At 34.8% G+C, this 72,089-nt stretch overlaps 2 long non-coding RNA genes across 2 annotated transcripts in view; both read left to right on the forward strand.

Annotated features, from left to right (window-relative positions):
• The first annotated feature begins 31,953 nt into the window (after window positions 1–31,953).
• Window positions 31,954–48,067, forward strand: LOC128085915 (uncharacterized). Its single transcript, XR_008209155.1, has 3 exons — window positions 31,954–32,044; window positions 47,366–47,442; window positions 47,892–48,067. It is a non-coding gene; the product is annotated as an uncharacterized LOC128085915 (long non-coding RNA).
• A 20,817-nt stretch (window positions 48,068–68,884) lies between these two features.
• LOC128085923 (uncharacterized) overlaps window positions 68,885–72,089 on the forward strand; it is an 8,687-nt gene continuing 5,482 nt past the window's right edge. The window contains exons 1-2 of the long non-coding RNA XR_008209165.1: window positions 68,885–68,924; window positions 70,898–70,996. This is a non-coding gene — a long non-coding RNA (uncharacterized LOC128085923). The remainder of the gene's footprint in view (window positions 68,925–70,897; window positions 70,997–72,089) is intronic.

Here is a 72,089-nt window from a genome sequence, read left to right on the forward strand (position 1 = left end):
AATAAATCACGTGTAAGCATTACTGGCCTGCGTATTTTCAAAACTGAAGCACCAAGATATTAGCTAATTCTACACTTAATGTTTAATCAATCTGTAGTAATATGCAGATGTGTTTCTTTAATATTTCTTCATAATGTAGTATTTTGCTTCATGCTATTATGCTTTAAAACATCAGTGATAACAAACCACTTCTCTTGCTAGGCTGTACTACTTCTCTCTCTGTCAGATATCCTGATTTCATTCAGAAATATGTATAAAAAAAATAAATTTAATACTCCTGCAGTTAAGGAGTTAAAAAAAAAATGCATCTTCTGAAAGGAAGAAGTGTGAAAATACTCAATATTTTCATAGTGAAAATCAAGTGACAGCTTACTTGGTATTTACTGTTGGATGTGATGTCTGTCACCGGAGTAGTACTGATTGATTTTAATGCCAAGCAGCTGAGCATAGTTATTGATTTTCAGTGACCAGTTACTCCACAAATGACAAAGGCCATTAATACTCTAGAATCATGACGCACTGTCACAGAAAATAAAAAGAGATGTAAATGTCTTCTTTTTGGGTAGAATGTGGAGTTCTTCAGACTGGAACATATTCCCAGGTGAAATTTTCTAAGCATCAGTGTTCTTTCTTTCCTTTTATTTATAGAATTGTAGAATACTATAATAGGATGGTTTGGGTTGGAAAAAACCTTAAAGATCATGTAGTTCCAACTATCGTACTATGGGCAGAAACAAAAGCAAGACCTTAAAACCTATCAAAATGAAGGAAGTTTTAAGATCTCATAAATGAAATAACTTTGAAAGTTAGGTTAGGAACAGAAAAATAGCACTTGAGAAATTCTGATAAGACACTGTATTGTAGGTTTGATTGTACCATAAAGAAATGGATTTCATGATAAAATGGATTTTCCCCCACAGTTACTTAATTCTTTCTGCAATGAAACTTCTAAAGAATGACCATCTCCCTTCTTCCTTTGAGCCGAGCAGGTAGAAGAAAAGCAAGTAGGATGCAGGTGGGTAAACAAGGCAACAAAGTTAAGAAAATAAAGCTTAAAATTGAAATATTTATTTATTTATTTTAATTTTGCCTCACGTTTTTCTTAGCAATGTGGTTTGGATCAGTTCCTTGTTATCTCAAACCTATTGGAAAATTGCTGACTTTCAAAATCTTTCCTTACAGGAGCTCAGTGTTCTATTTGTCATTGTTCCCATTTCTTGGTATCTTTCCACTTTCAAAATTCTACATTGGAAATTAGCATTTTTACATTTTGTCAGTTATTCTTTGTACAACAGTTTTGAATTTTCAGGTATTCATGTGCTTGTACAAGATTGATAGACTGTGTGCCCATTAATGGCAACAGGAGTCTATGCTAGACAATCGGTGTATAAATCTGTAAAGTAGAACTGAGTTTTCCTCTCTCTGCTAAATTATGTAAGACTATTTGAGAATTCATGAATGTGACAGAAAGCTTTTCATTCAGCACGACTCAATCCTATATTTTTGAACTAATTCTCCTATAGTTATGTGTAAGATGTCTTATGTACTCTTTAAAGCAACAAATGGCCACTTTTTAGAATCAAATTTCAAGAATCTGTGGTGAGATAATCAATATGCTTTTCTATCATTTGCATGTGATAAATGTCCTTTTGCAATTAGATTTTTTTGCTATTTGATTTTCTGTAAATTAAAATAATAAATAAATTAAAATAGTAAATTAAAATGTTAAAATAAATTTCAATTTTAATTAAAATTGTACAGTTTTCATCAACTGCATTTAGGTTTGTGGAATAAAATATCATACTATAGCAGATCTCTGGTTTCAAGGTCAGCTCTGATGTTAATCTGCAGTAAAGGATCACAAGCTCTAGTGATATTGTATATTGCAGGCTTGTTTTCATGTAGGAGATATTTTTGTCAATCAGAAATTAGCTTATAAAGAATGAAATAGAAACTGGTCTCTCATCAGACTCGAGCCCAATAGTTCTAATATGTTGTGTTGTATAGCTACTATCTCCAAAAACTAGTCAAATTGCTTTGCAGGGATGCCAACAGAATCTGTGAAAAAATCACCTTTGTAGGATAAGAGCTGCTGAATGTGATATAGTATGCTTGTTTTAGTTGGCTCTGTTATCATACCTAGCAGGGAGCTGTGCTGTAACTGACTCAAGCTAACTTTATGTAACCACAAACAAACTTGTGGTTCTGTGTCAGAGTGCATGCCAGTCACAAGCAGTTTCCTCCAGGGGCCAGTCTTGAGACTGGTGCTTTTCAACAGTCTTAATCAATGACATAGACAATGGCATCAAATGCACGCTCAGTAAATTTGCAGATGGCATCAAGCTGAGTAGAGTTGATACACTGCAGGGAAGGGAAGCCCTCCAGAGGGATCTGGACAGTCTCAAGAAGTGAACCCATGAAAACCTAATGAGGTTCAACAAGGCCAAGTTCAGGAGTGCTACACTTCGGCAGAGGTAATCCCAGATATTTATACAAACTAGAAGAAGAACTCATTGAGAGCTCCTAGAGAAGGACCTGTGGAGAAGGACCTGGGGGTAGTGGTGGACAGGAAGTTTGACATGAGCCAACATTGTGCACTTTTAGCCTGCTCAACTGTGTTCTGGGCTGCATTAAAAAAGGGTTGGCCAGCAGGGAGAGGGAGGTGATTTTATCCCTCTATTCAGCTCTTTTGAGGTCCCATCTGGAGTGCCGCATCCAGGCCTGGGGTCCCCAGCACGAGAACATGAAGTTCATGGAATGGGTCCAAAGGAGTGCCACTAAGATGATCAGAAGGCTGGAGCACTTATTCTATAAGGAAAGGTTGAGAGAACTGGGCACATTTACTTTGGAGAAGAGACTGCTCTGGGGAGACCTCATTGTGGCCTTCCAGTATTTGAAGGGAGCGTATAAACAGGAGGGGGCATGGCTATTTGCATGGGTGGATAATGACAGGACAAGGGGAATGATTTTAAACTAAGAGAGGTTTAGGATAGGTACTAGGGGGAAGTTTTTCCCATAGAGGGTGGTAACACACTGAAACAGGTTGCCCAGAGAGGTTGTGGATGCCCCACCCGTGGAGGCATTCAAGGCCAGGCTGAATGTGACTCTGGGCAGCCTGGTCTGGTGGTTGGCAACCCTGCACATAGCAGGAGGATTAAGGCTAGATGATCACTGTGGTCCATTTCAACCCAAACCATTCTATGATTCTATGAACCAATAGACGTGTGATAACATCCATCAAAGTTGCAATTTAATGTATGGGTGACTGTATCTTAGCTAATGGTTATTTGATGTAGAACTGCTGGCTCCAGTGGAGAAGTGCTGATCCAGAATTCCTATGTGAAAATTATTTACATGTATACAGAGCTAGGAGTCCATAAGTGGGTAAAAATTTTATGCACTAGACAACTAGAGAACAATTATTAAATTACAACTTCAGAATTTTGAGCATGTAAAGCCATAATATTACACCAAGTATTTTATTTTGTCTGTACTTAGCAAAATATATATTGTTGTGAGTGTGCCTGTACGCGTGATACATTTCTTCCATCATCAAGTTTAACAGAGTGAAAGCACTTGAGTCATCATTATAGCATCCTGAGGTTGTAAGAACAGCTGTTAGAAGCTGTTAGCTTCTCCTAAATTGTACAAGAAGGCAGTATGTGTGTTACCTCTTATCCTTCATGACAAGTTCAAGATCTAGTGAGCTCCAAAAACTCTGAACCGGTATTGCTCATGGAAGTATTCTGGTAACTGCAGGAAATTCTGTCTGTTGCCCTTTATGACATATCTTTGATTAAACCATGTGTTCCTCACTGACTGTTAATATTCAGGTTCCAGGAAATACTCATTCCAGGAATGGGTTCTAATTGGAGTTTTCCATGTCCCAGAAAAGTTAGATATTTAGTAAAATTTCTGTGTAAGAACTAGAGCAAAACATCAGACAAGCATGCTCACTACTCTGGGGAACTAAAAAATAAGATAGTAACAAAAAAAAGATGGTAGTATAAGTTGCATTAGAGAAAACACTAAAATTTTGTATGCATTAAATAAAAAACAGCAGTGACTTTAGCAAGAAAAAACAGGGGTCAGATTCTGGGCTGGTGTAGATGTCTAATGCGTAGCCTAGAGTATTCTGTATCATGAGAGTGCTTGCAATGTAGTGCAGCTTTCCCCATTATGCCCACTGCATTTGAAATTCCCAGTATAGTTATGTAGGGTCTTTTATTCCATACTCTCAGCTTTTGAATGTTGAAGTCATACAAGGCAATCTTGATTAATAAAGTTTTGTACAACAAAAATACACTGTTTTAAGACACGCTTGGCCAAAGCAAATTTTTTTCTACCTGCAGCCGATGTGATTATCTTTTCCTGTCAACATAGAATAAAGCAGAGTAAAGGCAAAATAAATAAATAAATAAATAATAATAAATAAAAATTTAAAAATCTCTGAAGTAGAAGGCAACAAGAATTTTGTGCTGGAAACCTGCTTTTTAATTTCTTTAGTTTTCACCTTAACAAAACACAGCAAACAACTGTTGTTTTTCTTTAAAGACTGACTCATTGTGGATTGCCTGTAGTAGTCTAAAAGAAACAATAGTTTATTTTAATAATTAATTCCAGTTGACAATGGGAAATGTTGCTGTTTATGCACTCTTCCTAAGGCCAAAAAATAAAACAGCAAACCAACAACAACTTTAAGTCAGGAGTGCATGAGCAGTAACATTCCTTTAGGGAGCAGAAGTCCCCTAACGTACTGTTGGTTTGGGAAAGCCTTTTTTTGACCCCTCAGGCTACTAGAATTTTATATTATATTCTTTCATGCTGTATCAGGATGACTTCAAGATTCTCTCAGATTTATAAAACAAAGGAAACAAAGTGTTGAGTTAGTTGTTTTGACAACGCAGAAAGAGCCAGAAAATTAAAAAATATGATTTCTACCAAGTTGATTAAAGTTCTCCAAAATGCTGAAATATGCTTCCAAAAAAAATCAACATTTAAATATTATAAAAATTCAAGTGAGAACAGAAATGAAGGATGAATAGAAATTAAATGAATATAAATTAAATGTCTTCCACTTATTATCTTTTCTTCTTGGGACTAGAGTTTGGTTTCTACATGTTACTATGTCAGTTTAATAACCAGCTAAGAGTCTATCAAGAAAAATTGTCGTAATTGTTACTTTTTTTTTTAATGGATGTTTTTGTTTGTACATGACCGGATGTTCATGTTGTACATGACTGGATGTATCCAGTCTCTGATTAACTTTTTTAGTGAGTAGCCCAAAATAATTTTTCTATCAGATATGCCCAGATTCTTTTTATCTTAATTATTTCAGACAATGTCTTTTGCTTATCTGGAATTTATTGCATAAATCTATTGTGCTATTATGATTTTATTATTAATGTTTCACCTATAAAAATGATATAAACACAAAGTTATCTTTTATTATTCACATACATCTTCCATTAATTCTACCAAGGTACAGAACTTGACCTTCTGTGGCTCCGTTGATCCCTTGGTGAGCAGGTTCCTGCTGTATAGATCAGACTAAAAGAAAAACTAGACCAGATGTTTTTACTATTAGATAGATTAGCCAAAAACTAAAATTAGGAAAACATACTGCAACTGATTTACTATCAGTCTATGATCTGTTGCTGCACAGGGAGCCATGTATACTATAGCAGAGGCAAATGGCTATTTATTAATGTCGGCATAGGACTTTCATACACTAACCCCTGACTGCTCTAAAAATGCTGAACGGAGGGCCCCAGTCTTGTGATGAAAGCTGTTTTTGACAGTAAAATCTGAGTAAAGACAACACAAATTCCTTTTTAGAAAGATGTGTGAGAAAGTAATGGTGGAAATACTTATCCCCACAAAAACTGCTTGTCTACAGATATACAAACAATTTAATTTCAAATTTGTATTGAGTGCTTCTTTGAAGAGATTAATTTTTCTGAGGTATTTCGGTAAATCATAAGGCAGTAACATTGACATAAGTATGTTCTTGGTAAGCAAGACTATTATTTCACATTATATTAGTTCAAAACTTAGGATAATAGGAATATGGGGGATTTTATTACATGCTTATTAAAAAATCCTTGTATTTATCTAGCAAATGCAATAAGACTCTCAGGGTGCTTTCACAAATCTTAAGCTCCTCATAACTCTGAACAAGGTAAAAAGTATCTCTGTAGTTGCTCAAAGCTTTCCAGTCGAATATTTTATTCACTGAAATGTAGATTCAGGTGGATTGACACTGTTTCTGAATTCAAGCTTGGTTTATATAATTGCTTGCATTGAAAACGGTATATTATGAGAAAACGTATGTGGGATTGTTTTCAAAAATTGGAATTTAAGAAAAAAAATATAAAATTAAATGAAATTCAAATTGGTTTTAAATAAAATGCATCTGGGGAATTTCTGTGATAAGTATAAAAATAAGTTAGAAGTTGTAAAATATTTTTTTCATTGTTCAATTTGCTGAATGAAATTAAAAAGAAAAGTACACTCCAGCCTCATCTGGAGTACTGTGTGCAGTTCTGGGCTCCCCAGTACAAAAAAGACAGGGATCTCTTGGAAAGAGTCCAGTGGAGGGCCTCAAAGATGGCGAAGGGCCTGGAACATCCCCCCTATGAAGAAAGGCTGAGTGAACTGGGTCTGTTCAGCCTTGAGAAAAGAAGACTGAGAGGGGACCTGATCCAGGTCTATAAATATGTAAGGGTGGGGGGCAGCATGGCAAGGCCGGACTGTTTTTAGCTGTGTGTGGAGACAGGAAAAGGGGAAACAGCCAGAAACTGCAGCACAGGAAGTTCTGCACAAATGTGTGCAAGAATTTCTTTATGGTGAGGGTGATGGAGCACTGGAACAGGCTGCCCAGGGAGGTGGTGGAGTCTCCTTCTCTGGAGATGCTCAAGACCTGCCTGGATGCCTACCTGTGCGACCTGCTGCAGGGAACCTGCTTTGGCAAGGGGTTGGACTCAATGATCCCTGGAGATCCCGTCCAATCCCTACGATTCTGTGATTCTGTGATTATATGGCATAGTCAAAAGCAGGGCAAAGGCAAGGATGAAAGGAAGATTTTACTAGCTGTTTGCTGGTTGGTTTCTTCGGTGGTTTGCAGCTGACTCAGAAATCACCTCTTCCTTCACAGTAACGAGTATTGGGCCCTGAATATCTAACATTTTGTTTTCCCTTAAGGTACAACAATAGCCAAGTAATTCTCTGTCAGTGCTAGGTGGATGCTGCATCATGTTTGTGACTACAGCAGCGGCACAAGCTGTCTGCATGCAATCTCAGCAAATCAATTTTATTAATCATTCCTCTAGTATGGAGTAGCACAAGCCCACTTATTCTAGCCAGGCAGTCTTATTTCTCTGGTGTTTTTATCAAATATTTGATCAGAGTAAGTGAAACCAGGTAGCAGCAATACTTTTAGCAAGTACTACAAGGTAACTTCAAAAAGTAACTTCACTTATGAACTCTGCAAGTGTTGTTTAAAATCTGTTCCAATACTTTCTCAGGAGTACTTGTTTGCTTCTGGAATTATGCTAAGCATTCCTGAATACTACTTCTACTGAGATTCTGTCTATTTTACAGGAGGGAAAAAAAAAAAAAAGAGAGAGAGAAAGGAGGCTTTTGCTCTGCAGTTCTCTAATTTGTGGGCATCTGCCATACATGCTCCTGCCTATTTGAAGCAGTTCAATCCACATGTGTGCTACTGTGATCTGAAGGGTGCACTTGCATGCAGCCTTGCTGATTTTGGTGAAGCAAAGGGTCTCCAAAGCTGTGCAGCAGTCACCATGTCTTCTGTGGCAAGCTGTAAGTTTCAAACCACTTCTCCATTTCATAAAATATAGTTTTGCTTCTTCTTGAGACATGCCTCTATTGGAAAGGGGAAAGAGTTAGCTTTGAAGGAAATTATACTAAGAGAACTTGATGAATCAGTTTTCTGTTTGCTTCCATCAGTATTCATCACATATTCTATGTCCCACCAAACCTGTAAACTAGCGGCAATAACATTGCGGCTGCCAACTTGCTAACTCTCACCTAATCTATCCCTGGGCCTCTTCATCTACTTTTTATCACACCTCACCTCATTCTGTTTATAATCAGGTTTACTGCAAAATGTGAAGCTTGTTAGAACTCTTTGACAAGATCATGTCCAAATATTACCCTATTTAATCTAAGATAAATATGCACATTTGGGTATGCATAAATGTGATGTGCATCCTTGCTGCAGCATAATATGCAGTGAGAACATACTGCATCTGGTTAAATCTAAGCAATTTAAGCGACCATAAATATTAAATGTGAGCAATATATTAGCATAAGTCTTAGTAAGATTCTTGTCCTTTCAAAGCTACAATGATAAGTGTTTCAGAAGTACAGATTAGCAAATTAGAGGCTTGAGGAGTCAGAGAGGCTACTTATGATGCTGTCTGTTCACTGAAAAAGAACTAATGGTTGATGCATTTCTTTCCAGAGCAAACTGACTGTTTGTGTTATTGCTGCTTCCGTTTATTTTTCTCCAGTCTTGACTTTATGTACCTTTGGAAGTTTAAAAAAGGGTTAGACCAGAAAGAGGTTTTCTGCTGTTTTTTGCTGTCTATTGGAATTTTAAGTGAAAATTCCACCAATATTCAACAATGGAGAGGCTCAAATTAAGGAGATTTGCTGACTGTTAAAGTTCAATTTCCGCATCAGAGGGAGTAGCAGTTTGACACACTCTGCATCACAGCAGTGCTGTTTTGGCCAAGCTCCAAGTGAGTAAGGGCTGACTTAGATCTCAGTGGGTGGTAGTTATTACACATTTTGGGGAGGCTATTTAAAACTGGCATGTGAACTAGTTCTATCAGAGAGGAAAAAGTACAGGTAGTAAAGTCACCCTGTGACATCTGCCCTCCTGCTGTGGGTTAACATACAGAAATTGAGCTATCTCAAGCACAGAGCCATTCATGAAAGGGAAATCAAACAAAACAAATTGGAGATAATTTGATGTTGCTGAAATTAGAACTGTCACACCAAGAATTCCTATGAAGTAAAAGTTGTAGAGGGGCTTCTGCTGTGACTAAGCGTTTGGCAAAACAATAAAATAGCTGCAGGCCATGACAGAATGATTATTTCTACTCTTTAAGTGGATTGAAGCTACTGAGTAAATCTTTGAGATACAATCTTGAAAATGATGACCATTCCTCATTAAATGTCTACAAGTCAAATTTGCCCTAGATTTCCAGTTTTTTGGAAGAATAAATTTTGACACAACTAAGATCAGGTGACATTTTTTTGAATACAGATGAGTTTATGGCTGTATAATGTCTGGAATCATCTTCAAATATAAACCCTCAAATATAAATAATGGGATACAGAGCCAGAAAGAGAACTACTGCTTCACTGATGCTGGTCAAAACCAACTTCTAACTACAATTGCTGTAGAATGTTTAAAATACACAAAATACTTCAGATCAAGAACCATAAAAGAAAAATTAGCTGTCATAAGGATTTCCATTTACTCCCTTTTTATTGCAGTTACTGTGAAGTAACTGCATCAAAAGATATGATCTCATAGTGCATCTACACCAAGAAAAATATTTAAAATAAATTATTGTTATTGACTATTAAGGGGAAATCTTTTGTTGTACTTTTTCATAGTTTAACAGCAGAAATGCTCTATACTTATCTGTATATCCCAGAGTCATACAGTTATTATAAATAACATTTTACAAAAGATTTTCATAAAATCTCCGTAAACGCAAAAACCAAACAACCTCTTTGATCTTAAAGGAATCCAGTCTCATGAGCTGCAGATGAAAACTTCAATATTTGTTGATAGCAAAGACTACCTCAAAGGAGATGATGCAACAAGCTGTGGTGCTAATTGACATAAGAATTAATTAATAGTAGTGACCCCACTGAGAGAATGAAAAGTGTAGCAAATTACATGAAATAACTATCAAAAAATTCAGTAGTATATAGGTTCTTGTAAAATAATCTGTTGGAGAAGGCTTATTTTTCTTGATGAAGATGACGGTACCAAGACTGTTGTAAGTAATAGTAATAAAATGTAACTAGATATGAACTTGGCCAGCAATCATAGGAAGTTTTGGAGATGGTAACATTAATCTAGCAATTGGTAGCTGTTTCGAAAGTGAAGACATTATAAAATGTTGAATGTCAATGACAGTATGATAGTATAAATATAGACTTGCATTTTTCTACTGAAAATCTCAGCAAATGGTGTAAAAATATAATGACTATCAATAAATGTTTCAGAATAAACACAGCTAGTTTTGGCAGATACCACCTTTAATTGCAGCCAACAACACAGTGCAAACTCATGGTGTGCGGAGTCACCAGCTATCCTTAAATAGGCCATATTACTGTTTCTGCAGGAGATAAGAGCTAGAAATCCTTAGAAAAGACTGTCATGGTTTTATAATTTTTTGGTTATTGGTATTCACGTCATAACATCATGTAGCATGAGAGGTAGCATGATCCTTGCCTGCATTCTCCCCCTAGAGGACTTTGCGTTTCGAGGAGATAAAATTCCTGGCATAGTCATGGAACCAGACCAAACCAGCTGTAAGCTGTTGACACAGGTGCTCTTCTTTGAGCAGTTTCGACAAAAATTCTGATAAAGAAGCCGCTAAAGGTTTGGAAGAAGAAAGAAGACTGCCCATTTTTCCTAGGTTTATCTGCAGGTTCAAAATTAAAACTCATCAGCAACTTCGATTTACAAAATATCTGATTAAAATGCCTGAATTGGCAGCACTGACTCTCATCATCACCTTTTTGAGGAAAGGAAAGCTAGCAAGAGTAGAATAAATGCTCTTGTGCTATCTTCTACATTTCAAGTACCATATTTACCTCACAAACTTTCTTTGAATGAGAACATCCAATGGTTATATGGAGTCATCAGCTTCTATGAGCTTTTCTCTGACGTTGCTATTTCTTCCTCAGAGGGCAAGAATTGGACAGAAATTTGACCATGTAGGTGTTAATGAACTTACAAGGATAGTCCTTCCTTTACTTAGTGGCAAACTTCTTAAAGTGAGTGAATTTCCTGAATATAGAGTCCATTATTTGACTAATAATAATTGCACAAATTTCTGCAGGTAGATAATTCTGTCATTTGCAAATAATTATGCAGCAGGGAGGAAATCTTATTAATGTCTGGTAGCATATCTGATAATAATCATACTATAAAACTCATGACATTTCAGTTTTGTTAATATACTAATACTATACTGTGTATATTAGATTCTATTCTATATAAGCAAGACCATTTCAGTAGTGTTGAAACACTGCTGAATTACACAGTGTGTTCTCTGTTAAGCCTTCCGCCTTTAAGGTCCTATTCCAATAGAACTGGTCACATTCATAACTTATAGGAGTGCTCTTTATGCTGGATATGTAATCTATTAATCCTTCATTATCTAATGGGATTTATGTCTTGTGTCAGTTGCAGGGATAGAATGTGAGCAGTTCTTACATATTTGCAACGTGGATGGGCTAAAAAAAGAGCTATGTAGAATTTACTGTATTAAAGTTAGCATAAATACACAATGTAATCAATTTCATGTTCTGCATCTAAGCCAAGTATATCAAGGACCTGAATCTTAAACCTTTCTTAGTTCAATTTTTCCATCTATTTATTATTCAGCATTTAACTAAGTTTTCTGGGGGGTACATAACCATGTGTGAAAAATCCTCTTGCGACTACTTCTTAAATGTTTTTTAGTCTATTTGGATTTTCAGAATAAAAATTTCATTGTATTTACACACTGATAATAATGTCATTTGATTTTTTTTTTTTAATACCTGATATTATCAGAAGTTCTAGCTGTGTCATTTTGAATCAGGAAAGTATTTCAAATGAAGGGTTTTGTATTTTCTTTTTTTCTATAAAGCATAAATAAAGAGAAGCTTATTGCATATGGGAACTAGTAAGTAGTCAATAAAGCCATTCTTTCAGTGCTTCTTCAGTGGTTTGTCAGAATATAGTACACTTCATAATTTTTAACATTTTGACCATTTAAATGATATAAGCCTAGGATAATATGATTAGTGTTGATTCTTTCATATCCTTTTATAAGGAATATTTTATTTTTATTTTTATTTTTATGCACAATGTCTGGCATCTGATTGAAGTTTCTCCAGGTTTCCCTCATTAAATGCTGCATGAGTGTTTTACATTACACATATTTTTTGTCTGCTGTAATTAATATTAGCTGTATTTTCAATATAAAACATTGATAATTAGCAATGATTTCTAATATCTTAGTCTTGGTATGCTGCAGATAGCAATGGTGGCTATTAATCACAGTTCTCACTGGAAATTCTTAATTTATTCTCACAAAAAATAGTGAAATACTTTCTTGTTTAATAATTGCAAACCAAACTTCAGCTATGAATCAGTATGCTAAATCTTTCAGATGGTGAAATAGGTGATCTATTGATTACAAAGGGATTCAATAGGATTTGGTTGCACCTCTAGTGATTCAGGTGTGTTTTCAAGGAACCAGGAAGTGTGAAACATTGCGAAAGACAAAGCACAGATTCGGCCCTCATAAGAGTTAGGGAAAGTTCCTCTTAAGTGTGTGTGTTGTCAGTGAAGAACAAAGAACTTTTTCACAGTGTTTGTTTACATTGTGGTCACAAAAGGTAAATCTGCTGCATGTCTTTAGCAAACAAATTGAACATTAACTAAAAATATCTCAATAGGCCTCACTGGCATATGTATTGGATGCAAACAGTAACAGTAGAAAGGTTCTTGAATAGATAATAGACAGCAAATTGAGCTTGAGGCTGCCAAAATATACTTTTCTATGTTGCATAAACCGTAAGAAGAAAGAGCCCTGAGACAGTGTTCACTACTAAACATTCTACATGACAGTGAAACAAACAAAAGTGCAAATAAATATAAGATGACAAAGCTTAGATTCAGAAATATATTCAAGTCTAGTATTAAAGAATTGCACTCTTATTGAGTAGGATCTGCTTTTGGGATAAATTCCACTGTGCAAAAATGATACTCCAGTTAATACATCAAGAATATGAAAATAAAGTTTGTGAAGAATATTAGAGGATGAGAAAGATTCCAAAAACTTTGTGAAAATTTTCTGATGAATATCGATGTGTTTTTTGACTAATTATAGTATTAGATGAAAATATTTGAATTTAGGAAGATTTAAACCAAAGACACTTCCTTCACTCTGTACCAAAATGTGATTTGATTAGTTGTTTGAATATATGACAGCTAGATTTTACATTTTTTTTATTTATCTCATAGGGATTTCTCCTAAAATTGATTATAAAATCCTTAGCGTTCTAGATGTGAAATGCACAAACAGTTCATAAATTACTAAGCCCATAAGTTATACTATTTGATTTAAAAATACTTTAAATTACCTGAAAAACACCTGAAGATTGTAAAAATGGGGAAATACTGTTTTCTTTTCCACTGACATTAGTAAGAGATAATGCCTTGACTTATACAACCTGCTTTCCTAGTACCTTAATATTATCATGTCTACAATAACACACACATAATAGCTAACCATATGTATTGATGCTGATCCTTTCCTGAAAGAATGAAATGGCTCAATATTTATACACATTACATTTTCTTTATATATTTGTTTTTTTTTTTTTTTATTTTAAAAATTAAAATAGAATCATTCTTGAAGAAAAAAAAAAAAAAGAGAAAAATTCTATTCTTCCATCACATCATACAGTCAACATCTTGTTTTTTTGATATGGTGTGTAGATGCATGTATAAAATACATTAAAGGTCTTTTGTTTACTGCATCATGAAATTAAAAAGCATGCAATCTCTGTAATTACATTGTCCTTTGCCGTCTCTTTAAAAAAGAAAAAGACTGTGTTTAAATTTTCTCCCTGTTTTATTTGCACCCTATTAACAACTGTTACTAGAGCTTTAATTATGCCCCTGCGATTGCAGAGATGCGGCTGACTTGTGTCATTTTCCTCCCAGGGGATGCTTTATAATTACCAGCATCCATCGTGGCTGCCTGTAAGCTGATGCTTTTTTATTACCAGTTCAATAATCACTGCATCCTTGTGAACATCTGCTCTACAAGCCATGCATCGGAGGTCCCAGTGCCTGTCACTCGATGCTCCCTCGCTGTGGCAACCCCTTTGCCCTCACCTTCGGTTTATATCTAATTTGCTTAGCAGAAGCTTCGTCCAGATTGCCTCGCAGGAACGCAATTAATGCTTCATATTTGCAAACAAAGAAGTTTTCTCCCTGTTTTTCTTTTTTTTTTTTTTTTTTTGTCTTATTATCTTAATGTCGTATCCTATAATTTGTATTCATAGCAGGGTGAATCAATATAAATCCAGAAAAAAATATACATTATTTGCTTGGTTATCTAGCTACATAATGAAAAGTATGTAAGCGATGACGATTTTTTTTCTCCATTAGTATCCATACAGAAATCTCAAATAAAAGATAATTTTTAAGGTTTTTGGCATATACTTTTCTATATAAAATTTGTGGAATACAAGAAAATATTTTTCTACAGAAGTACTATTCACTACAAGAATTCAAAAGGTGGGAAATCTACCTTTTTATAGCTACATTATTTCTTACATTTATATTTATGTAGAAGTAGATAACATCCGAGTGAATTAATTTTAGTGAATGAAGATTATTGCTAACCTCAGGTACAGGTCATGTTGAGCTATCCAGAGCAGTGAGGAATACCATCAGATAACTTGTCTAGTTGTCTCTGTAAGTTAAGTGATGATGAAGCCTGTAAGCCACACTGACTCTTGTCGCTATTTATTTTTATATTGGCCTACCTCACCTTCGGCAGCCTGGCAGTGCACAACAGACTTGTTTTTAAAAGGTTTGAATGTAGCTTTCAGAGGGCTTACTAAAAATCCTGTGAGCTAGTTCAAATGACTGTACCTATAACTTTTGTGCCCATGATGGGCCTGAAGTACCCTCACAAAAGAGAGGAGAACACTTAAAACTCCATAGTAGTTTAGTGGGATTTGATGTTGAGAGTAAGTTAGGGAGACAATTGTGTGCACTGAAAAGTAAACACTACTTCATAACATCAATCTAAACTCTTCAATACATGACCTATGCATCTGTCAAACTTTTTTTCAAAAAAGACTTTTTCTTTATTCTGGTACTTCATGAGAGAGATTTAATTTATATCTGTCTGAATGCTTCCTGATGAACATTAATAAATATTCTTTGGTGGGGGAGCATATTACATTTAATTCTTGATATTCTTGAATATCAATAAATTCTTGAAATTGCTGTGATGGCTTCATTAAAAATTAACAGTCAAGATATTGTAATGTACTCTTCAGTACAGAAGAGTAGAAGTAATATTAACTGTAAAATAAAAACTATCCTAACATCTCTCTATCTCTAGGTCCACTGCTAAGAGCAAAAGAGATGAAGAATCCAGCTTCTTCCCCATAAAATTACACTGGTAAGTCAGCAGTTTCATCACAAAGAACAGGAAGTGCACAGCCAAGATTTTCTACCTTCTCTAGGAGAAACATCTAGAAGGGTGCAGCATACCTGTATCAAATATGCAAAAACGTACATGGCTGCTGGTGGTGACGCTTAAATCTACCATTGTCTTTATAACGCTTTTTCTCCACTTCTCACCAATATTTTTCAAAGGGAGAGCAGTGGTATTAGAACAAGACAATCTTAAAGAAACAATGCTCTATTCTGACCTGAGCCCTGCTGAGGCTGACACGTTAAAGGCACCTCTTCTTCACTGAGCAGTATTGCACTGCTCAGCTGAAACTTTATAGTCTTTTGAGTTAAATAAAGCAGAGAAAGAATGATTACATTAACTTATTTATTGGAAGTCCTTGTCTGTATGACATTTAACACTTTTTATAGACTGTAAAGTACAGAGTTTAGTCAGCTAGTTACTCTACTTGAATGGTTTTTCATTCTGTGTTCTCCAGGATGAAACATCCTCCAGTGGTTCAGTGCCATCTATAGATGCCAACATCAGTATCTCTATTGCAGGATACAGATTGTTTTTTATGAAATGTAATGCTCTATTCTCTTCCGTAAGGTTCTTTAAATTAGATCACTCTTGCATAATTTAGCCTTTGTGCTAGATGCACTACGTGGTTAACAGGGATTTCTCTCTCAGACCAGATGGTTTTTTTTGAAGATTCGTGTTATTTTTTTCATTTGTCTTCATATTTCTTGGACACGCTCCTTTACTGTCTTTTAATTTGTCCTCCCATTCTGAGCAGTTTTTACTATGACTGTAATACTTTTTCTTAGAAGTCCTATATATAAGGCCAGATTTTCAAAATATATATAAATGCCATTGAAATCAGTTGGTCTGTAAAAATAAATAGTGATGAAACGTTGATAGATGAATTATCAGGGTAGTTTCAGGAAAATGTTTTAAAGGCAATTACTAGATTTGTTAATTCATTGTTTCCCATCTGAACTAAGAATTTGAAAAATATTCCAAATTAGAATCATCTTTTATAGTACAACAAGAAACTAATATATCTCAGAGAATCATGAAGTATCATCTCACAGTAATTTTAAAGTATCCAAATACACATCTTTAGCACACAGAGGCATTTCTAGTATCAAAGACTGACTGAAAAGCAGAATTTATTTTGGTCACTTACAAATAGCAATGGAACCAGATCAGCAAACTAATGCATACAACATCTGAAAGAAAATTAGGCCCAAAGAAAATCTATATATTTTTTTACCATATAACAAACAATAAAATTGGTAAATAAACAAATAATCATATTTTTAAGTTTGAATGAAAGTTTCCCTAGCTTCCAAGAACTAAATCTATTTTTAAGTCAAAATTACTCATTTTGTCAGAAAATTGAGACATCTTTCAAGATGGACATCTTTCAAAGCTGGACATGAGGAAGTATTACTTTTCAGAAAGGGTGGTCAGGCACTGGAATGGACTGCCCAGGAAGGTGGTGGAATCACCGACCCTGGGGGTGTTCAAGGAAAGACTGGATGTTGTGTTGAGGGACATGGTTTAGTAGGAGCTATTGGGAATAGGTGAACGGTTGGACTGGGTGATCTTTTAGGTCTTTTCCAACCTTGGTGATTCTATGATTCTATGATTCTATGATATCCACATCTCTGAAAAATATTAGAAAGTGTCATAATCTGAAGTATATGGAGTACAAATGTTTCATTCTTTGAATTATTTTAAGATCATTCTTGGAATCATTTTAAAGATCATTCTATATGTTTGTTTTCTTCATTCATATGTTTGTTTTCTATCACCAATTATGAGAAGAACAGTATGAAGCTTTATTGCTTTTCTTCCTCAATCTGCACTGCAGTACTTCCATCTTAAATTGAACAGTACTTTCCAGCTAAATTTATGTTACAATAAAACTTTAAAACAATGAGATTTGCAAAAGTTGCTCTGTATCTGGAGCAATTCTTGTAGACTCCATTATCCATAGAAGCTGATGAGAATTATTCCAGCTTTTCAGAGCACCCTCAATCAGTTACCAGGAACCAGACCAAGAAACTCGTATATGTGTCAGTTTTGAGGACACGTGTAAGTTAGGTTCTGTAAAAATTTAAAAACTCATATAAGAAATCATTCCCATGAACATATAAAACATCTTCAAGAAGAAACCGTTCTATGTTAAAGCACCAACACCACAAAAACCCAAATCACTTGGAATAAATCAATTAAAATCAAAACAGCTTATCTGACCTATTGCCGAACTGGAACACAGGAAATGTATGTGTCCTTGTTAAAAAAATAAAAGGTGATTTAGGAGGAGAAAGCGTAGCATTCCAAAAAGCAGAGATGAATTATGGCAGTGCCCTAGCTGGAACTTGAGAAAAATGCAAATTACATTTTCTGAAGAAAATAAACTTCCATCTAGCTGCTTTTTAGTGAGAGGAGAATATTAACTTTCCCTTTGTATTTTCACAGCCTTTTGGTTATTTTCTTTCTTCTCTCACTACCACACCCTGTACTCATGACCCTACTCTCTCTTTTACTCCCCTTCCCCCCTCCCTCCCCCCCCCCCCCAAAAAAAAAAAATAAAAAATCTAGGAGTTCTATAATTAATTGAATGCAGTGTTTCAGAGATGCTGACTTTCCTGTTCTAGATTTGTAAATAAAAATATTTACATGTCCTGGAAGCAGAAGTTTGTCTTGCCCAAGCTGGTTCAAGTCATCAGTGTTCAAGTACCATGGCAAATTCAGTGTGTAGAAATGAACTAAAACATTTTAAAAGCATTTCCATTTTTTTTCAATGTGGCTAATAAAGGTCTACATCATTTTATATGAGAAAAAGTTTCTGCTCTGAAACTCAGGAAAAAGCCAGAATCATAGAATGGCTTACGTTAGAAGGGACTTCAAATATCATCTAGTTCTAATTGATCTCATCTATCCATGTCCAGAGAGCATTTCAGTGCTGTCCTCTTCTGCTGTTTTCCTCACCATGAAAAAATATAAGGTCTTGCCTGGGCATAGCATGAATGATTTGATTTGAATAGCACTAAACGTGATGGAGTTTTTGTACAATTAGCCAAATATTTTGGTGTAACAGGCAACATACAACATTAAGAGAAAATCATCACTTAGGAGAAAAGCAATCGCAAAGTTACAGTCTCTTTTTATTAGTTACGAAGGTTTTTTTAAGTATGTGTAGATTGATTAAAATTTGCTTATCTGCATATTTGATAAAAGCTTTAATGGAGTTAAATTCTACCAGTTTTTTATGTACTTAGTGGTTTGGGGAATTTAGATGTTTTTTCTTTAACTGTTATATCAAATACTAATTTTCTCCTAAATGAATCAAAGATAATTATAATGATATATATTCATGGTCTATTACTTTCATACCAGTGTTTAAATGCAGAACCTATTATTGTCCCAGTTACGCATGCACAAACCTACTGAACCTTGTTTCTGCTGTTTAACAGATGTGCTCATGCTCTTGTCTATGGCTAGTCTTCTGAGAGTCAAAGAATTCTATCAGTCCCTTGTTTAAAGACACCACAAACCACACAGCAGTACTACCTAGCTGTTCCCCCCACACCTCAAATTGTTACACAAAAGCAGAAAGCTATTATTTAAAAAAAAAATCTACTCCATTTTCTTGTATATCATGTATTCCAGAACAGTAATATCATTTTTCCCTTATTGTAAACATATCATTTCTGAGTATTCCTTTTTCTCAAAGTGCCTGGGATTAGTAGCCTTTATAGGGTTATGTTATTAGGTTGCATATTTGCAAACTGAAAACATGGCAGAAAGATCAAGAAAGGGCCATCAGCATAGACAAAAACTTTTAACTCTTTTTCTGCTAGTCATGTCTTTTTATTGTTCTTGGTTTAACTTACCACTAAAATTGACCGATGGTTGGAATATTCTTCATTTGTTTGATCATAAAAGTGTATTTTATTAGATTTGCCTATGAGTTGATGACAATTCAATAATATTTCATAAAGAAATCATGGACTTCTATACCTCTTATATGCAATATATAAAATATATGTGATATATGTTAAATGTTAAATATGTTATATAATATAATATATATAATATAAATACATATGTTATAATGTTAAATATGTTATATATGTTAAATATGCTATATAAAATATTATATATGTTAAATATGCTATATAAAATATTATATAAAATATATTTATATGTACATATACAAAGGTTAACTTTTGCTGAAATCATCAGTGCTTAGCTTTTACATTCTCTACTAACAATTGTAGTTTCTCAAGGCTTAGAACAAACAAAATTTGAAGCATACCATAGCAGACTTTCATCAACCTTAAAATACTTTCATCATTAACAAGCTCTGACGGCAGATTCACATTGATTTTTCCTTGATTTTTTTGTCCTTTTATTTGACAAACTTCTGAGAGACAGTGCTGTAAACCTATAATCCAGGTTGATGATATAAATTGGACAGTAGATTTAAGAAACACCTAGTGGTTTTGCATATGTATATTTGTTTAGGTAGAATGTTTACTAAAATAAACCAACTCAAATTCATCATAATCTCTACTGATAGGAATTAAACAGGTCCAATTCCATACTAAACTTAAGAAAGTTGTATGAAATACTAAGATTTTAAATTGAAAATTAAACCAAAGATAGTCCTGGGAAATGGGAAAAATGAATAATTAGCCTTGTTATTTTTTTCATTGAACAACTCAAATACTTCAATCTAGATAAGTAAATGGATTTTGATACTAATTGTCAACCACCCAAGAGGAATAAGTGTAATGTCCCTTACATACAAATATTCTCCTGCACCTCTACATACTTGTGATACAAATGAACCTGTCTAAACCACATATTTGTATAACATAAAAACATTTCATATTTTAACAGCAGTATTTAAGATGATACTAATGATTTTTAAATCTTCAGAAAGTGTGGTATCCTACCATTTCTCATAAAGAAAGTTTCACAGTGCCACCAGCATGCAGAATTCCTTTCCATGATACTGTGCTCTGAGTAAGTCAAAAGAATGATTTATTACATGTTATCTTATATTATGCATGTTATCTTATGCATGTAAATCTTATATTTATGTATAGAACTACCAGTAGACACTGTGCTGCAAGCATAATTCTGGATATCAATTATCCCAGAAGTTTTAGTAGTTATGGAACTTTTAGGAACTAGTGGAAACTACTGTGAGAAAATCCATTAAGAAAGAGATTCTATCACTGGAGATGTTTGTGTAATTTATATAATATGCCAAGTTGTAATATTAATGTAAAATTGCAGCATAATAATTTATTGTAATTAGTTCAATATATATTTGGATGGTAAAATAAAACTTGAATATAAATACACTGTAAATGTAAATATATTACATATTTGAATTTTTCTTGAAAACTGAAAACAAAATTATATGGATTTTTAATGCAGGGGAATTCGTTCTCACAGCAGAGTTGTATCTAAACAGGAAAGTTACAGAAGTGGGGAAAAAGAGTGAAGATTACCAGCATCATTGTTCTGTTTCAGAAATAGACAAGTTTTAAAAAAATCCTTTGAAAGAGAAGGAGGTTGCGTATCCCATTAGGAAATATGAGATCATAGTGGTAAAGAATGAAGATTTGCTGCTAGAGAAGTATAGAATTATTATTTATTTATCTATCTATTTATTTATTTATTAAATAGAACTATCTTGCTAAAGAGCATGTTGACATTTTCTGGTTCTAAAGAGCCTGTCAAATTCCAATTCATGTAATTATATTTTTATCTATTCTCTCTTTCTATGCTTTCAAATACTTTCATTCTTATTTAGTATCCTGTCCAGAACTATTGAAAGTTTCTGTATTAACAGCACCTATGTTCTAAATAGGGTTAAGTGACTTTTTTTTTTTTACCAAAATCATTGTCTAACATCTAGATTCATGCAAACTAAAATTATTTTTTTGCCAAATTACCTGCAAAAGGAATTTAATTTCAGAAATGCCTTTAAAATATTTTCTTGTTAAACGTTGCATTTTGATTCTTTTTCAATTTTATGGTCCACTGGAACTTTTGTGATTAACATATTTACAATGAATGATGAATCTATTATTTAAATAAATATTATATGAATCTACAAGGGCTGCTTCAAGTTGCCCCGTATCTTATCATGTTGGCCCATGACATCAGAGGTGGATGTTGGTGGTATGGCAGTAAAGGCTCAACCTTTCTGCCTATATTCTGTTATATTTTGTTGCCATGCAACATACGGCATCTGAGGGGAACTCTGACAAAATGGCGTCTGACATGGAATATTTTCCAGGCAAAGGTGTGCAGTTGAATTCCCCCATGTGGAAAGAATTGTACCCATTGACATTTATCATAGCTTGCTGAACATTTATGGAAACTATGTGGATATTTATGGATGTGAGCACAGTGAGGCAGTGGATGGTGTTTTTCAGCAGCAGTGACAGTAGGTCACCTCTGCTGGTGCATATTTTTATGAGCGTGACATACATGCAGGCTCTTGTTCATTTCTGATGAAAATGCATGTCTAATCATGGTGTCTATGCTGAAAAATAGTGTTTTGTAGCTGAAAATTCTCTTTATAAGTAGTGTTATTGTGCATTTATATCTGTTGTAGTTTCCATGGAAATAAATAGGAGGTATTACTTTGCACTGACTGATGTACAAATGGTTTCAGTAGGCAATGAAATGCTCTCAGTGGATTATTTGCAATTTTGTGGCAACAGGGAAAATACTTGGCAAAGGACTGAAGCCTAATCTGAAAGATGAAATGGACACTTGGTTGCCGTCCAGCCAAAATGAGAGGCAGTTTCCCCTGAAGTTGTGGTTCTGTTGGAAAGCGGAAACCCCTTGGACTCTTCTCAAGCTTTCATTTAAGTAAGGCCTAAACGGTGAAATGTTCCCACACAGCTCCAGTTCTAACCACGCAAAACTCCATGAATGTAAATAGCAAAGAAATACTCCGATTTGGTGAAGTCAGAGTTTTCCTCTGTTGTACTGAGACACAGGACATCACGATGGGCCTAATGGCAGTTAAAGCGTAGCAATGGTTAGGGTATGCAATCAGCTGACACCAGCCTTCCTTTTCTAGGGACCTGAAGTTTATAGCTGAAGGCAGTCAAATGTGAAAATATAAACAAACTGCTGGTCCAGAAAAATTCAGGCCCAGACTAACAACAGAGTTTGTTATTTTAAAACTATTCTGTATTATATCAGTCTTATAGCACAGATTTCATCAAAAATATATTCAGAAAGCAAATCAGCAAATGGTTCTCTCTCTTTCAAATTCTAGTAAGAAAGTAAAATTTTTTAAAATGGAAAAAAAAACACCCAACCTTACAATTCATAGAATCTCAGAATCTTAGGGATTGGAAGGGACCTCCATAGATCTTCCAGTCCAACCCACATACTAAAGCAGGTTCCCTACAGTAGTTTGCATAGGAAAGCATCCAGCTGGGTTTTGAGTATCTCCAGAGAAAGAAATTCCACAACATCTCTGTGCAGCTTGTTCCAGTGCTCTGTCATCCTCAAAGTAACAATGATTTTCCTCTTATTGCTCTGTAAAAGACCACCCAAAAATCAGACCATATGTCTGAGAGCGCTGTCCTGATCCTTCTTGAACTCCAGTAGCTTGGTGCCATGACCATTGCCCTGGAGAGCCTGTTCCAGTGCACAACCACGTGATCAGGAACCTTTTGCTGATATCCAACCTGACCCTTGTGAGCAACAGTAGGCCATGATTGGGCCCCCCTTCGACTCTTCTCTGAACTGGACAAACCAAGGTATTTAGCCACTCCTAAGACATCTTCCCCTCAAGAGCATTCACCATCTTTGTAACGCAATGAGAGTACGTATCAGGACCTTTAAGTTTTAGCAGCAAGCACATTCCATGTGTGATGTCTGCCATCTAAAGCCATTTTTTCACTACTAGATATGCCACGTAACCAGATCAAAAATAAATTAAAATGTAGCCACAACAGATAATACATCAAACATATATCCCCAAAAAATAATCATGAATGAAAAAGTCTAAAGTGAAACTATGTGTAATTGTTAAGTTTTGAAGAAGCAACCATTAAAAAATATTATTTGTTCACGTTAAAACATGAGAAGAAACCCGGTTTCTTTTATGTTCTCCTTTTCTATTCTCAGATTTAAGCATTTCTGTTTTGACCTTGTTTGCCAGCAGCGAAAGCGTCACATTCTAAGAGTTGCTATTCCAGAAAGAATCAGAGTACAGTAGTTTCATGCTTGCTTCTACTAGATTGTAGTTTCTTCTAAATTGTATTTTAGTAACTAATTAAATGTGGGGATATAAATAAGTTACACCTAAAGTAATGCCTCCTATTTATTTCCATGGAAGCTATACAAACTGCACAATAATATTATTTAAGAGAGCAAATTCTCAGCCACAAAATAATATTCTTCAACATTGTTGCCACTGTTAAGTATGAATTTTCAGCAGCAATGAACAAGAGCCTTCATGCCATGCTCATAAAAATTTGCAAACATGGTTTGTTTTTTGTGTCACTGCTGATATGCATCACCCACACATCACCATGCTCGCACCCACTACTTGGTAACCATAAAAGCTCAGCAAATGTCAGTGAACATCACTGGGTGCCATTTTTTTTCACATGGAGGAATTCAGCGTTACATCCTTGCTTCAAACTCACTTCCATGTCAGATAACCTTCCTGACAGATTGCTTCTCTCCTGCAGTTCGTTATTCGGCAACAAAATGTAGCAAAATACTGGCAGGAAGGTTAAATTTCTACTGCCACACCAGCAACATCCACCTCTGATGTGGGCCAACATAATTCTATAGGAGGCACTACTTTTACTAATTTCTGAATCTTTTGAAGTTGGCATCAATGTTAATTATATATCACATCTGCTTTTTTGTGATCTATGCATTTTTTTAAGGAGAAAACAGGGACCCTTCTACCACTTCTCTGGAAATAAACTGATAGGAATTGCAATCTAATTTGTAAGCTTGCACTTTCACAATGTGCTCTTCTCCAAATGTTATCTTCTCCAAGGGTTTTGAGCTAGAATGGGAAGTGAGCATCTTATCTCTATGGGTAACACATTTGAGAACTAAAGATTTCCAGATATTTCCAGATACAGTGTTTTCTACACCTTACAGGAAAAACAGGCTCACAGGAGTCTGTCAAGAGATGTGCTTTTAAGAAACATTGTTTTTGATGTATCAGTATTTTCCCCCACACATCAGTTTGTCTGAAAAATCCCAGCCAACATCATTGTTGATCCCATTATTTTATAATCCCCAGTGTCCTTAGTTCTGGAACTCTGTCCTGGTTCAAAAGGTACTGCCTGCTGTCTTCTCTGTTGTTGATTAGTTAGGACAAATTTTCTGAGAGAGGAAGTGCCACAAGGTGATTTACTGCCTGACAGAAAATTGATCATAAAAGCACAATACAATTTTTGCTATGGGTATATTCTCCATTTAAGAATGTGCACATCCCTGACTACAGAGCCGCTATCTGGACTTTCTGTTGTATGGAGGCTTATACCGTATGTTAGCTATACATCTTGGAAACTCTGATATTTGGGGAAACGTATCACTTCTTATCAGCTATCGTGAGAAAACATATAAATATTACTGATTTCACTGTAATTGTGTGTCATTTAAATTTTGGGGATCGTTGCCAATTTGTTTTGCAATAGCTTGAATCATTCTGTTTGAATGGTATGTTGATTTCTTTTAATGGGAACAGATCTATCTCCTGAGCTCATGGGGAGATGGTAAGTCAGTCCTAAGCTCCTCAATGTTAATCTGAGACTTAATGCGTTTACTAAGGACAGGAGGCTGCATCATAACTTTGACATCTACATTAGCGTGTGTGTACTGTGTAACCAAGTAGCATGGAAAGCCCCACCAATGTTGAGGAGCAGTTCAAGTGTGTAGTGGCTAGAGAACAGATTCAATGAAAAAACCCATATTAAGAAACTTTAATTGCATACTAAGTGAATAATGCTGAGTTAGGTCAATTTGGGAAAGCTTATAGAATCATAGAATGGCTTGGGTTGAAAAGAACCATAATGATCATCTAGTTTCAAACCCCTGCTATGTGCAACCACTAGACCAGGCTGCCCAGAGCCACATCCAGCCTTGTCTTGAATGCCTCCAGGGATGGGGCATCCACAGCCTCTCTGGGCAACTTGTTCCAGCGCATTACCACCCTCTACGGGAAAAACTTCCTCCTAATATCTAACCTATATCTCTCCTGTCTTAGTTTAAAATCATTTCCCCTTGTCTTGTCACTATCCACCAATGTAAACAGCCATGCCCCCTCCTGTTTATCCTCCCTTCGAGTACTAGAAGGCCATAATGTGGTCTCCCCAGATCCTTCTCCAAGGTAAACAAACCCAGTTCCCTCAACTTTTCCTCATAGGAGAGGTCTCACAATTCTATTATGTATAAAATGGAAGTCATGTTATTGTTAGTATCTTTCATACCAAGTTGCATTGTTGCATCTTCTTCACATTGTGTATTAGGTTAATATGTGTAACCTTCAGACTTCTAGAACTACTTTTGAAGAAAACCTGTTCTCCATTACCTGTTTTCACATGAGGGTGATGTCACTTGTGCTTGCACATAGTATAGTTTGGTTCAGAATTTGCAGACACAAGCTTACCTCACCAAAAAAAAAAACCCTTTCAATTTACACCTCATAGAGTCATAGAATCATAGAGTAGCTTGGGTTGGAAGGGATCTTAAAGATCATCTATTTCCAATCCCCCTTGCTGTGAGCAGGTTTGTTGCCTAGTAGATTTCATTGCTCCAGGCCTCCTGCAACCTTGTCTTGAACGCCTCCAGAGATGGGTCATCCATAGTTTTTCAGAGCAACCTCTTCCAGTGCCCCACCATCCAATTCTGAATTGATTGTTATTTGGGGCAGCACTGAACTGCTAAAGCTCTCTTCCAAGGTTTCCCATCTGTGAAGCACAAAGATAAAATAAAGGAGCACCCTGTAGCACTTTCAATCATTGTTTTCATTGATTATGTCTAGTTTAAATAATGGGAAGTTTACCTATGCCTACATAAAATGCAACCAATTGCTTTGTCTTTCACTCAGCCCCTTAGAATATACCAGTATGTTCAAGCATCTTAACATTGCTAAACTCTGCAGAACGCAATAGGAAAAAACTGGCCTAAACAAATGAAATGTAGATATGCCTTTTATTAATTTCATTTTTTATCTTCTTGTATACAGACGTTTGACAGCTGTGACATTCATGGGCAACGCATTTGAAAAAGAAGGCATAAATATTCAGAGACATATTAGAATGCTGTTCAATGTAAGCACCTGTCTACTTAGTGTTGACAGAAAATCATTTACTTTGCTTTATGCATGTTCTCTCCAGAGACTACAGAGGTCCTATTTTATTTAAAGAGCTGGTCCTAACATCAGTGCTAGCTCTGAAAAATGCAATATATACAGCTAATTATATTTATTAAGGAAACAATTTTTTGTGTTTATATTTTCAATAATACTTTTAACAATTATTTCAATCTCTACTTCAGAATATCTTTCCCTTGGGTAACTGAAGGAAAAAGGGATAAAGGAATGAAGACTAAAAAATGTATGACCTCATGATATCTTTATTTGTGACAGTAGAAAGGATGATATACAACATACAACACAATGAAAAAATAGATAAAAAATATACATAACCAAAAAGTAATCTTTGTCTAATCTTCCATTCAATGTCCACTGCTCACATAAGTATTTCCACTAACTTTAAGAATTGAAATAAATAGAACTACCTTATGTAAGAGCTAGGGAAATGAGTCCTCAGTGCCAAGGTGTTTCTATAAACTAAATCATTATGAAACATAGTTTTCCCACTTCTTGATAGTTTGTCCAGGAACCCACTGGAAATCAGAATCATTCAATAGCTAGGATTGCTGCAGCCTCAAAAGCAAACAAAAAACCATCTTGAGTGAATAAGCACATATATGAAAAATAAGGAAGTGATTTTAAGCCTGAAAGATTCTGAATTCCTTTGCATGTACGTTTCAAGGGGGAGGGGAAGGGAGGGAAAAGGAAAGAAAAAGAAAAGGAAAAAGAAAAGAGAAAGCTCAGTGGAAGCATAATTTTCAAGCTGAACATTTCATTCCATTTTATTTTACCTGACGTGAGTACATAATGATGTTAACTCAGGCCTGATCACATAGCGTGGGTGAATGGGGGAGGTTTGAAGAGATCAAAAATCTTCAGTGAAGCTTAAGAAGCTACAAAACCTTACAATGCTGCCACCTATAGATCAAAAGTGACAACACCAGCTCGCAAGAATCGTACGGTGTGGCACACATAACAGGAAAAAATAATAAATAAATAAAGGGAGCAGGAATGTATGAACAGTTTCAGACTCCTTCATATGGTTGATTCACCCGGTGGACTGATGGAGCAGTTACTTTGGTTTATCTAGCCCAATGCTTTATATAATTTAATTAGGATCATCACATAGCAACCTAACCTGTCTACAGAAATTACAAGCTGAAAGTCCAGACCCCATATGTACCCTTTTGCTCAATTAAAGCTAAGCAGTGTTTTTATAGAAAGATTTTTTTTTTTTCCATTAAAATGCACATGAAGAGCAATGGATCACGATAGGCCTTTTTTTTTCCCCTCACAGTAAGGTACAATTATGTAAAGGCAGTAACACTGAAAATGCTTACTGAAATAAAAAAATTTACACTGCTGCTGCAGATATTTAAACCTATCATTTTTAAGGTATTGGCACCATCTTCTTATGCTATGGGAGAAACATGGGTGATTAGGCCTAATATTTTCAAATATCTTCATGACACACTCCTTACATTACTACTCAGTACTAAAACATAATTAATAGTCTAGAAAATTAATTTCTAAAATCTATTTGGAAATAAGCATATGTATTTACACCTACAATTGGCCTTGGCATTTACTTTTAAGCATTATATATTTTTATATAATTTATTAGTGTAACTATTCTATTTTCATTCCTGGTGAGCTTTCTCCCTCCTCATTTCCACAATCCTGACTAAGAAGTTAATTCACTCAGCTGGAAGAAAGTAGTTTATTAATTGTTTTGCATTTGTTCTCTTATTAAAAACAAAACAAAGCAAACACATGGATAAAAAGCAACAACAAACCAAAACTAAAAGATTCCTCACCTAATCTACCAATCAACTTTGTGGCTGCAGTGTAAAGACGAGAACTGAGAGAAGTCTGAGATGAAACCTTAGGTAGACCATAGCAGGCGTATTAAGATCCTGTGGTTTTCTTCATATTTTCCTCTCTCTGTCATGCCCTCAAGTCAATGTTTTCTTTCTATTTGTAAATCTCAAACATGAATCTGTGATGTAGCCAGTTCTAGAGTTTCCTAAAATTTCCTTCCTTCCTAAGGACTAATTTCTACCTCAGCATAAAATTTACAGTGCTTGGGAAAATGCTAATTAAAAAATTTTTTGCTCTCACTTATTTTCACAAAGCCCTAATACCAAAGCAAAGGATCTGATACATCTAACAGAATAAAATAGATATTTGTAGGCAATGTGGTCTGGAGGAACAGTCCCACAAGGTGAGCAGAAAGCATTTAAGAAAGCTAGAATATGAAGCACTTAGGAAATCTAAAAGATATTCTTTTTTTTTTTTTTTGTGGAAGTAATGGAAAGGTTATTTTAAAATATATTCATTAGTATATTATTTATTATGCACATGCATAAATGTGAAAAGAATTATCCTATTAAAATCAATAGGAATACTGTGATTAAAATTTCATTTATGTGAAATAGGGCCTTACATTCTACATATACTTCCATTCAATATGTGCATATTGTGAATATTAAATTATGTTAAATTACTCCCTTTTTCTTAATAGAATTAGCTTTATAGTTAGAACGTTCAAGCACTAAGCAGCACATATTATGATGGCAGTTTCCTATCATTCAGTAATTTTCTCCCATTTAATGTTCTTGAATTTTACCTCTCACAAATAGGTGAAATGATTCTGTCTTTGAAAAGTGATTTGACGTATTCCATAAGACCCTAAATCTAGTCAATAAGAGTGTAATCTTCCATGTATTATTTTCCTTATGTTCCATGAGTTTGTTTAGACAAAAAACAGCTGAAAAACTTTTTATTGGTATTTTTTATTTCTTTTCAGGAAAATAGTGAAAGTGGAGAAATTAGTTAATCCTAAATTTGCCTCTGAGAATAAGTAGGGCCATCATCTCCACCATTATCATCATCAGATGTGATGCCATGACAATGGAGTGTACAATTGGAATTAGTACAAGGAATCCTCCCTTCCCAGTAGATACTAGATGTTCTGTTTTTTGTTGGTTCTTGGTTTTTTGTTTGTTTGTTTTTCTTTTTTTTTTTCCCCTGGGATTAAAGAGAATTGACAATAAAATGGAGTATGGAGATATTTGTTACATTCTTCTCAGATTCCAAGTGAGCAGCATCTCTTTAAATATTTTATGAAGTTGAAAGTCCGTAAACATAGCAGAAGAATGAAATAAATGCATGAATGATAATTGAGTGATCAGATTTCTGAATATAAACACAATTTACTCCTGTTAGATTTTAATACCTTTACCCAGGCAAAGAAAAGGAGCCCAGAGCCAGCTCCAGCATAGCATTTGTTTAGGAAGTATGTGCTGGAGAAGACAGTGAGCCCGGGAAGACCAAGGCAGGGTCTTTGCACTGGAGAGGGCAAGATCTGTGTGCAGTGTTCCAGGAGCACAGATTCCTATGGATGTCCCATATGTAATTAAAACAACAACAACAAAAACTGTTTCCCATGGTATGGTTAGGAATTTCAACCTTTAGAAAGACAATACACAAAGGTGAAATTACTGCACTCCTACCACCTAAGGGTTAGTACAGTATTTCTGTGACTCAGAAATACATATTATCTGTAAACAGTCAATTTGGAAAGACACATGCTTTACAAAAAGGAATAAAGATCAGGCATATAATCTATGATTCTACTAGTTATGAATTTATCTGATGACTCACAGGAATGTCACAGTAAATCAGTGATCCAAGGAGAATAATAGATTCATAAACATTAAACACAGGAATGTCCAGTTTGTAATGACCATTTCTTTGCAATGCATGATTATACTCTGCACATAGTAGACAACCTATTATCTTGCCCAACATTATTTTAAGTCCCTCGCAAAAACATCAGCACTAATGGATCTTAGACCTGAAGTAAATCAACATAACTTACCATATAATAATTCTGTAATTATCATCCTTACCAGAAAAGATGACTTTGTTAGGCTCCATAAATCTATCAGATAGAAGTTATATCAGTTATACTAAGCTAAAAATTGACCTTAACTAAAATTATACTGTAGTTATTAAATGCTGAATACTGATTCGGAAATACTGGAAGAATGAATTCTTCTTGCATTTTGACTTGTTTGTAAAATTAAAAACTCCCTTAAAAGCATTTTAGATTTGGCTGTAACAAGAGCATTGATGTAAATACAAGAGGACATCCCTAAGGGGAATTGCAATTTTAAAAGATATATATACCCACATTTACTACAACAAATGTTATGCCAAGAAATTTTATAGCTAACAAAAAAAAAAAAAAAAAAAAAAAACAAAACATAGAAAATACTATACCTAAAGCTAGAAAATAGTTCCAGAACAAAGCATGACTAACATATAGCCTCCCAAATACACAGTATATCCCTAGTAAAGTTGTAAATTATGGTTGCAAATGAGGCCACAAACAAAATCTTGCTCAAGGCATGAATCATAAATTCAAACAATAATCATCTCCTGCATGAGGCACAACTACTTTGTTTATTTCTTATACCCTGTTTCCTAAACATGAGGATGAAAGTAGGTCAAGTAAATTTAGCATCTTTTCACATGAAGTATGTTATGATAGCGGGTGGCGCAGCTTAATTTACAATTACATGAGTTTACATGAATATTAAAATATCTGTTTTCACTGTGCTGTGTCATTACACATATTGACATTTTACCTCACATGACACAGAATCATAGAAAACACCCAAAGTTCAGAGAAAGGAGGGAGCAGAAGGGGAGAGAAATATTTACAGTGATTGCAACCTGAATGAAACTTTGATATGTTAGGAAAGAGCTTCATATGATGATGAATAATATTTTTAATATATGTTCTTACTTTTTTTTTCATGGGTTTTGTTTAGAAAGTGACTTGCAAGGGAAGGAGACCTGGGAAACCTCTGTTGTTTGTTTGTTTGTTTTTTTCCCAAAATGTGTCAGATTGATGGTAAATGTTTTCAAGGAAATAGCTTGTCTGAGTGTATGGGAACTGTTGAGTCACAGCCTGAACCACTGATTGAGCACCTGGGAAAGGACCAGGTCAGCCCTGGGAACACAGGTGAAGGCAATTCACATGTGTGATCAGAAAGAGTGGAGCCTGGCTGCACTTCTCTTAGGCCCCATTTAAGGGCTGACTGCCAGTAGGGAAGGATCTCTTCCTCTGTGAACCTGGAATCTTCTGATACAGGTGAGCAATCTTATTCCTTTATAGCACCTTTCTATCATACCAGTTCTTCTGTTGTTGTACCTCTGGTGAAACACCTCTTCCCATTGTATTGATCTAATTGCTACACTGAGAAGCATCCAAAATTTATCTGTTGTTCTCAACATTGGGTTCAAATGCAAAAGAAAAGACTGGAACCAGTAATGTTGTCGTTCATCATTTTGTTATGATTCGTGAAGGTTTTAAATATTATTCACTTAAGAAACATCCTTGAAATAAATGAAGTAATATCCTTTTTAATATTATTTCTTTTTATGGAGAGTAGAAGAATTTTAATGTGAGTATTTTTCCAAAAGATTGGCTAATAGTTAAACATTGTTAATAGAGCAAACAGAATGAAAGTCCTTATGCGTTGAAGATGAATATGTTGTTAAGTGATCATTAAGACCTGAATCTGGTTTGATTTATTAACATTAAACCATTCCATTTTCTCTATTTGTTTGCCCAATATTTAGAAGAGCAATATTTGGTTAAAATTGAAGTTTCTTTCCCAAGAATTATGGGTATCTATATGTCCATGTGGATGAATACATGTACCAAATTTATACAATAGAACAGGAGAATGGGAAAACTCCATGTATTAAGTAGTGCCATCTGTAAAAATCAATGTGTTGTATCATTTACTTGCAGAAAGTATCTTTGCAGGGTTCTATCATACATTTAAGCCATCAAAATTTGGTAGAATTTGAAGAAATAAAATGGATTTCCTCTTTAAGCTACAGAGCTTAAAGCTGCAACTCAAAAAGCTAGTTTGAAATCAGCTCATGGCCAGGCACTAAGTCACATGTTTGAGACAAACATGATTAAAAGCCTTACTGAAGCATATTCTGGATGATGGTGGAACTTAGCATGTCATCACTTCTCAAGAGATTACAAAATTACTTTAAATCTGAGACTTTAGATCCAGTTTATTTAGAGTTAATTGCACTTAAATTAATACAGACTTGACAGTCAATAGTGACTGAGATAATTTAGTGTCACTAATTAAAGAAGCCGAAGGTGTGAACGTCAAGAACAGAAGGCAGAGCACTTAGTGTGAGAAGAGAGAAGTTATCCAGTTCTTTAGTCCAACATCATGCATAACCTGCATAAGTTATGATGTTAGAAGCCAACAGTTTATGGGCTGGTTCAGCCCGGTTCTGTGACTAGCGGGGTGGAAGGATTTCACAAATTCCGTGTCTCTGGAAAAGGGAAACAGGGAACCCCAGAATAATTAAAAACAGCAGCAATGATCTAAGGAGAAACAAATTTACTAAATATAGTATTGGATATGCAAGATAACACACCATAATACAATATAATTAGAATTGGAGCCAATAAATCAAATATAATGAGAGTGTCCGAAAGGTGGATAGGCCACACCATAATGCTGAGGTGAGATGCGCAATCCGGTTGAGCAGAAGGGAGGAGAGCCTGACAAAGAAGAGCACATCAGGTGACCTTGCCAGAGGTTCTATCTCCTCTCTGACTGCAAAGCCCCCTGGGGAATGTAATTTTTGTTCTCTTTGGGACAGCTGCCCAGAACTGGATCATTAACAGTTAAACTCCTAGTGCACTACATTGTTATGATGTGGAATACAGACAACCAAGAATCATACAACCATGACATTAGAAATTGCACTTGTATTGCATGGTGAATAACAAGACTAAAAGAAATGTGATTTCTTTCTGTGGAAAAAAAATCTCTTGTGTTCATAATTAAGTATAAGCAACTTTTGAAAAGCTACCAACAATTACTCAGCCCAGGCACAGTAAGTAAAAGTCAAACAACAAAAAGTAAGGTAGAGATAGAATGTGAAAGAATTTAAAATTTTAAAGAACTAAAACTTCTTTGTAATGAGATGTGAAACAAACAGAGTACTCACACCAGAAATTAATTAAAAAGGAAATGATTTTGAAAAAATATGAATCAGGATAAAAATTATGGACACTACTATTTGTATGTAATAGACTCAAAGAAAGCAGAATAATATTTGACACAATCTGCTATTAAAATACAAGGAGAATATTAGGATGAATAGTTTCAGGATGTTCAGGCTCCTGTCTTCAAAAACTCCTCAGGCACATGCTACTTTACTTATGAATGGATGCTGTACTCAAAGTTTTGCAATTAACCACAGCAAGGACTACATTTCCACTGTTTAACAGAAGTTCAACTGACTGAAAGTTCATCCATGTTTATGAAGCTGTGCAAACGTGGAATCTGCATATAGCTCTTGCATTGATAAAAATGTATAGCATGAATATGCTTTCAAGATGGAAGTGAAGAAAATCTGAGACAGAGACAATGTATAGAGACAACATATTTCCGACTCTTAGCTGTATACTGACTGCAAACTAGACATAAAAGTCCAGCTCCAATTTCTCTGTACAAATTAATACTTCGTGTCTGTCTTTCTTCATCACAATCAATGTGGCATAATAACCAATTTTTGCTATTATTGACAGACTAGGGTTCCAAAAAATGTATCTATTTTTCCAAGAAAGAACTTTTTAATGTAATATTTACTTTATGTTCAGTAGATGTTAAGGAAGTGCTCATTAGCTTACATCTGGAAAAAATCCTTGTAACAAGTAAGAATGCAAATCTATACATGGAAGCTAAAGTCAATAAGGATTCTAATGATTACTTCTATGGAAAATGCATTAGATGTTTATCTTCATAGAAGTTTCTTTTTGACCAGGTAGTGGCAGCTTCCTGAACTAAAAAAATCTGCCTGTCAAATTGTGCTAGGCTTCTGAGACAATTTGTATGAAGAGGTATCCCATTTTAAATAGGTTTCCTTATGATTTATAATAGTATTTGAATATACTAAAGCAATCTAAGAATCTTGAAATTTAGAATTAAATGCTTTCTCATAATCTGAAAATTTGATGTAAAGAATGTTCTAGGCTCAGTTATAAACCACTGATAACAGGGAATTCTAGTATGAGCTCCTTCCTTTCCTTTTGCAATTATTTGTGGCAATTCCAACAGCTGCTTACTTGAAAAAATTCACCATTACAATAATGAATAATGTATTCTAGATTTTTATTTTAAGAAAGCAGCAGAAACAAGGAGACACATCAACGCAAATCAATTAGCCTCTGCCTTTTTAATGATAGTTGAAAAATCACAATTTGAAACACATAAATACTAGTGATTTAAAAACAAAAATAAAAAACAAAACACAACATCAGAACATGTACTGCACTGGCAGACCTAATCACCTAATCATACTTGATAAGTTGAGCAATTACACTATTATACAGTTGTTAAAATACTAGGACATAATTGTTCAACAGTTGCTTATTATCCCAAGTTACTTACTATTGACTGTAAGGCATTTTTACAAATTACAGCATAGAGTTAGTTTAGTTAATTTCCAATGTATCATTTTATTTTACTCCCACAATAACTTATTTTGTACCACAGCTAGATAATTTTTGGTAAAAACTCTTGTGGCTGTTCAGAAAGACAAAAGAATTGTGAAATGTGAATGCAATTTTAATGTTACTGGTACTTTCTCACAAGCTACTGACTAAGGTACTTCAGCCTCATTTCTGGAAAGCTTTTAAAAATGATCAGCTTTCAATTGCAATATAGAAAAGTGGCTTTGCATTGTTGAAAGCTTTCACTTTGTATCTGCACAGTGAGCTTTATATGTCTAATTTCTACTTCAAGTATTTTTTAGATTCACAAATGTCTGTACTCAGAAGACAGCACACTAAAATGCAGAAGTTAGAAGCTGGAATAACAAATATTCACATCTCCTCCTATAGAATATCCTAGCAGTGGATTTTATGCTCAGAAAGCATTTGCCTGTCTACAATGAAGTTTGTATTTTTAGTAATAGAAAGATAATAAGGCTTAGGTTATATGTGCTCTTCCAGGCAGTCTCACAATATTAAACTGAAAGTAATCATTCTAAATACTCTGACAACCAAATTCCTGTTGAGCTTTTTGCATTCAACAGGACACTCAAGACTACAGCTACCCCCTGCACTGTTCAGTATTTTGGTAGATTTATAACTTGCTGCAAGAAATGTACTAGTATGGGCTAAATTGCAACCAGTTATAGGGTAAGCTCATTCAGAGAGAAGCACTGTGTTTCTGCAGTCAGCTTGCAGGTAGCTAGTGAGATTGATACCAGCCCTGGATAAGTTTGTAAGAGGGACCTTCCCCCACCAGTATAAATTCTTACTCATTTAATAAGCTTTCTTACTCACTTAATTCGCAAAAGAAGAATAATCTAGCTCTGGGCTGTTAAAACAAATTTCAAGAAAACATTTTTCCTGGCAGCAAATATAGTGTAGTAAGAATTAGGCCCCTAGAACAGTGTCTACAGTGTCTATTATAGAGAATGTTTCATTATATGTATATGAAATTTAACAAATAAATGCTGTATGTTTTTTTTACCAAGCAGGCAAATATTCTCATATAATAAAATATATTAAAAAATCGACAACAAAAAGCCCACTTTCCTTACATATTCTGCTTACGGATCTTAAAATCCTTGCAAATTCATTCCATGTAAATTTATCTCTGAGCATGCATTCACCACTGTTATTTTAGGAGAAATTTCCTTAAAGTTCTTACTGGCAAAAAATTATAAATTGTGAATTTTGAAGTTCCCATAAGTGGTTTGTACTGTCTTCTCAGTATTTTTTTTTTTTCTTCCCCGTAAAGACCAGCACACCTGCATGTATTTTGTTTTAAAGGCCAGGGACAAAATGTTCTTTCATACATACATGTAATTGGCAAACAAATGAAAAATTCCCAAGCAAATGGGGTATACTACTTTCTTTATTTCCATGTAAAGGTTTTATTGTTTGTTTGTTTGTTTTTAAACCAGAAGAACATCTATTTTAAGAATATGCTTAATCTTCCTACTTTTCTTATAATCAAAGCACACAACAGCACCACAGTTCTTTGTAGTCAAACAGAAGGATCAGGTAGGAATGATTTTCTGTTCTGACGTTCCCTTGAGAGTTAGTCCTGAAGAGTAAAGAGTCTGGTCAGTCCTCAACAAGGAAGTCTTAAATGCACAGAAGCAGGCTGTCTTCTTGTGCCATAAGATAAGCTGGGGAGGAGACCAGCATCAATGAACAGTGAACTTTTCCTGAGGCTTGAGGAAGATTCTATTTCTCCTGCTCTTGAAGAAGGGTCAGGCAACTCAGTGTACAAAGAAGTTGCTAGGATATGCAGGGAGAAAATTAGGAAGGCACAAGTCCAGGTTGAACTCAATTTGGCCACTGGGATAAAACAGAACAAAAAATTTTTTTACAAATACATGAGCAGTAAGAGAAAAGCTAATGAGAATCTCCATCCTTTACTGCATCCAGTGGAGAAAATGACCACTGAGGATGAGAAAAAGGCTCTCAATACCTTCTTTACATCTATCTTTAAAAATCAGATCAATTGTCCTTGGAGTACTCTACCCCTTGACGTGCAAGTCTGAAATGGGGAGCAGAATAAAACCCTCATATTTCAGGTGGAAACAGAGACCTACTACTCTACCTGGATAGTAACATGTCCATAAGGCTGGATGGGATCCATCCATCCAGGGGTGCTGATGGACCTGGTGGAATTAATTGCAAAGCCACTTTCCACGGTCTGTCGGTGTTCCTGGCCAACCAGAGAGCTCCCAGAGAATTGGAGGTTTGCTGGTATGACTCCCATCTACAAGAAGGGTCATAAGGACAACCCAGGGAACTACAGGAACCTTTGGGCCAGGAGAGATTATGAAGCAGATCACTTTAAGTGACATCACACAGCATGTGAAGGACAACTGGAGGATCAAGCAAGCAAGCATGGGTTTATGAAAGGCTGGTCGTGCTCAACCAGCCTGATTGTCTATGATCGAGTGACCTGCCTAGTGGATGAAGGAAAAGCTGTTGGTGCAGTTTACCTGGACTTCAGAGAAACCTTTGACACTCTCTCCCACCGTATTCTCTAAGAGAAGCTGGCAGCCCATGACTTGGGCAACTACACTCTTTGCTGGCTAAAGTACTGGCTGGATGGCCGGACCCAGAGAATGGTGGTGAATTAAGTTAAATCCAGCTGGCAACTGGTCATGAGAGGTGTTCCTCAGGGGTCAGTATTTGGGCCTGTCCTGTTCAGTATCTTTACTGATGACCTGGACAAGGAGTTTGAGTATACACTCTGTAACTTTGCAAATGACACCAAGTTAGTAGGAAATGTCAATCTCCAAGGGGGTAGGAAGGCTCTACAGAGGGTTCAGAACAGGCTGGATAGTTGAAATGAGGCCAGCGAAATGAAGTTCAACAAGACCGAGTGCCAGGTCCTACGCTCTAGCTGCAACAACCCCAGGCAAACTATAGGCTTGGGCGGAGTGGCTGAAAGACTGTGTGGAAGAAATGGATGTGGGCGTGAACAGACCTGTCTCTGCTGAACATGAGCCAGCAGTGTGCATGGGTGGCCAAGAAGGCCAGTGGCATCCTGGCTCATCTTAGAAGGGATGCTGCCAGCAGTAGCAAGGAAGTGATTGTCCCTCTGCATTCAGAGGGTGAGGCTGCACCTGAAGAGCTATGTTCAGTTTGGGGCCTCTCACTAGAAGAAAAACATCAAGGCCCAGGATTGTGTTCAGGGAAGGGCAATGAAGCTGGTGAAGAGGCCTAGAGCACAATACTTATGAGGAGCTGCTAACAAAACTGAGATTGTTTAGACTGAAGGAGGCCCACCGTATTGCTATCTATAACTACGTAAAAGGATGTTGTGGTTAAGTGGGTGTTGGCCTCTTTTTCCACGTAGCTAGCAACAGGACAAGCAATAGAGGGAATAGCCTCAATTTACACCAGAGGAGATTCAAGTTGGATAATAGCAAACATTTTTTTCTCCAGAAGGGTAGTTAGGCACTGGAACAAGTTACCCAAGGGAGGTGGTTGAGACACCATCCATGTTCAAGAAATGTTTAGGTATTATACTAAGAGACATGGTTTAGCGGGTAAATGTTGGTGGTAGGTGGACAGTCGGACTGTGTAGTCTTGGAGATCTTGTCTAACATTGGTGGTTCTATAATTCTAGGATGTGGTGATAGAGCAAACTGATATTTAACAATTTTTATTTGTGGTTATTAGCTCAAAATCAGCATTTAAATTGCTTACTAATATATGAGAAGTTGTCTATAATGAGTAGAGTCTCTTCTGAGAGGCTCTTTCTGAGTCTATGAGAATTGCCATGTGATGCTACTCAATCACCGGTGATGCTTGAACCACAACATTTTTAAGGTTGTTTCATTTAAAAAAAAAAAACAAACAAAAAAAACAACAACAAAACAAAAACACAACAACAACAACAAAAAACAACCAAAGAGGTACATCTTCAGGAGTGTTTAAGGTATTAGTCAAATCAAACGTGTTTGTGAAAGAAATACATTCAGAAAATTTCTCAGAGCAGTTGTTTACTTATAAATTTAAGCATTTCAAAAATAAAAAACTAGTATAGTCATTTAATACCTTTCTTTCCTCCTTTAACTTGATGTACAACTCTTTTAATAAGCGCAAACACGTGCTAATAACCACATTTCAAACTTTGAAGACTACATTGATGTAAACAATGAGAAAAATTTTGTAACTCCTACAACTAAAGATAGGAAACTTACCTTTAAAACGGCAGGCTGACCAACCCATTGGCATGGCTAGGCAGAGGAGTGCAAGCGATTTCTCCCAGTAAGTTCAAGCAATCTGATGGAAAGGAAAACTAAAAATTGTCACTAAATTACATCATAAAGACCAAAAAGTCTGATGTAACTCTCAAATAACTCGAATAACAGGTCAAATTTTGTCATGTATAAGTGCCCTTCTTTCCTGTGTCAACAGCAACTTACATATCTTTCACACACCTGAAGCATAATATATTGGACTTGTATTCATATGTGGTATTCTTTAATGCAAATCTGTTTTCAGTGTAAAACCAAAGCTTCTGTGTTGTAGGTGGAAGGAAGAGTGAAAAACACTCTACAAACAGATAACCATCTGGCAGATTCTCTTTCTCTGTTATCTCCATGTGATTTTTAGCACTTTACAAAATGTCATTAAGCAAACAGAGAAGACCACAAGCAAACCTCTACTTTCACAAAATCATGTTTTATAAACTGTTGAGAAACGCTGACATGTAATGAAACTCTATTCCCTATATGTTTTCCTCTTTGTGAATGATACGCTTCTCTCTCTTCATGTATAAACAAACAGAAGTATGTCTGTATATTTGCTGTTGTTTCCTTTTTCCTTTGGTCATCATAATCAAAGGCTATTATAGAAATAGATCTTATCTCTAGACTGGCAGTCCCCTTGCACCTTCAGTTCAGATTTTTGTTTATGCTTGGCTGCAATTGCGGCTGTTTCTGATAGTTTTAGGTCAGTCATGACAGACTATGGGTGACACTAAATAAACAAGCTGGGAGTCTGGGACCAGGAAGAAATGATATTGGTGCTCAGAGTTTTTTTTTTTTTTTTTTTTTTTTTCCTGGTTAATCAACTGTTTTATTCAGAATAATTTACTGTATATCTGCATTTTCTGAGTACACATACTATGCTGTAAGGGTGTTTTTTTTTTTTGTTTTTTTTTTTTTAACAAGGTTAAAAAAGACCTCGTAAGCGAATTGAAAGGAAAAAAAATGTTCAGTCTTGTTTGGGTTATAGTAGGCTACAGAAAAATTTATTTGTTTGTATTATTTATATTCAAATATCTTTTCTTCCTTCTTCCTTTCTTTCACTCTGTTAAATTCCTGTGCACCAAGTTTGTCTAAGTACAGTCTGGTGTGGATAATTCTCTAAAACCTACTCGTAGGGGATAAAAGCTTCAGTCATCAATCTACTAATAATACCACTAATAATTCTCCATGGAAGAAGGGGAAAGATAAGATCCCAAATGAAGGGATAAAAAAAAAATCTCACTCAAGTTGGATGTTTTCCCCACTGCCTTTCCAACTCTCTTGAGTTTACTGTGAGTCTTGAAAGATTTTACACGTTTCTTACACCTTCTGTTTCTAAAATCATTGTGTTAGTGTCTAAACAAAATCTAAATTAAATTTCCTTTTATTTATTTTTTTAATGGTATTTCTTACCCCCATGATTGTAAACTAAATTTTTAGAAAATATGTGCTCTAAGACTGAAATACAAAAATAATTATAACATATAATTATAACCTCATTTTTATGCACTTCTTTTTAAATTTCGCTAATTTAGAGTCAGTGCTTTGACAAGGAAGAATATGATAAATATTTTAAAGCTTAAGGTTGGCGATGCTGCTTACCTAGGAATGTTTATACACCCTCCAAAACTAGATGGAGCCACATGCCTGGTTTTAAGACATGTAAGTGGAATAAGTATATTACAAATTCTATTTTTCAATACTGTGCTTTTACTGCATACTTAGCATAATAAAGATTCTTGTATTCTTGAGTAAATTACAAGAATAATAAAGTACTCTAATACTAATTTTCACTTGTTTAACACTTGGCCCTGAAATTGAATAGCAGTTGACAGTCAACCACAGGTCTACCCAGGGGTAAGTACAGTCTCAGCTCAATTTCTAGAGCACAGACTTTCATTTCAGAAAACAAAAAAAAAATACAACATCCATCAACTTGCAAAAGTCCCACTGAGTCAAAAAAAAAAAAAAAAACATACTGTACCTTTACTTTCATGAAGGTGGACTTTCTGAAACTGGAGTATTTGTAAAATGTACTGGTTAATGAGGAAAAAAATGTTGTTAACAGTTTCTAGTATGCTGAAAGATGTCTGGGTCCTCTTTAAAATTTAACTGTTGTAGGTTACTAAACAACTGTTTATATAATTTGTTAAGCTCTTCTTGTTGTAGCAAATCCCAATGCAACCTCCAGTATCATGCCTAAACTAAAGCATGGAAGTGTATGGAAATACCAGTGTGGGTACAGTTTTCTTGAGCTATGCTATGCCAACTGCTAGAGAACTTTTCCTGATCTCTTTGAAAACAGACTACCAGGTTATCAAAGTGTCCAAGCTTGTCAATATTGCCTAGGGTTATTTTATTTTTAAATTGCTTCTAGATCCACCAAAATAATCTCAGTTAAGCTTATGACAACCCAGGCCTTTAGAATCATAACTTTGCCAAGACTACTATGATTTAATTAGTTACACATTTACCTCCTGGCTAGATTTGATAAATAAGCATGTATTGGCACAGCTGCATCTCAGCATGCATATTTAAATTAAAAATGTTTCCTTTTGATACCCTGGCAATTTTGGCATTCATTCACTTTGCCAGAAGCTGCATCAAGTCACAAAGCACTTGCCCAGTCATCATTAAAACATGTAATCATGAAAATGTTCTACCAGATCAGATCCTCGATATGCCTGTGTAGTAACCGGGTTTCTCCATAGCTACGGAGAGGGATATTTTCATGCTCTTTATGACTGAAGTATTCTCATATGAGAAATTAGCTGAAATTGGTCAAACAACATACAAAGCTCATTAAGACTCATGTGTCACAGTCTTAAGTCTTAAGTGCATACTTCAAATACAATTTTAATAACTGCAGTTGCAATTTTCATATAAAAAAAATGAAGATCAAATAGTTATGTTTTCTCTTTTGATGGCATTAGTAGTTTTATAGAATAATGACCTTTTTGGTTCCTGATGGTAAATTACTATTTTTATCAGAAGGAAAATCTGAATATGTAAAGAGTCTCTAACAAACACACTAGAAGACCAACAAATAATAAACTAAATAAATAAATAAGTAAAATAATAAAGTTTTTCTCATTATTCACATCTGCATGCTAAACTCCAGTCTCCGCTCAAAGGACAGAGGGGAATAACGTATAAATATATATAATTGTGACACGATAGGATTTCAGTCAACTAAAAATGCTTGAAAAATAGAAACCATGAAGGACAAATAACCATTCTGTTAATATGGCAGAACCCATGTTTCTGCTCTACTCATAGCCTAATCACGAGATTACTAAAGAAAAAAAAAAAAAGACTGACTTCAATAACAAATGGCTGTTTATCACTATCTTTTTCTGGATAATATTTTATATAGTAGGTTGGTAGTACTCATTCTGTAGTTAAAAAGAAAATGTTAAGTGATAAATGTTTGGATTAACCTCCAGAGTATCTCCATAGTAATTCCACAATATAATATGATTAAATATGCAGTTCTTAAAATATATACATTTATAGATAAATATATCTATTTCACTTAAGCCTGTAGCAATTTATTTGAAGATGAAAATAATAATATCAGTAAAATATAAGTAACATATCTTTGTTTTGGTATGGAGTACTGAAAATATCCTAGATTAGCAACATATAAATTTTCATAAGTAGATGAATAAATACAAGGAAGTAATAGTAAAAACTAATGTTGCTTTACTGTGAAATTAAAAGGGTAACTTCCAGCAACAGAAACCATACTCTGTTTTTAAGCAGTAATGATTACTAGTTTATGATGTCCATTGGATTACTGAAAGAAGGCAGTTTTCTCATTGTGATAGTTTTCTGTTGCAATTTAAGAAATGGCCAGATGGTTCTGTGACAGCCTTTTTCTTTGCTGTGCTGGACTGCTGTATCAGGCAACACTTCTAAGCATCTCACGGTGTGGGTGGATGATGAGAGGTGAGCTGAAGAATATTAGGGAAAATGATCAGATCAGGTGTTGCATTAGAATGAATGTACTTTCTTTTCTTTGTACTCAGATTCTCTGGGAATTCAAAATATCAATTAATTATGCTTCGTTATGCATTATGATTAATTATGCTTTGTGTCTACAGTGGAAATACACCATCTGAAAAATCTTGATATTTGAGATCAATTCAGGGTAATGAATTAAGCAGTTATCTTTATGTGGATATTTCAGACATCTTGCTATTCCTTATGAAGTTTGCATGGGTGGATTGATTGTGAATGTTCTGTTGGAAAAAGAATGATTGAATTCATCTTTAGGAAAAATCTTCCCAGGGTGTATATATAGCTGATTCTTCATTGCACCTTTTTTTCCCATACTGAATTAAATTGAATTGTATCTTTCTTGGATGTAGAATTTGTGTTAATGTTTTCAGTATGTGATTTGCCAATTTTTAAAATTTTACTGAATTCACAAAAAACTATCTTCCATAACTATTTACGTATCAACGCATCAAAATGATGTACCTTCTCTAAACTAAATAGGATCTTGTAGGGTGGATAAAGTAAAGGTGCTTTAAACTTATTTTGTATAAGCATCAAACGCTGACAAATAAATTCTTTAGTGAGATTCATCATTATGCTTATCCTAGAATGAAAGAGAATAGATTTAGATTGGACATATAGAAAAAAAAATTCCACGATTTGGGAATGACGGCCTGAACAAGTTGCTGAGAGAAATTGTGGATGTTCCATCACTGGAAGTGTGTTCTAAGTCAGGATGGATGGGTTTTTAAGTAACTTTATCCACTGAAAAATGTCACTGCCCATGATAGAGGGATTGGAATAGAGGGAACTCTCCAATTCAAACCAATATGCAATTCCATGATCTGATTTGTAGTGCAGGGAAAAAGAACCTGTATTGAAATCAATTGTTTGTTTTGTTTTTTTTTTCTTTTGCAGAAAAGAGAAATAAGGTCTCTTTTTATAACCTACCAAGAAAAAATGCTGAAGCTCAGTATCAATTCATGAAGCAAAATCTAATAAACTAAGACAAATAAGCATTAATTGGACACCACGTTTGTGAGAAATGATAATTTCTTTTTTTTCAAATATACTTAATAAAATTCTATTGTATCTCTGTGACAATATAACCTCTAAGTCATCAGTTTTTTAGATCTTGAGTGTCAAAATAATACTTTGCTGTACTCTTAAAGCCACAGGTAACTACAAATATCAAAAACAGAATTGACAAAATTCTAAATTACACACTATTCTAAGTAAGGAAGTGATGTGTTCGTATAATGAGCAGAATGCTATTTGTTCAGAAGCACAGTTGGCTTATTGACTAAAGGCTCAATTTTTTAGCCTAGTTAGACTTTAGAAGTACCAATGCACCCTTTAATTTAATAGAATGAGAGAGTATTTCACAAGTTTTATATGTGCTGTACCATCAGTAAGCCTAGAAGGTACATTTTTAAAAAAATTTTAGATGTTCCTATAAAGTGTAGTGCAATACTGAATTATGCTGGTGGGGAAAAAACCTGCCAAATTCAAAGGGAATACCAGGATTTTTCGAAGTCAAAATTCCCAAACTTTAAAATTCATATGGAAAGTAAGATCTAGTTCAGGAACATTAAAACATTTTATTACAGTATTTTTTTTCCTCAATAATACAAAAGTAGTCCAATAATAAGTACAATAAGATGGATTAAAATGTTGAAAAATAGTGCTTCAGATATAATAATATAAATGAAAAATGCTGGCTTCTTTCCAATAAAACTTAATTGAAGAAGATATATTCCTCTGAAATTACTTTCAGTGAGTTGAACTAAATTTTCTAATGTAAAACTTCCATAGAAAACAGCAAAGACTAATAGAGGTACTGTCTATCAGACTACTCTTTTTATGTTTGAATTGTTTGCATATTTTTGGTTTATTCCTAAAATTACAAAATAATAAAAGTGATCATGCATTTTTTTTCCAAGGATCCTCAGGAGAATACTAGATTGAATTGACAGTACTAGTACTGCTATTCATGTTGAAATAATTAGAAATTCCAAGGCTATTAATGGTGTACTGTATCACTTTTTTTAGACTGGGTAGGATGAAAGTAAGAACATTTTGGTGACTTTTGCTCCTACTAAAATTTAATTAGCCTTACTTACTGACCTCATGTTTTATGTAAGAGTACACTCTAAAATGACCTTATAAATGGCTACGAATATAAAGTATTCTTTTTCCTTTTTTTTTCTCTAAAAAACAGCATAGCATGAAAGAGTTTTTTTTTTTAACTACTTTTGGAAAGTGTTCTTGTACTTGCTAACATTATACACCTCAGTATTTCCTTTGGGACTAGCTGACTTTGGATTTAATTGAAGCAAGAATGTTTCAATTTGACAAGGTCACTTTTTTTAAAGTGTAGTATTGCAGAGTTTTGATTTTTCCATTCTGAAATAGATTTAACCTATAAAATCATTGGCAAAGAATTATATCTTTGCCATCAAATATCATAAGAGATTAAAAGTGAAAATGCTACCATTAATGGATATAAAATTTATGGACTATGATGATCTGTACTTAATGTGGAAGACTGTAGCTCATTAGTGAAAAAAATGAAACTGTGACCAATGAACATCAGTTTCAGAAGCTACTTAACATCAAGTGTTTAATTCTGAAAATTTAGGCCTACAGTGTCAAACTGACTGCCAATTTCACTGTGATCAGAATAGCTGAATGCATGTTAATAGTTTATCTTCACAAAATAAATGGAGAAATAAATCAGACCAAAAGCTCCAATCAACAGTTTGGTTCTCAAAATATGACAAAGCATGTTTTGCCTTAATTTAAGGCAAATATAGGAGAAATATAAGAAATAATAAATGCATACTGAAAGCGAAGTAGGAAATGGGAAGCACATTTCTAATAATAAAATAGCTATTCAAATAAATCAGCAAAGACAGTGGATTTTCATCACCTCAAATATATATTACAAAACTCCATGTGACGAAATCATGTCCATGGAAACTATCTTATAGTTTCAGAAATTAGAAAAGTAAAGCATTTCAGATTAATATAAATGACTCCAGCTAAAAGCTTGTACTGGAATGAAATGCAGAACAATTCCTCTATCTGTTATGTGAATGAAAGCTCAAAGATGTTTTTAATTCTTTTTTCATTCATATTTTTTAACCAATGTTTTTTATATTACTACTTTTGTTCACTTCTTCATTATAAAGGGACAGGATAAAGGACAAAGGAAAATAACTGGAAAAAAAAAATTAAAACTTTAGAGAGATGATTTGAATACAATTACTGTTCAGAAAACATGGACTAAAAAGGCTTTCTTCAAAATGAGATTTTTAGCAGGATTATAGAGTGATAATTCAAAATTCCAGTGACTGGCAAACACAGAAGCAAATTTTCAAGATATTTTATAAGAAGAAATATCATGGAGAGATTTTAACCCCTTGAGAAGGCATTCCATTCAAGTCAAAGAGAAATGATGAGTTCATTTAATAAATGGAATCAGAAATGCACTTTCTGCAAATCAGTCGCTAACATGTATTCTTTTGCTGATTCTGATGTACAAAAACAGAAGAGCACCAATACAAGCAACGCTATGGAAACCCTTGGTCTTTGAACATAAGTGGCATTTTTCATTTTTTTCCAGGAGCGCAAGTCACATATATTTCAGTATAGCTCCTCATATGCACATTTAAATCAGAGGAAGCATGACTTATTTTTAATGTAAGTGAAAACTTTTTCTGCATATGGTATTCTATGTTTTGCCCTGGACAAAGATTTGGAGTTCTTTGCCAGCTCTCTTGAGCAAAATCTGGGAGGCTATGTTTACTCTATTTCTATGCAATCACTATGAAAGTCTGCGCATATTTCATGAAATTTACTCTATACCCTTTTATTTTTCTAAATAAAATTTTGTAAATTATTTTTTAACTTTTCATGTAACTACCCAAAGGCATTTAGATATTTTAAAAGAGAACAACAAAATAACAAACCTAAATATTCCCACAGTGAGCTATGCAAAAAAAAAAAAAAAAAAAAAAAAAAAAAAGTCCCAAACTTTCCAAAGTATCTTAATGAGGGTTAAAGGTCTCTGCTAAATAAAACTGAGAAACAGAAAGGATCAGGATCCTGTTTCCATTTTAATGTATCTCATGTTTATGTTTTGCTTTCAGCAGGGGAAAGACTGAAACAATTCCACTTAGAAGGAGGTTACAAACAGGCTGAGTATTGCAGCTGGCTGGAAAAAGCTCTGCAGGGCTAAGGTGAATACAAGTTCACACAGAACAGACATCGCAAGGCTTGTGGTTGACGTTTCTGCTCCAATCCTTTTCTAAAACTGGTGGTCTGTGTTGTGGCTTAGATTCCAATTCCTTCAAATAATATTCCACAGTCCCAACCCGATAACACTGAATTTTGTTGTTCAAACGCTTTTTTTTTTTTTTTTTTTGGAAAAAGTTTAATTCCAAGGATGTGTTGTGTCAACAATTAGCGTAAGATTAAATAGAGGAAGATCTTAAATTCAAAAATCTCTGCAGTACAAAACAGTTGCTAATGCTACTCATCTGAGCAACAAGATGAACCCAAACCTTTGTTTAATTACTTTTGAATTCTGAGTCCTACAAAAAGTCAATTCTTAAAAAAGATGTTGCTGCATAACCACATTCTACGCTCTATCCCCACAAATGCAGGGGTTCATAAAATAGTGTCTCATTAATTCTTGAAAGTCTATCTTTAATCCATGTGTTCACCTTAAAAGCTATAAATCAGCAAAAATTTCTTATGCAGAATGTAGGATGTTTTGGGGGTAATAAGGAACAATTCCTTGTAGTTTCCATGGAAATAAATGGGAGGCATTACTTTGGTAGCCTGCACAGTTTGTGGGACTTTGGAGGAGTTGTTTATGCTTAAGGCTTTCCTTTTGTATTTTCTTCTGGTAGACTCTAAATGAAATTACCATGAGCTGCATTACATTGTGCAGAGGTAAAGTTAGACGTTGTGAAAGTCCCTTGCTGTAGTGTCCATCTGAGTAAGAGTAAATATTTCGAAGCACCCTTAAAAGCTTCTTAAGGCAAGAATAAGTGACTCAATAATGCCCTTTACTAAAGGAAGCTGTATCTGTGCCAGGGAAATGAGATATTTGTATGATTTTCTGCTGTAGCCAGGCTTCCTAAGATCTCTTCTGGCTTTTCCAAATAATAAATGGAAACCAGTTCTTTCATTTCTTTAAGAAATTTCAGGCAACTTAGATTCAGTGGTTTGTCCAATTAATAATGGAAGATATTATAGATAGTTGCTTTTCATAAAAAAGATTTGGTACTGGAAATGTATTAACTCAGGTGCAAAATTATGTAGATAGAACATTAAAATGAGAAATTTGTGTTATATTTACACCACTGAGATTAATCTGCATCTATATGCTTTCAAGAAGATGCCCTCAAGATCACTTCTGCAGTTTGTTCAGACATCAAGCCCAAGTTATGTGAGTTGAGCTGTACTGGTATGTCTGTGCTGTGTTTAGCATACCACCAAAAACCACCCAGACAGGCTGCCTGAAAGTATGCTAGTGACAGCTCTTGTGGAAGACAGAAAATAATGTAGACATATTCAGTGACACAAACATTTAGTTGATGTAAAACTGTCATAGCCATTCATTTCAACAGATCGTTGACAATGAACCCAATCCAGGAACTTCCCAGTGTTGTTTCTGATATCCTGTTTTGCGGCGCTCAGATGTGCAACACAAAATCCTGTGAACACCCTGGAGATAATTTTTCTTTTCTTTATCAGACATGTCATTCTTTGCTCCATGGTTTTCATGTTTCTCAATGAAAAAAAAAAAAAAAAACTTTTTGAACCAGGTCCTAAACAGCCAAGAAGTAACTAACAATGAAAGGACCTTAGTCACCACTGGGAAAAAGGCACTTCTGGTAATGCTTCTGAAGTCCCTTTACCAAGTGCTCCTACTTACTTTGTAATGATAGCATGCTATCCCTTTGGGCCTTCTAAAGTATTTAATTGCGATCACACTCATTTACATAGCAGATGAGGCTAATTGCTAGTATTAGTTACCAAATGTATGCTTGTATTGTGAGGGTAAATAAATGCCCTACAGAAAAGAAAGCAACTATGCCTCTAATTAAGGAGCTATGAGTCAAAGTGAGCTTGTTCAGAGATGTAAATATAGAATCAAGTGCTTTGAGAGCTCCGTAGTGCACTATATTGTATCACCAGTTCCAATATTTCAGAGATGACACTGAAAGACCTCAAATTAAAAACACTGAACTATTATTTTCTCAGAAGTAGGGATGATGGGCACCACAAAAAGCTCAGATCTAAATTTCTGAGTTTTTTCATTAGATATAATGTGAATGTCAAATTAATAAGGCTCTGTATATAATAGATACAATGATCCTATTATTTTAAGAAGATCCCTTACCTTTTCCTTAGGCCTAGTTCCAAGGAAAAATTTTTTTGACTATTCAGGGCTCAAACATTTGCACATCAGTGGTCTTTATTTTACATGCAATTATACACAAGGACTTATAGCATACTATCACAGTGAATGTGAGAAACATCAGGGTAAGTGGAAACCCAGATGAATAAAAATGGCAGAATGGATAACATGCGTAACATAAAAATTCTTATGAGATTTGTTTCTATCTATGTAGAAAGAGAGGGAGCTAGTCCCGGATGGTGGGATGAAAATTTGTTACTTTTAGTTAGCTTCAGAAGGTCACAGTGAGAACAGAAGTGTGCCCATCAGTATCCCTTGAACAGGGTTGAAAAGATCCCCATAAACATTTGAAAAATTAACACTTTATCAAACCATGCCTTAATTTTTTCCTTTTCCTGGAAGTCTACCAAATCTTGACAGCAGTTAAGCTGTGGGTGTGCAGAAGCATTACATACCATATTTACTATTATAATTTTTTAGGTAATTTTCCCATTAGCCTGCTATGTTTTGCTTATGCTCAAAATTGAAATTTTAGTTTGGGAAGTGGGGGAAAAAGGAAACCTTTTCTCTATGTTAAGTATTATCTAAAATGCTAGCAATTTAATTGGACTTGAACACAGGAGCAATTCCTACATATTCTGGTAATACAGACAAATATTTAAATGAACAATGTGTGTTAAATCAACATGGTTTCTTTCTAGCCTTCCTTGGATTCGTGTGCCAGTTTTGCGACTGGTTAGAAAGCAATTTAACAAGAGAATGAAGGTTTGTGAACTTCAAGAGACATCATAGAGCCTCAACCATATCTTGTTATAAAACTCTTAATACCTCAGCAACAGAAAACATAAGATACTACAGCATTTGCTTTGTAAAAGCCACACTTTAGATTTATGCTAATACTAGAATCACTTCAAACAAATCTCTAAATTTACCACTTTGGTTCCCTCTTTTGATTATAAGCTGTTTCTGCCATCCACCAAAAAAATAATTGCCACCTCCATACAAAAATTAATTCCAACCTTAAAACAGTAAGATTTTCTACTCCCTTTCATATTGTTTAATGTAAACCCTGTGTAATATGTTACCATTCTGTTTTAAAAAGTCTTTATGTCACAAACAGCTGATGTAAATGAAATCTGCCCCCTTGTTTTATTAGCTACATTATACCTTGATGTGGCTTTATGCTAGTATTAAATTCACCAGTGTTCGGTTACCTACACAGGTCATTTGATAAAATAAGACTGGCTGCTAGCCACATTATCAGCCACACCCTACTTTTTTTACTTTTTTTTTTTTTCTTTTTTTTTCTTTTTTTTTTTCTTTTTTTTTTCTTTTTTTTTTCTTTTTTTTTTCTTTTTTTTTTCTTTCTTTTTTTGTAAAGATGAAAAAGGTTTTAAATCATGGGGGAAAAAAAAATAAATAAATAAAAATCCATGGATACCAAGGCCTCTCCCTTCTGTGTGCCTATTCTTGTTAAATATATACCTTTGTAGGACTAATCCCAAATGGTTTGATGACAGGGGTCATGCAAGTGTCATTTTTCAATCTTGTGTGAAAATCCATTTCAAGCCATCTTCTCCTCTTATATTTCACCTCATTTCTGGAGCACTCCTGCAGCATAATTACTTAGCTAGAGCACAAAATGTAAACAGGACATCCTCTCAGATAGGAGATCCCAACATGTTGATAAGTATATGCCTCAGTTCTTATTCAGTTCTGGAAACTATCCCATGACTTCCACAAAAAGATACTGTTTCTGTTAATGTGTAACATAAACTTAGCCCTCAACATAAAACAAAACCAAACATCTGTCCTTAGAATTTGATTGTTTGTTCCATCCTGGTATAATTATTCTTGCATGACAGCAGCCCCTGCAGGCTACAGTCCTTGCTTACTCTACTTAGTCCTGAAAGCATAGCCAGCATTAAGAGATGAATTCACTGCATTAGAATTGCCAGTGAGGGTTCATTTAAAAAGGTTTACTGCTGCAGCACAGTCATGTTTTTACCACTATCTGGGCTTTTTTGTTTGGTTTTGGATTTGATTTCTGTTTGGTTGTGAGCTGCGTTTTGCTAATCAAACTGCGCAAAGTATTTTTGTTTCCCAAAATCAAAGGTGTCTGAAAAGTTCCCTGGTGTAAGGGTGGGAGAGATTAATCTTTTTACTCCTCTGTTCCTTTAAAGGAAGTAGGATTTCTTCTTATGTTTAGTCACTGTTTTAGGGCTTATCTGCAATTGTTCTACCAAGTGGCAGCAAAATCTGAAACTGGCATAAGAAAAAAGATATTTTCCAGACAAAAGCCACAAAATTTTCCACCACTAAAAAAAAGAGAATTCAGAGCAACTGAATACCTACAATTTACAAATACTTCAAGAATGGATGGTACACATGAGAGAGGAGTTACAGCTTTTTTAATATCATTTTTAATATTTTCGGCAGATTTGACACCAAAGCAAGACATACTTTATTCCTGTTCCTGAACTTGCACATCCTTGGCTGATCATCTAACTTCTTTCAGTCTCTGGATTTGGAGAACTCCCCCAGGGCTGTAGCACTCTGTCATAGCCACAAGACTGGCTCCTCCTCTTGAGAAGTATATGTTCTACTCATCAGTTCTAGATGGATATCAATGTATCCTTTTTAAAACCTGATGTCACAGGAATCATCAGAATCCAGTAACCAGAAATAGCTAAGATGAGCATATATATATTTTGTCTTGTAGGCATTCTCTCTGTGGCATAGTTGAAATCCAAATTCTGATCGCACAGTATTAAGGTAAACTTAATATCTTACCTCTTAACAGGATTATCATTGCTACTTCCTTTTCTGATCATGCAGTCACAAATATTTTCTGCTGTGAACATCAAATGATAGTAGTTGTCCTTCACGCTTAAACAAATCATACTTTTTTCCATACCATTCACACAATATGAAAAGTGACGCCCTCATTTTCATGCTAAATATGGAAGTACACATAACGTTTTTCTAGTTTTCCACTGATAAGGTTCTGAGCACTATGTGGTTGGTGAGGTGTCTCTCCAAGCCAGTGTACTCTTCCTGCTTTCAATAGTATTTTTATTCTTAACATTTTATACTCTCTGTGATCACAGAAGTTGTGATATTGTGTTTTCTTTTAGTACTCATTTGTACAATCATGTCAAGTGTAAAATGTAATAAAGAAAAATTTTCAAACGGAAAAAAAGGAATATTTGTTTTAGAAGCAGTAACCAGATCCTTAATTTTGCATAAGTTTAAGCAGGAAAGAGTTCACTGAAACAGAGCCAGATTCCTATGCAACTTGTGTGCGTGAGAATTTTCTTCACAATAGGATGAGGCTTTTGATAAGGGATCAGAATCTACACTTATTAAAGTACAGAACAGAAGACTTAATTCTGAAGACTTTGGCTTCTAGGCAGATTCTTTACAGTCATATCTTTTCTTTAGGAGGAAAGGAACTGCAGAGAACAGAAGCAATAGCTCACAGTCAAAACAGACTATAAGAATTTTTTGCCAAAACTAGCTACTGCCTTTTTCCCAATACTTGCCAAAAAGTTAAGAGTTAATAAAGGTTATTAATCCAGTTACTTGCCTTCTATCAGTATTTTTACCCTTGAAACACAAAGAATGCTGTCATGAAAGAGTGTTCCTCAGATTTTCCTCTCCTCTATTTGTCTATGCTTAAAAGTATATATTAGGGTTCATATGACAGATAACAGACAAACCATAAATTGCAGGTTATGTACTTCTCAATGAGCTCTGGCCTTAGCTGTTCTATACTGTATAGTATAATTACTCTGTGCTGTAGAACGGACAAAAAAAGCAAGAGATAGAAGGTGTTAAAGATTTAGCATTATCAGATTGAAAACTGTTGGTAGTCCCAATATAATTGTGCTTTTTATTGAGGATTTCTTTATCTTTAAAATTTGTTGCTTACCAGTTGTACTATTATGAGCATTAGTTTAGCTGAAACACTCCTCTATGTATATTATTAGTCATTCAACAGTCCAAATCAGCTGTTGTTTTAAAATTACTATGGGTGAAAGAATAAAAGAGCAATTTGATTGATTGTTTGTTTAGTTAAAGAGCTTAATTATTTTAAATTTCATGTTTTTATGTTCTTTACATATCTGTCAAGTCTTCATCAAGGGAATTATCCCTGTCACATCTCTACTATGTTTTTGTTATCATTTTCATTCATTGATCATCAAGAACTGGAACAAACAGCACTAGTAACATCTGAGCACCTTCTAATTAGCAGAAGAATCATATTCATTTTGATTTTATGCCAAACATCTGATAATTGGAGACAAAAGGAGCTTTCCTAGAGAAGGTCTTCAGAAGCAAAAATCCCCTACAACCAATAACCCCAAGAGACAGAGAGTGGCCCAGTAAAGAGTAGGGCTCAATGTTTAAAGGAATATAGGCAGGGGCAGCTAGGGACACACTTATTCAGATGTCTCTCTTCCATGGAACTCCCAGTGGTGATTAAGTTTGTGTTTCTGTTGTACATCCCTGCAAGAGGACAACTGCAAAAAAGTACCCTCTATACAATGAATCACCCCTGGACAGAGTGGGTGTAGCTGTTTATACATCTCTTATCACACTGAGGATGTGCTAATATCTTGACCTGAAAACCACAGGACCACCCAGGGCTCCAGCAGCTAAACTGGAACGATTCAATTATGATTTATGCTGGGAGGTTTCTTCTGCAATATATTTACTCTTGAAGGAGATGAAGAAGTTATATAAATTTGCCTATTTCATCTAGAAAGGGAAGAAACTCTTAACAGTGTGTGTTGCTCAAGCCATAGTCTTTTAAGTGGCACACTCAGACAAGGTCTGAGAAGGACATCGCATAATGCATAGTCACTTGACTTGAGAGAAAGATTAAAGACTCAAAAATGGAAAGTAGTAAAGAGGCCACACATAGAGCCTGGGAAGGAAGATTAGACCTGCCAAGAAGAGTTTGTACGTCTAGACTATTTCCCCTTAGTGCAATCTTCCAGACAAGCAAATACTGTGGAATCAAAATCCTCTTCCTTGCCAGCCAAAATTTTCTCTTTGGACATTAGCACCAAAGTCAGACAAAAGCTTTATATTTTGGCTGAAAGTATATGCATAACCTTGTGAAGAGGAAACTCAGAGGGAAATTGATAAAAATATCCTAGGGAAAAAAAAAAAAAGGCTTAAAGTATTTCAGTTTTGCTCTTTATTTAAATGGTGATAGTAATTGCATCTTACAGGTGAGAGTACTGCAAAAAGTCAGAAGAGAATCACAAAATTTTTTACAAGTTCTGATTTGAAATGCAGAAGTTACCGAACAGATCTCATTATAGATAGAGTTTATATTTGAATCCAAGAATATATACAAAATGATAATTGCTTGCAAAAAGTAATCTGAACTTTCAGATATTGCAGTAAAATATAGGCTTGGAGATTAAAATATTTAGTTCGCAGATAACAGGTATTTCTCCAAAATCTAGCAGGTTACATGGTCAGCTAAAAAGAATGTGAAGACCAGGAATAATTAATATCTTCTGATGATTCCCAACACTACTAGTTACATTGTTTCTTGGTACTGTTATTTTACACAAATGGCTGAAAGACGTCTTTGATGTATGTCTTATGATATCTGAAGGAGACCAGAGGTTCTCTTTCTCTCTAATAAAGCAAATGTAGAAATTGGAAGTCAAACACAATATTCCCATTGCTACCAAGGATATGGGATATATTAACATTAATTATGCTGTTCTAAATTGAAATCAAAATTCATGAGGATTTGGTATGTACGAGGCAGCCATTTGCCTCATGATTTGCATGCTTGTCACAAGACTCCTGTTAAAAAATACACTAGTCTAAAATGTAGTGGGAGCAGAGAAACAGTTCAAATCCTTAGGAGATGAGGCATCCAGATCCCTGAAAATCAGTCATTGACAGTACAAGCTTCTGTTAGTTACAGAACAATATCGACATTTACCATAAACTCTATTTCAAAAGATGACACATTTAAATCCAGAAAATTCTGGACCACTTCTTTCTCCCTTAAACCTAAACTTTTTGATGTGCTTTTCTAAATAAATGCTTTAAGAAAGAGCCAGATCTTGCCAGGTATCCAGTAAAGGCTGGATATTTCCAATAAAAACAGATCATTTTTCCAAAACATAAGGCAGGTCTTTGACAAGGCATTACTGAAAACATATAATCTTGATTAAAGAAAGGGAAACTTTTTACATCATCAGCTCCCAAGAGATATCAAGGATAAATAGGGTTGGAGCACCTTTGCATCCTCATTAAGAATATGCAGCCAGAGCAGCACTTCCTCTTGACTGCACTCAATCTACATTCAGTATTCAACTGAGGTTTATAAAAAGAAATCTCTTTTATCTGTGCTGCTTGTTATGTGAATGGATGATAACACAAAATAACCAGCCTTCTACCTACCTGATATTTGTCTTTGGTCTCTACAGATATTTGGCTAGCCCAGAAAAGTGATGCATCTTTTCTGAATCCACGTGAACTTGCCAGTGTAGTGCAGAAGAAAAAGACCCAAAGCATCTAGGATCAATGTTAGATGGACTCTGGCAAGTCTTTCTGGGGTGATGTGAGACTTTATCCACTCCTCTTTGCTAGAGTTTACAGTGGCCTCTATAGTAGAGTAAGCAAGCAGCAACGTAACCACAGCTCAGTCTGTGTTCATCTCAACTGCCTTTTCTCATGTCCGTGCTAAAGCATATATTCCTTCTTTTAATGTTTTCAGTCCCTATCCTCTAGCAGATGTAGGGATAAGGCAACCAAGGCTGACTCAGAAGTTGTCATAGTAAGAGTGAACAGAGTCTGTCTGACAAAGGACCAAGAGTAAGCTTGCTATGTCTAAGGATTCTGCAGTGAATAGGGCCAAGTTCCTTTGTATGTCTGTTGCTACATTCATTGACAGAGAAGGAAAAAGAGTGAAAGAAATGGAGAGAGAGAAATAGAGGAGGGAAGAGCAAAAGGAGAAGAGGAGGGAGGAAAAGGAGAGAGGAAGTTAAGAAAGATGCACATTACCCAGATGCATACAGTAATGTAGGAGAATGTAACCATTTGAGTAACTTCCCAGGAGTGCCATGACTACCAAGATAGCATGACAGAATTTTATTTGAAAGGGGGAAAAAGGGATTTCTCCAAAGTGGTCACAGGATTCACTGGAAACACTGTTTTAAGTTATGTGTATATCTATGCATCCATGTAAACTGCAGTTTTAAAAACCTTTCTGCTCCCCAGCCCATTGGTGGACGGAAGGAAGGAAAGAGATCACTGGAGAGGAATGTTTAAATAGCTTCTTGTTTTTCACTCACAGGACAGATGGCATGCAAGCTAATGAAAAATAAAACACCAACTGACATTCTATAGCAGCTGTGTGGATTGTCAACTATAGGAAGAAAAGTGGCCCACTGAATAGTTTGTTTTTCTAGAAATGAGGGAACTCAAGTTCTAAGCCTGGTTTCCTATTTCAAAAATGCCTATGTTTTTGTAAGAAAATTATCTGTGCCTGAGTCTCTTCATCTATAGAATAATAGCAATTAGACATTTTGCTTTAAGAAATGACAGTGAGAAATAATGGGAACATCACTTTCTTGTGGGAGAGTAAAGACCACTAAAACATAAAATATTCTTTTTCATTAGTGAGAAATCACAATGCTTAAATGAAGAAAGCACTGAGCTCTTTCACTGCTCTAGAATTCAGTGATCTGAACAATTATGCTTTGATACCATTAATAAAAACAAGATTTTATCCACAAAATTTTATCACATGAAATTCAATTCAGATATTCTGAGTTACAGCCCTGGAACAAGAGGAGTACATGAGCTTTTACTCATTTCCTGGGAAGAGCTCCCCTAGGAAGAGGTTTTTTTTTCTAGAAGGCCAAGCTTTTCTTCTTTGCACATTTCTGTTTTACAAAAATTCCTTTTTTTTATGTTTCCATGATAGTACTACTCTCTTGCATCTTATGCAACAGTGTCCATCTTTTCATCTTTTTTGTATTTAAGATGGTTTTATATCTTCTTCTTTCCTTTTTTTTTTTTTTTTCCTTCTTCAGACTCAGTCACTGTCTTGATCCCTTGGCAAGAATTTCTATAATCCCTACGATCACAACTTAGTCTGGAAAGAAACAGTTTGCTTTCTACTTAAGATAAGTCAGAACACAACAAAATTGATGTGATTTGTGTCGGTGTTCAAAGGATCAGCCTAGCTGCAGGGGTTACCTTGATTTTAATCTGTTACGGTTTTTTTCCAAGCAGAGTAGGAAGAATCTCTCTCATAGCTGCTACATTTTTTCCTATCAGGCCTTCATGAAAAAAAAAAAAAAAAAATCACATTAAATTTTCAGAATAGCAGTGAAGATAACATTGTGCCTCTCTCTGACTCTTTGGAGGCTATCAGCTTTGAAAGGAAGCATGTGCAAGTTTAAAGTTGCAATGATTGTGTTCGACTGCTGCCTCTTTGATATACCAAATCTTCTGTTTATCCACGGTATTTGTGAGGGTGGGGAGGAAGCAAGGTTGTGATATGATTCAAGATGGTAAATATCAAAGAGCTAGAGATTTCCCCCTATATTCACAAATTCTATCTTTTCCCTGAGACTTTGGGACAGATTCCCTACTGCCTGTGTGAGGATTTACATCTAAATGAAATAACATCACTACTACAGCAATACTATGGATAGTACTGTATATTTATTATTCATAGCATAGCCTTTTCTGTTGAATAATCTGAGAAAATAATTTCCCCTGAATATAGCAGTTAAATGTGATGGGGTTTATGAAATTTCTGTGCTGTAAATGAAATCCTTATTAACTAAATTGCCTAGTATTTTGGTATCACAAAGGGACATGTTATCTTAACATATACATGTAATAAAGCACAGGAAAACATAGATAACCTCTTAGGAATCATCAAGAAACAATTCCATCACATGTCATTCTAAGAATACTTAACACTGGCTAAGAACATGAATGTTGTTGGCCATGACTCAGTAATGAATTTTGTAAACTACATGTGATGCTAGATCACTTGAAATAACCGAAGAAAATCTGTTTATTCTTACAATTGTTGTGGAAGAAGTGAAGTGGTGCAAATGAAACACTTATCACAGTGAACACAATAGAAGTTATGATTGTGAAGAATCATTCCTCAGTTAAATGGCATATGTCAGGGAAAACACAGCAACAAATATTTTGAGCTGGCAATGTGTGCTTGCAGCCCAGAAGGCCAACTGTATCCTGGCTTGTATCAAGAGAAATGGGTCCAGCAAGTCAAGGGAGGTTGTTTTGCACCTCTACTCTGCTTTCATTAGACCTCATGCGGACAACTGCGTCATGTTCTGGAGCCCCCAATGTAAGAAGGACATGCAGTTGTTGGACCAGGTCCAGAGGAGAGATATAAAGATGATCAGAGGGCTGGAGCACCTCCCATATGAGGACAGATTGAGAGAGCTGGAGCTCTTCAGCCTGGAGAAGAAAAGGCTCCAAACAGACCTTTTAGCGGCCTTCCAGTACCTGAAAGTACCTGAAAGGGACTTACAGAAAAGCTGGGGAGGAACTGTTTATAAGAGCAGGTAGCAACAGAACAAGGGAAAATGGTTTTAAACTGGAAGAGGGCAGATTTAGAATAGATATCAGGAAGAAATTATTTACTATGAGGGTGGTGAGACACTGGAAGAGGTTGCACAGAAAGGTTGTGAATGTCCCCTTCCTGAAAGCATTCAAGGCCAGGCTGGATGCAGCTTTGAGCAACCTGGTTAGTGGGATATATCCCTGCCTATAGCATCATATATATATATATATATCATATATATATATATATATATATGATATATATATATATATATATATCATCATCCTTCTTGCTCCTTTTTTTTCTTTTGAACTAGATTCCCAATGTAGGCCAGAGGATACTTTATTTGTATTCCTGCAATTCAAGGCCCAGAAACCAATTCATAATGTTCCTGCTTTATCTCATCTGCTGTAATTGAATGACCTCTTCTACAAATTTCTGAAGTTTGCCATTATGCAGAGTAATGCAACAAATACAGCTGTAAGTGTGAAAAAAATGCATTTACAGAGTACATTGTGATGTTCCACAATCAATTGAATGCAGAATCCCTAATTTAGTACAAATCAGTAAGTACAAATGACTCTCCAGTATCACACTGAAATGTTGTACCTGTGTTCCATTGAGTTGAATACATTTTTTAACAAAAATTATAAACAGTAGATACTAGCTTACAGTCTTTTGGATTTAATAATTAAAATCAGATTTATAGCTTCATGTTACAAACATGCTACCACCAACTCATACATGATGAGATTGGAAAGTCTAATGTTGTAGACTTGGATTTCTTTGGGTCTATTTTGGATGACTTGCACTAACAGCCAATTGTGTTCAGTTGTGAGTCATTGTATTTTACCTTTAAATGTATTTTCTCAATTCTTATGAGAAAATAAATGCTAGAACTTTCTGGAAAGGACTGTGTACTAAATTCTATTAAAAATTATTTTCTCAGTTAAATGAGTATTGAAGGAAAGTTTAATTAATGATCCTTCTTTCAAGCACAGAAAAAATCTATCTGGAAGAAGTAACTTCTGTGATTTGAGTCCAGTGAGTCAAATTCTAAGTACTTAATGTGCAATTGAGTATGTCCAGAATCAGTTTCAAATTTTGAAGCTGTTTTATTTTTTGTCTGTTAAGCTTTAACACTTATCAAAGTAAATGAATTAGAGTCCTATCAATCTTTAACATTTTAAGAATTTTAGTTCAAAAACAAACAAAAAAAACAACCACCAAAAAAACAAAAAACACCCAGCGGAAACACAAATCACAAATAACAACAAAAAGAAGACTGATTTCATTTAAAAAGATTGTTTGTTTGTTTCATATCCCTGTTTGAAACAGTTATTAACATTTTGTTCTGTAAATATTTTCCAAACCCATCTTAAGCACATTAGTGAGTAAAAAGCTGGCAGTAACTAAGGAAGTTATAGGAAAACATGGTACAGCATGTGTGAAGAAGTGAAATAAGAAACCTTTAACAATTTCAGCTGCTTTTATCTGCTAATTCAGTTCTTTGCTATTAGGTTCGATAAGCAGTCTTCCTCACTGATGAGGCTATAAGATGACAATGTCATTCAGTAACTCTCACACCCTTTCCTGCTATTTGTCCAGTGCAGGAAACTAAGGGTTTTCTTGTCGTGTGGACACAGAGGAAATATCCAGCAACCAAATACTGACCCTTGCATGCAAACAGGTCCATATCCTCTTTCCGCCTGACAACTTCCTTCCTGCCTACTAGGAACAAATCTACTCTTCATTTTTTCCGGAGCTTTTTGTACAGACTACTCAGAAAGCCCTTGGGTACAGACAAACATTTTATTAATGTAAACTTCATGTAACAGCTGGATACTTAGGGCATGAAGGTCCGAGTTTACAGTGGAAAATTCTTTGCTTCTTTTAACTATAGTGTTGCTGCAACTGAGCCACTAAGTGCTTTGTGCCAGTGAGCAACGTAAAGAGTTTACTGAGATTTTTGGCCTCAGTATGACAAAGACATATTTGCATTTGTAACATTGCAGTGAAGTTTAAATTTAGGTAAGATTATTCTTTTTGTGTCCAACTGCATTTTTCTGCATCAGCAGTTGTGAGAAATCTTTGTTCTATCCATGAAGAACGGAGAATTTGTACCCTGCTTGACTTCATTAAAGCAGTCACTAAGACATAAACTTTCTTCTGAGTGATGTTACAAATGACAAGCAAAGAACCAACTAACAGTTGACAGTTGATAGCAAAGAACCAATTTCACAGGGCTATACTTTTTTTTTTTCCCCCAGGATCATGCATATTATTTATCCTTTGCATGAAATCATGATCTCAGGACATAACAGGAAAGTTCAGACAGTGTTCTATTTTGTTCCCATCATCCCATTACCTGAGAAATGTCCAGTGGAATTATACAAAAAATCTTTCTGTGCAGTCAGAAGAAGCTCACTAATGAAAACCTCAAGAAATTCTCCCTCGATCATGTGATTAGCCCTGCAGAGTCTTGTGTGATTGTCATCAGTCATTTCAATCTAAAGATTGTTTATTTACACTTAACTTAGGAATTGTTCATTACGCCACAATATACTGTATTGCTAAATCCCTGGAAAAACCTTTCACTGAAATTTATAGACTTGTACTTGTGTATTCGTCACATTAGAAGCCCAGCTTATTCTGCATTTCTATTTAAAACTTAAGAGTAAGAGAGCAGCACTCTGCAGAGTACAGAGTACACTATGCAGCAGTACAGCTGTGAGCAACCTGTACATCAAGAAATTTCTTCAGTGTGCCGTAAATAAAGTCTTTGGAAATATGCCTGAATTTGATAGAACCATAAGGCTACAAGTCTGACAGAAAACCAAATTATCGATGATAAACATTGTGGGGAGCAGGGGTGAGACAGGAGAGAATGAATGAAAGAGAAAATGAATGAAAGAGAGAGATTAATGTCATACTCAAAAGTAAAGGCCATTCATTAATATCATTATTATACTGCAAATGAATGTTACAAAACATAAATAATTAAAATAATGCTAATAAATGTATTTTATGTGATTATAAATAGTTGTTGGAAACATTTTAGTTACATTTATTTACTATTTGGATTTTGCAAATAATTACTATCTTTTTATCATCATTTAGATTAATTATTTTTCGTATTCTAGAAGTGTTTACAAATGGAATCTTCATATTAAGTATGCAATGTATTTTAAAGTTTATCAGCAAATGCTATAAATGTGTCTCCTTCAGATTAAACTAAATTTTGGAGGCTTTACCTGGTATTGAATTATGAACTGAAAATGAGATAAAAATTACAGAAAATACTGTAATGCATAAGTAATTTATCCACAAGATTACCAACTGGCTTTTAAGTGAAATTGCAAAAATACTGTTCTGTAATTATTTGTATCAGTGATTATTACAAATTCTCAGAAGTCTCAGAAATTACAGAAGTGAAATACACAAGGAAGAGTAACCCTTATTTGCTTATGTTTCCACCTTTAAAAACATTCAATATAAAACATACATGAGAATGCAATGCTTCAAATGAAGCATTGAAGCTCTTGTTTCTATGTTTTTATACCAAAGAACGGATGGTCTGTAGGTCATTGAAACATAAAAGCTATTTTTATTTTTTTTAGTGTCACAGATATTTGAATGTTTCACTGTCCTTAACACTGCCTGATTTTTACAGGGTTCCTTAAAAAAGAACCAGTGCACCACTGGAACTTTGGGGGGCATCCCCTTCAGGGCCCTGCTGAGGCAGGAATCTGATGCAGCTCTGGCCTCTGCACCTACCCCTGCCCCATCTGCACCAGCTTTCAGACCTGCCAGCAACCTGCCTGCAGGATGGGCTTCCCAGATTCCTACAACACTCAGTCTTATCTTCTGTTCCTGCATAGAGTTTGTGGATGGACACTGGACCTGGTTTATCCCCTCATTGTACCAAGATCTGCTTGTCCCTGGTATCAACCTCAGCTCTGTTCTATGTGTTAGGAGGTGCCCATGAGGTGTCACTTTTATCTCCCAACTCTGTGTCTCTCAATGCTCCCTAGCAATCTGAATGTGAATGTGAAAGGCAGAGAGACAGAAAGCTATGTAATTCCATGAATGAGTTTGTTCAGCAGTACTAGCACATGACTAAACTGAACAGTACTTTTTTTGTACATCTTTACCGTTAGGCTGCAGAAATCACTATCAGAAAAAACTGTAAAAAGGAAGAGGACATTTGTACAGACAGTAAGATTATGTACCTGTACGGTCACTATTCTCAAAATGAAAAAAATAAAAAGAAAGAAAAGGCAGCGTTAAATGCAATTATTTTAACACAATTTCTGTGTGACATCTCAAATTCTTCCACTGTATAAAGTTCTTCTTTTATGTGGAAAATAAAACACTGAAAACTGCTTCCTGGAATGAACAAGTTCCAATTCTGTGCTGTTTTAACAATTACTGTGTCCAGTGTATTTCTGTATATGCCTTTCTAATAAGAACATAATGAAGGCAAATTGTAGTTATGGCTGAATAACTCAAAATAAACTTCCAGGTTACAGCACTAACCTTTCATCAGGTTAACCTGTGCTCCTTATTGCAACAGCTATAGTGTCACGTATACTAGTATTGCAGATAAAGTAATAGTAATAATCCTAAATAGATGCATCTGGACCTTTGAATTTGCACATTAGATTTTGGCTGGAGATGCTTTCCAAGTTCAAACCTTTCTGAATAGAAAATAAATATAAAATAAACCTATTTGCCCTTGTTTCACTTCTCTAGAAGCAGAAGGAACAGGTAGAAGTTCCTAGGAAAAGCCCAAATATTATATTCTGATACAGGATGGAGGCCAATAATATTTTTTAGCATCCGGTTATCTCATCCAGGCTTCTTATTCTTTAAGCAGCACAGTCACTCTGGAGTTTGAAAGCTATAAAATAAGAATGAAAAGAAACTGTTTCTGAAGTCCTTATTTCTAATATGCTTATATGAGAAAAGAATTTCAGTCTGAGCACCATGTGTAAGAATCATTTTCTTCAGTATGCTGAGATCAATTCAGAGTCACAAGCTATTATTGACCACACAGAGGACATATTACAGTTCTTCCTTTGTGCTCCAAGTATCTCACAAGCTTTTGTGTTGCCATATTATTCTGAGTAATAGTCTAGAAGAGAATTATGGCTGTCAAAAAATTAAGGGCACATCTATCCAGGCACAATTCAGAGATCTATTAATCATGATATTGCAAGTATTAGGGGTGAAATCCTGACGCTCTTGAACCCAGCAGAAAAGTTTTCATCATTAGGAATAGATTTCTTCTAAGTTGCTTATGCATTACTGCTTATGTGAATCTCATTGAAAGATAGGCTTTTTTATTTTATTTTTTTCAATACTGTTTTTTAAAATCCATGAACAAAAGCCTGTGGAGTCTGACTTAAAAAATGATCAATTCTTTTAAATTGTTTACTCATCCTGCAAAATATTTCTTTGAAATCTTTGAAAATAGGCTCAAAAAACTAACACTGCTCCTACATTATTTTTTAAATATGCATTTTCCATGTTCTGATCTTTCCCTTAGTTTCTTAGTTTCTTAGTTTCTTTACAAGGAGAGTGGTTAGGCCCTGGAATGGGCTGCCCAGGGAGGTTGTGGATGCCCCGTCCTTGGACGTGTTCAAGGCCAGGTTGGACGGGGTCCTGGGCAACCTGATCTGAATGTGCATGTTTGGAGGCCCTGCTAGGCAGGGGGGTTGGAACTACATGATCCTTGAGGTCCCTTCCAACCCGGGTGATTCTGTGTGTTCTGTGTGTGTGTGATTCCAAAACATGAGATGCATTCCAATGAAGCTAGTAACTTTATACCACTGCCAAAATACTAATCAGTCTTGCTGGAATTAAAATTACCAAAATTAACTATTTTTAAAAAAAGGAAAATAAAAATATTATTTCTCCATGAATATTTAAATAAAAAACTTCATATTTTTATCCTGCTTCTAAAAGCCACAAAATGAAGAAAATAAAAATTTGAGAGAATTCAGATTGACAATTATACAAGTCTGTTGTTTTTGCTTTCTTTCCCCAAAATGTAATAGCAACATTGCTGGATGTTGTGTTGAGGGACATGGTTTAGTGGGAGCTATTGGGAATAGGTGAACGGTTGGACTGGATGATCTTTTAGGTCTTTTCCAACCTTGGTGATTCTATGATTCTATGATTCTATGAAATAAAAAAATCACCTTCATAAGAGAACATGTATAAAGGTCAAATTATTAAGTAATGATTTTTTTCTTTTTTTTGTGTGACTTGGTATATATAAAGTTTGATTTATGAATAGAGACACATAACTATTTTAATATATTCTCCTGTCCATTGATCCAAAATATATAAAGATACTTAATTATTGCCAAGCAAATTTTTCTTTTTATGTCTAAAAAAGTACAATAGCAATAAAATGCTAATAGTACAATAGCAATAAAATGCTAATAGCTGCTGACTTTTGTTTCTTTTCAACATTAAACAACAGTGATTACTTTTCAACAATGAACTCTGGAAACTTTCAAGTAGAATGCAGGGCACATATACTTCTATTAGCCTTCATCGCTATCACTTTATCACTTATGTACAGTAGTAACAGTTAATATTTATGTTGGGGTTGTGCCTAGAGGAATCAGTCAGATGATGGCAACAGTAAAATAATATAGATAGTAAGTACATAGCTGTTACTCAAACAAAGTGCAACACAAATAACATTCAGAAATCTGTTGTTTTCCTGATACCTCTATGCACTTTGTGACAGTAAAAGAACAGAATTAACATGTATTTTGCATTGCATAGAACAGAGATGTAATTATCTTTTCTGTCAAGTTTCAGAATATGCTTACAGTTGTCAAAAGGCAACATACTTTGGGATTTTGTGTTGCTCAGAAGAAAACTGGATACTGTTTACAGCAGGTTTCATTTGTATTCAAGGAAAAATTAAGAAAATCAAAGAATAACCCCATGTGCTTAATTTAGACCAAAAAAAAATAAATAAATAACAACAACAACAACAACAAACCCTGCATCTACTAAATCACTAAATCTTAATGTTACCTAACCTTCATTTAATGGAAGAAAGTAAATGAGAGAATATTTCCGGTAGACCATATTACATTGTAATTCTAGACAGTTATATTACAAGCTTTGAAAACAAAAACGTAGAACATTGCTTTATTCGATGAATATAAGAGAAAATATTACAAAAAGGAAGTATTGCTTTGAAATAAAACAAATTTAAATTCCCCTTGCCATTTTTTGTCTCAAGGTTTTACTAGTTCTGAAGACTAGTCAAAATTCCCCTCGTCTTTCTGATACTATTATTGTAATTGCATTTAATATACTTCCCACGGGCATATTCCCTAAGTTAGAAACTTTTCTGTTTGATAAAGCCATAGTTGTCATCATAATTCTGCCTTTCTTTACATATTGACTGTACATGTTGCAAATGTAATTCTTAATTGCAATGTAATCCTTAAATCAGAATCTGTTTCATCTTAATATTTTTTCCAGCTTTCAGGTGCATACTTGTCTCATATCAGTACAAAATATTGATGTTAAGTGTTTCAATTACTCTACTTCACTATTTTTTATACATCAGATGGCATTCATATTGTATTTTACTAGACTAAAAGTTTTCTTGTTTTCAAGGACATTCAAGATCCAATATTTCTCCTCTTTTTCTACTGCAGATCTACAAAACTATTACTGTACTTATGCAGTGCCTTCCTAAGAACTTTAGTTTTCCTAAATGTACTGTTAAATTTTCTGTATGATATAACCAGGCTGAGCAACAGTTGGAAATAAATTGTGAAATAAATTATTTCCTTAGTTAATAACAGAAGAACCTTAAACAGAACAATTCAAATATTTCCTCTTCCTTGTTTGACAGTCATATTCACTTAGGTGCCTTTCTTTGTATGTAAACACAACCAGCCAGCTACAAGAATGTTAAGGTTTATAAATGTAGAAAAACACTCATATCTCTTAATAAATTACTAATTGTCTAGCTGTAATGACTGTTTTGCTTCTCTAGAACATTTTCTCTATTATTCATGTCAGTGATCAAGCTTGTTATTATTGGTGGAACTTTTCTATTTTCTCTTTAAAAAAATAAAAAATCAAGAATTAAAAGCATGAATCATGCACCCAGGATATCAAATGATATAAATTCTGTCTTTTTATTTATTTATTTATTTAAACTGAGCCATCAGGACAGGAAGGTCTAATTGTACTAGCCAAAAGATAATTTTTACTGTGTACATGACTATAGGATCCCATTTCTTTAAGGATATTAACCTATCTCAAATGAATATCCCCCTTTTTAGGAAAATGAGTGGAAGCAAAGATGTTTATAATCTTTTTGTTATAACATTATAATATGTACACTGTTTGCAGATATATGTAGCTGACTGAAGTAGCTATATATAGTGTTTCTGTAACAGTGCTAGTAACTTCTGCATAAAAGTATAGAATAAGCTTGTCTTGTGAGCCCAATGACTCACAACAGCAGTGAAGCAGGGCTACAAAATGCTTAATACAGCAGAATTTTCAGGAGTGTCCAAAATTACTATAAAGAGTAGTCTAAAAATTTTCTAATTGGCAAACAGATATATTTCAATAACAATAATAAGAAATTTTTGCTTAGCTTACTGAAAATTGACAAATGTATTTCTGTATTGACTAGTTATATTGACCATTATAAAATGGTCAGTAAGCAACCTTTACACTACTTGACCTGAAAGAAAAATAAGTTTTGAATTGAATTGATAAAAAATTTATTTCTGGCGCACATGAAAAATTATTTATTTTTATGGATGACATTATTAGATTCAACATTCACAAACAGTGAGAATACATTTCGATACATTCTCTGTACTGCTTAGGTCATGGAGCCGATCAGAAATGTCAGGTGAAGCAAAACATTCCGCATAGCATATAGGAATTGTTAAGTCACAGCCTGAGCCAGTCATTGAGCAGCTGGTGAAGGGACACCACCAGCCCTGGGAGCACAGGTGAAAGTAATTCACCTGTGCCAATGGAAGGGGTGGAACCCTATGCCTCATTTAAGGGCTGTCTGCCACATAAGAAGGTTCTCTACCTTGAGATCCCTCTTTTGGAGTATTTGTTAAGCCCTCATCCTTGGGACAGGTAATTAAATTTTTGTTTATCTATGACTGGATTGTGACTTTCACCCTTTTATTGGGTGAGTTAGAGGTGGATATCTGTTGTTGGATATCTGTTCTTTTCCCTATATGTGGTCATCTTTGTCTTTCTTCAGACTGTTAAAAACTTCCCTTCATATTTATGTGCAAGAAGTAATTTTAATTGATTTTGCACAATTAATACTCAAAAGTCAGTTAAAAAAAATTACTCTGGAGTGTTACAGAGAAAGGGAAATAAATGCTATTTAATTTAAATTATTCATTTAACACTATGTTAACTACTGATACAAAATAAAATTGATGCCTGACTGTGTATCTCACCTCAACCACAATGTGGTTTCTCCACCAAGAATGTCAACAGTTTAGGGGCTGGTTCAGCCAGTTCTGTGATTAGGGAGGCAGAGGGATCCACAGATTCGTGCCTCCAGAAAGGGGAAACAGGAGACCCTGAATAATTAAAAACATCGGCAACGATCAGAGGAGAAACAAACTAATTTACCAAATATGGTATCTGAATACGAGATAACACAATAAATATATAAAATCCTATATAATTAGAATTGAAGCAAATTAATCAAATATAATGAGAGAAAAAGTGTCTGAGAACTGAAGGCCTTGCGATACACTGAGGTGAGATGTGCAGTCGAGTCAAGCAGCAGTGAGGAGAGCCTGATGATTGAAAAGAGAGACATCAGGTGACCTACTGAGGCCTTATGTATATTCTTCCTGAGCAGGAATAATAACAGATCAGCAACCAGTCTTCTGGGGAATGTAGTTCTTCTTCTCTTCTGGCACAGGTATCCAGACTTGGGGCATTAACTCTTCCACTCCCAGTGGACTACATGATGTTATGATGTGGACTACTGATAACCAAAATCATAAAACCATGATAGTAACTCACTATCTTCAGTTAAAATATGATTTTCAGGACTTCAATTCACAGACCAAAGAAATAATTCCCTTTAGATATAAACTATGTACATATTCATGACCAAAAATTATTTTAATATGTAAAATTATCACTGAATATAACTTACAATTGATTTTGTTTAAATACAGAAAGTTTATTCAAGTAAACATTTCATAAGATCCTTTCATGCATACAATAACCTAAATGTTGTAGATGGACTAACATAGAGTATTATAAACTATTAGATTCATAAAACTATTAAAGTCATATACTGGCAGTGACATCAAAGTCTAATACACTTTCTGATATGCAAGCACGCCTTACTATGTGACTTTTAGATGCTCTGACGCATGCAAAGGTGTAATCTGCACCCACAGTCTTTACTTGTAGCATATGTGTATTTTGGGAAAGACAGACACATAAAACACTAGAATTTTTGCTTCAGGGTCAAAGTTGATATGGATGACAAAGAAAGCTAACCACCAGGGAGTCAGTCTAAATGGCTAAATGATAATAGAAGTCATTCTTAGTTTCATGTTGAAATGAGATGTTATGTGTTACTCAAATTCATTTTTTGAAACAGTGACAACAATCTTGATTCTTACAGATGACTTTATTTTTACAAAGCTTGTAAGATAACTAGAGCCAAAAAATTTGTAGGTTTGGGACCATAAATAATACTGTTTTCATATCCAGTCTGATTTGAAGTAATAAGTGAACAGATAAAAAGATGGAAGTAAAAAGTACATAAACACTTTGTATACTCTGATTTTACAGAACTGAAAATTTGTAGAATTGTTGATTTGACCCATACGAAGTGCACTTTATTTTCATATCCATACTGCTCAGTGCTTACTGTTAATATTTGATATTACAGATTTGTATAGTGAAAAGGACAAAAGAATTAAATTCTGAGAAGTTTGTGATCAGTCAGTTTAGAAAGCATATAAGGCATCACTGTTCAGAAGGGGGTGATGAAGGGAGTATTATTGCATTCAGACATTATTGGGAATCTGAAGATCTAGTTGCTTTTTCTTTTTCCTCAACAGATTTCATACGTGATCTTCAGCACATCATTTTGGATTTGATTCAGCACCAAGATAATGACAATCTAAATATTTTGGTGCTAGAAGTTCTGTACAGTAGAGGTGAGTAGCAGTGACATTTCAATGAGGAGTTGTGCATTTGTTGTGATGTGCTTTGATATCCTCAGATGTCAGAAAGAATAGAGATGCACTGTATTTATTACTGGTGTTTTGTTTCCAATTCTGTCATCTGCTAATGGAGCTAATATGCTGTAAGAAAGGTTTTGAAGGCTCATAGTGAGAGTACTTCCAGAAAAAAAAAAGTGCTAGTTTTGAGCATATCCCTTATATATTCTATGAACGAAACTTGACCAAAAGATACTGATACTATAGCTCACTTTAAATTTTTGATGGAAATACCATGTCACTATTGTGCTGTATTTTGCAATATATCTAATTTCAGGTAGTTGATGAATTTCAAATATCTATGCTATAGCACTCATCCTCTATCTTTGTACATGCAGAGGAAAGAGTATGATGATTCTTCATGAAGCAGGAAAGATTTTTCAAATGTTTCTACTCCTATTTAAGCTGAAACTTAAGAAAAGTGACTTAAAGACTCTTACATATATTACTACAAAATATTTGAAGCTAGAATCCTCTATATTTGTGGTGCTGAAAAAAAAATCTGGTGTAGGAAAAATAAACTAGAAATAGAAGAACTATCACCAGCTCTCTCATTAGTTATTGTACGCATTTGATTTCATGCGTTATGGAAAAAGGGAAAGGAAACTGTAAAAGAGGATGAATTCATATGTGTTTTCTTTTTTAATAAAACAATACATTTTAAAATTTATAATGAAACATGTTTCAGTTAAGGTTAAAATCTTTGTTTTGATATCTCATAAAAATCAAATTCCCCCATGGAAAAAAAAATAATTTAAAAGATGCATTTTCCAGTAAAAAAAAAAAACTGGCTGAAGAAATGCATAATTTAGGGAGATTTTTTTTTTCAAAATACCTTTGATGCCACAGCAAGATCTGGATTAAATTCTTCAAATTCCTGTCTTATCTGCCTGCATTCTTACTTATAAATATTGTTTTGAAGAATCTATTTTCTCATTCAAATAAATTAGTCTGAGTTACTTACAATTTTGGAATCTTCTGATAAGTGAACAATCAAAATATTCTTAAATATAGAAATGTTGTTAAAGAT

This window comes from Tympanuchus pallidicinctus, unplaced genomic scaffold (genome assembly GCF_026119805.1).
Source record: "Tympanuchus pallidicinctus isolate F22 unplaced genomic scaffold, pur_lepc_1.0 scaffold3, whole genome shotgun sequence".
Classification (NCBI taxonomy): domain Eukaryota; kingdom Metazoa; phylum Chordata; class Aves; order Galliformes; family Phasianidae; genus Tympanuchus; species Tympanuchus pallidicinctus.